Source organism: Lactuca saligna, chromosome 8 (assembly GCF_052625555.1).
Source record: "Lactuca saligna cultivar CGN05327 chromosome 8, ASM5262555v1, whole genome shotgun sequence".
Taxonomy (NCBI): Eukaryota; Viridiplantae; Streptophyta; class Magnoliopsida; order Asterales; family Asteraceae; genus Lactuca; species Lactuca saligna.
In genome coordinates this window covers 102,870,288-102,942,376 of record NC_136424.1, presented here as the reverse complement: position 1 = coordinate 102,942,376, position 72,089 = coordinate 102,870,288, and the positions used below count along the sequence as shown (strand labels likewise).

Below are 72,089 nucleotides of genomic sequence, written 5' to 3'. Positions count from 1 at the left end.
ACCTTAACTCATCAACTATATAATGGTGAGGATATATGATATTTAGATATCCTAAGCGATGTGGGACTTAATCAATGGTAGGGATAATAGAAAGAAAGAGGGTGGCGAAGTTATATAGAAGAGAATAATGGTTGAGTTTCAGTAATGGGGCAATGTGGGATGAAGTTAACTCGTTGCCAAAATAAATTGAGAAAAACGACACTAGCAAGCTTCAAACCTGTGTCGTTTCCTACAAGCGCCCAACGCATTAGCCACTAGAGCAACGCTTCTATTTGTGTTTATAACCCAATGACTACGTATATATACATATATAACTCACAGAATACATATAATATATGAAATTTGGTTCGGTTCGGTTCGGTTTCTTTCGGTTTTACCAAACCCAAAAACCGAACCCAAACCGAAAATTTCAGTTTTTGAAAATTCTAAACCCAAACCATCGTTTATGCTTCGGTTTTGATTTTGTCGGCTTTTGTCGGTTTTTCAGTTTTCGAGTTCGGTTTTGCTCACCCATAGTATTTACACTAATGATTTTTCATCTCCTTTAATATCTCAATGTAAAGTAGGTTCGTATCGACACATATGATACAAATAAACTGAGTGGGTCAGGTTGGGAAACCTGGTTACTACATAAGGTTTTCAACCCACAATAATAAAGTTATTATGTTTCCTCATCACACAATTAACCCAATTACCCATCCCAATTATCTTCTTTATTTCTTAAAAATCTACCTTAAGAATCATCTATCATTCACTTTTTCATCCCTACGGAATAGGCACGAAGTTCATCATTGCCTAGGGCACAATTATCAATGTTATCTATTAGGCACAACTACCACTATTATCATTTAGGCTCAGCTGCCAGGATTATGACGTTCTCTATTAGGCGCAACTGTCGATATTATCATTTAGGCGTAGCCGCCAAAATTATAATGTTCTCTATTAGGTGCAGCTGCCGATATAGATATTATCCTTTTTGCGCACCTACTAGGATGTTTATAGTATATCGTAGTTCAAAAACATATACAAATTGTGGCACAGCTGTCAATACTCATCTATATCATCCTTCATCCCTCATCATTTATCTACCCATGTTCTACCTAACATATTTGTAGATATAAAATACATATACATTTTAGATCTGAAAAAAGTAGTTTAAATCTTTCATCCAACACAGATCTCAATATATAAAATACATATACAATTTAGATCTGAAAAAAAAAGTTTAAATCTTTATCCAACACAGATCTAAATATATAAATACATATACAATTTAGATCTGAAAAAAAAAGTTTAAATCTTTCATCCAGCACAGATCTCAAGATATAAAATACATATACAATTTAGATATGAAAAAAAGAAGTTTAAATCTTTCATCTAACATAGATCTCAAGATATAAAATATATATACAATTTAGATCTGAAAAAAAAAAGTTTAAATCTTTCATCCAGCACAGATCTCAAGATATAAAATACATATACAGTTTAAATATAAAAAAAAAAGTTTAAATCTTTCATCCAGCATAGATCTCAAGATATATAGATAATATGCACACATATCACATAATTTATATAAAATACTTCATATCTATGTGTAAGATGAAAGTAAATATGCAATCACTTGATAATGTGGTGATTTCAACATGGACAGCACTCCGCTTCTTAAAAATATTATATGCTTCGATGAAACCGGGAGGTTTGCTGGAAACCGGGCTCTGTGGGGGCAGAACTTTCCGAACCGAAAAGCTCTTTTTTCTCAGAGCCTTCGAGCGCTCCAAGGCTTTCTTCTAGTGCTAGGGAAGTTTTCTAGGCTTGGGGGCTATTTGGGAAGTTTAGAGAGAGAGAGAGAGAGAGAGAGTAGAGAGAGAAAGAAAGAGTGGAAGGTGTGAGAAATGAAGCAAGCCTCGAATCTTATTTATAGGGTTGAGCTGCGGTCTACACTACGTGTACTTCGTTGGTACGTTGGGCGTTCCTCGGAACGTTGTGCATACGAGGGAACGCAATGTGTAAATTAGGTTACATGTCTGATTTCGGATGGTGCATCATGGCTTCTTTCGGACCGAGGGTTTCAAGTACGCGGGGCGTTCTCTCCTCCTACGCGGGGCGTAGATGGGCAACCTCGCAGATTGCCTTTTGGTCTTCTAAAATTCGTAACTCTCTCACACAAGCTCCATTTTGTACGTTCTTTATATCCACGCATAGGTGGGACCGTATTCTATAACTTTCGTTTAGACTTCATTGGATAATTTTGAATTTATTTTTAAAGTTATATTTTAACAGGCCAGGATAGTAAAAATCCGTTAAAAACTAATAATTTCGTTGTCTGCCGTCCGTTTTCGTCTGTCTTTTTATTGTTGAGCTACTATTAACGAGATATCCGATTCTTATTTAGGTTGTGTCGGCTAAAAATCGCTCGATCTAATATTCGAACTCTGGGTTGCGCATTGTTATGCCAAATCTTAGAAAATTCATAACTTCCTCATACGAAGTCAGATTTGGACGTTCTTTTTATGCACGATTTCGGTTTAACGTATACTATGACTTTCATTTAGATCGCTAATGCTAGAAAGCACTTTATCGCAAACTCACTTTTTATCGCGAAACATCGACAGATTATAACTTCTTCGTTATAACTCGGATTTCGACGTTCTTTATATGTACAGAACCCTTGAGACATATGCTATAACTTGTTAATGTTATTTACTCTAAATAATCTTCTATAAAAAAGTTATTATTAATGCTCATTCTCTCTAAATTAATAGGTGAAGATTATTTATTTCCCATGATCAAGTTTATTCTACCATGCTCCACCTCCTCACTTCTTCTTTGCCCCTGTAAATCAGAAAAAATGTGAAATCGACATCATGTATCAAGGACCCAAGAATGAGAAGATGATGAGTTATTAGATAAGATAGTGTATATACCTGCAGAAGCCGGCTTCACCTTGCTATCTTTAATATCTTGCAGATACTTTGAGTAGCTTCGTTTCCAATTCCCTTTTGTTGTTACAGTAGAAGCAAATTGCCTCTTTGGGATCAGATACATGGGGAGTATCAGAACTAGATTTACATTTGGGTCCATTGCTTGACAACCCAGCTTGAGACTTTCCTTTCTAGTTTTGCTTTGGAGGACCTTTCCTCTTTTTCCCTTTCCCTTAACTAATGGACAGAATAGGAGAACTAGTAGGAGTATAGGCAACACTCTTTCTCTTCATCCTTGCTTCAGCTATTTGCAATAGGTTGTGCAATTAAGATAAAGTGGTATCATTGTTGTTCAAATGATAGGTCAAGATGAATTGATCATAACAACTTGGTAAGGGGTTCAAGACTATGTCAATAGCAAACTCTTCATCAAAATACACATTAAGCTTGACAAGGCGGTCCATATATCGTTGTATTCTTTGCACGTTGCTGGTAATAGATTCTCCCTCTTTCATCTTGATTTCTATAAGGGACTTTACCACCTCGTACTTTTCCTGACAATCTCACTTATGGTACTTTTCCATAAGGTCCTTGTTCATCTCGTACGTCCAGTAATCCTCGTAGAATCTTTGCAACTCAGGAGTCATGGTGGCTACCATGATGCAAGCAACTTTTATCGCATCATTGTAGTGTTTTTTTTATAGGCGTCTAGTTCTTCAGGAGTGGCATTCTCTTCATCAATTTCATTCAGTTCTTTCTCAAGTACATAATCCTTGTCCTAAAAACATAGGGCCATTTTGATGTTGTGTATCCAGTCATCGTAGTTGGGGCCATCCAATGTCACCCTTTAGCAGATGTTCAACAACGAGAAGTTTTGTAACGCCTGGTTCCTGGTACGCATTTAATTTAATTATTTATTTATTTTGAAAGAAGGAATCGACGAGTTGGTGGCCCTAACTCGTCGAGTAGAGGACATAGTATGCGCGAGGTTTGAGCTATCTACTTGGTGAGTCGAGATCCCCGACTCGGCGAGTAGCTCGGCCAGGGTAAAACTCTAATTTCGGGGGTTTTGAACCCTATTTAAGCATCTTAATCCCTACCCCTTGGCCTTATTTACAACCTCCTTGTCCTAAACCCTAATTCACGAAACCCTTGAGCATTTTGGTAGTGTGTGAGCCATCCTTGAGTGGTTTGCGTGTTCTTGAAGCCTAGAAGAAGAATGAGCTTAAAGGTTCAAGGAGAAGGTTATAGATCCATGTATTTCATTCCATTCTCATCACTTTCTGGTAATCAAGCCCCTAACTTGCCTTGTGGTTCCTTAGATCTCTTTAGGGTCTCTTTTATTGGGTTTTTGTCCAAGAAGTATGATTTATGAGTCATGGATGTCCCAAGTTGATTATACTTTCAAATCTGGAGTCATTGAGGATTGTAAAGGCATAAATGTGCAAACTTTATGCCATTAGAGTCCCATGCAAACCCTAAAGATGTTGTTATGGACTTTTAAGCCCCTAAGGGCCATACATGGAAGTAAAGTTTGAGGCTTTACGAGGTTGGTGGGTATCTAGGGCATAGATCTTGGTTCTCCTACCTTGGGTAGGAGTAATAAGGATTTTGGACAAAGAATTATGTCTTAAGGAGCTAGATTTTGAGCTAAACCCATTAAGAAAGATTGGGAGTGGGTAAAGTTGGAAACTTTACCCTTAAGAGACCATTTCTAGTTTGTGGACGAAGTTTGGGACTTAGATCTGAAGTGTAGGGGAATAATTTGTTAAGATGGCCAAACAGACAAAGGGACTCGTCTAGTCCATGAGGGAACTCAACGAGTCGGGTCGTGTTGTCCCGTTCCAATTTATGGTAGAACTTGACAAGTCTGTAGAGGGACTCGACGGGTTGATTCGCCAAGTCGCGACTATGAGCGGCTCAATAGGACTCGACGAGTCAGAGGAACGACTCGGCAAGTTGAGTCGCGATTTCAGGATTTCTGAATTAAAAGAGCTCGATGAGTTGAAAGGTTGACTCGGCGAGTTGATCAACTCAGAATGTTGACTTTGACCAGAGCATTGACTTTGACCAGGGGTAAAATGGTCATTTTACCCTTAGAATGATTTTCAGTTTTCTAACTAAGTATTATTGTATAGATTTAGCCTGGGAGTCGTGGGAGCAACCAATAGAGATTCCCCACGCACGAGTTCAGCATCCAGTTTGAGATGTGAGTTTTCCTTCAGTAGGAACGGGTCGAAGGAACCAATGATGGCCCATTTATGTATGTTAGCATATTTCGGGTTTCGGTCTGATGTTAGGAGTATCCCGATGTAGAGTATGTGTTCCGGACTTCGTTCCAATGTCGGGGAGGTCCCGAGAAGTTTTTATGTCTGCTTGATGTCTTTGTGATTCATGCATGTTATGTATTATGTGTTCCGGGCCTAGGGCAAGCCCGAAGTAAGTTAGCTTATATGTTATGTGTTATATGTTTTAGGCTTCGGTCCGATCTTGCGGCAAGCCTGATGTATGTTATATGTTTATGTTATTTTCTTATAATATATGATATGCAGTGTGTATGTCAGGGCAAGCCCGATGTTGGGAAAGGCCCGATGTCAGATGTGGTCTGATGCCGGGGTGAGCCCGATGTCGGGCAGGACTCCAATGTCGGGTAAGCCGATGTCAGGTTTGTCCCGATGCAGCTGGGTGGAGTCCCAAAGTTTATGTTATATGTTATATGTTATGTGTATGGTATGTGGTAGTTTGGGGGAGCTCACTAAGCTTCGTACTTATAGTTTTTAGTTTGGTTTTAGGTACTTCTTCTAGCAAAGTGAAGGGCTCGGGATGATCGCATGACACACACAACAGATTTATAGCCTAGGATATTTCACTCTGATATTTGAGATGATATTTTGATATTTGACAGTTGATGTGATGATTTTGAGATACATGGTTTATGATGTTTACTTGATGATGTTATTTATGGTTTTATTAATGAATTAAAAATGAAAAATTTCGATCGTATTTTTGGGATGTTTAAAGTTTTGATTGGAGGAGGAGGAACCAGAAGCATCATTTGAATAAGACATCTAAAAAAGAAGGTAGTTTTAGTTTGATAAGAATAATCCTTAATATAGCAACCCAAAATGAAATATTAAGGCTATAATCCAACTATATAATTCACAACATAGAAAAGGGATGTCGTAATCTAATTGTAAATTTTATAAAGGTAGGTAAATGACGATTTACCAATTCCACCAATAGAAAACAAAATTTTAAAAAGAAATTAAGCTTTGATGAAATTCGTAGATCTTTTGAGATTCATTGAAACCATTCAATGATATGTTTAATCTCATATTATGCTTTTCTATTAGTGACTGGAATACCGAAGACCACAAACAAGATGTGAATAACCATGCAAATTAGCTTAGCACTCTCGACGTCATTTATCATCTCATTTTAATGCGTCGGTTAACCACACGCGTTCCATTAATCAATGATAATTTTTAAGATGCCCATTATTACTCTTTATAGTCACTATTAGTATACCGGTTAACCACATGCGCTTCACTAACTACTATAAAGTATAATGTGCAATTTCATGAGTTAACATACAAATTCACATTTTCCTAAAATAACTAAGATTAGGATTTTAAATAAAAGGGTTTAGTTACCTTTTAATGTCATTATACTTTTAATGAGAATTAATTTGTCTTATCAAACCCGTTCGGATAACAACCATCCACCATACATGTAACTCCCGCAGATCCGGGCTAGTCAATTTAGAGATAATAGGTGTCGAAAATGACTTTTCGACAAAATATTATTTAGAATAAATAATCTTAACCAAGTTGTAGAATATGTCTCAAGGTTTTCGTACATATAAAGAACGCCGAAATCCGAGTTATAACGAAGAAGTTATGACCCGTTGAAGTTTCGCGACGGAACCGGTACGATACCGGGAAGCGTAAATAGTGAATTTACGATAGAGCAAGATTTAGCCTTAGCGATCTAAACGAAAGTCGTAGAATATGTTAAACTAAGAACATCGATAAAAAGAACGCCCAAATCTGACTTCGTATGAAGAAGTTATGATTTTTCGAAGTTTCGGATTAACAGTGTACAACCAGAAATTCGAATATTAGATTGAGCGGTTTTTAGCTGACACAACCTAAACGAGAATTGAAGATCTCATTAAGAGTAGCGTAACGAGAAAAAGATGGGTGAAAACGGAAGTCGGATGAAGAAGTTATGAGGATTTAACGGACCAATCCTGTCCCGGTCTGTTAAAAATATAAAATTTAAAATCGAATCAAAATTAGCCAACGAATTCCAAACGAAAGTTGTAGAGTACGTTCCTACCTTCGCGTGGATATAAAGAACGTCGAAAACATAGCTCATATGCGAAAGTTATGATTTTAAGAAGTCGAGAAGGAAAAATTGCGAACTAAGATGACGTGGCTGAATCTCAGCCGTTGCTTGCTGAACACGAAGTCGCTTCGGATTTGCGACACGTCGCCCTTCGCATTACACCCAACGTCCGGTCTCGTACGCACAACGTACGCCTAGCGCTCCTCGGTCCAGCTTGAGCCACATCGCTCCACCCGAAGCTCGCCATCTGTCCAACTTATCCGAACTTACGCCCAACGTAAGGCTTCGGTACGCCCAACATAAGGTCCGAAGTCTGGGCTATAAAAGGGGGGCCGAGGCAGCTTCATTTTTCACTCCAAATTCCACACTCTCTCTAGCTTCTTTCTCTCTCTAAGTGCCCTAAACCCTCCTAAACCCTAGATAAGGCCCCTAGCACCCTAAGGAAGCCCCGAGGCTCCCGGAGTCCCGAGAAAAAGTGTCTTTCAGTTTCGAAACGCTGCTCCAAATAAAGTTCCGGTTTTCGATAAAATTCGCTGTAAGTGTACTACGCTTAAGTAATTTTTAATATAGCTTTCGAATAATTATAGGAATGTTATTAGGTCCTTAAAATAATTATTTGGGCTATTATTATGAGTTATATTGAGTGTTATTAACGCTTATATAATAATAATAATAATAATAATAATAATAATAATAATAATAATAATAATAATAATAATAATAGTCAGACTAATTAATTTGCCGCGGTTATCGTTAGACTAAACCCTAGTGGTATTGGTACTAGGTTTTATCAAATGAAATTGTTTTGAGAGTATCGAAGCGTTGTCCGAGTGCTGAGTCACCACCTTTCAGGTGAGTGCATGGTCCCTTTCATCTTACACATAGATATGAAGTATTTTATTATAAATTACGTGCTATGTGTGCATATTGTCTGAATACTTGCTGTCTATGCTGGTGAAAGATTTATATACATGTTTTAAATGATGTAAACTGTATAAAGTATTTTATATCTACAAAATATATTGGGTAAGACATGGGTAGATGAATGATGAGGGATAAAAGCTGAAATAGAGGAACATTAGTAGCATGGACCTAGTGCCCTATAGGTATATATTGGCAGCAGTGGACCTAGTACCCTATAGATGAGCACTGGCAGCTGTGCCACAACTCGTAGATGTTTCAGATCTACGATAAACATCCTAGCAGCTGCGCTCTAAGGACAGTATCGACAGCTGTGCTTAATAGGGAGCCTTATGACCATGACAGTAGCATTTAAAGGTCAATACCGGCAGAAGCGCCTCATAGAAAATGTCCCAATTCTGGCAGTTGCGCCTAAGTGACAAGATTAGCAGCTGCGCTTGACCAATGTGTCATTGGTAACAATGGACTTCATGTTATTTCCTTAGGATGATCCTTAGGAATGAATGAATGAGAAATAGCTGATTCTTAGGGTAGATCCTTAAGAATAAAGAAGATAATGGGGATGGGTAATTGGGTTGATTGTTTGATTGTTTAAACATAATAATTATATTATTGTGGGTTGAAAACCCTATGTACTCACCAGGTTTCCCAACCTGACCCACTCAGTTTATTTATATCACAGGTGTTGATATGAAGTCACATTACACTAAGAGATTTAAAGAGATGTAGATCACTAGTGTAAATAAATGTAAGTTCTGTTTATGCTTATGTTTTTGTATTAACGATGACATCCCAAACGTTTTGAAACGAATAAAATATGTTTCTTCGAAAATGTTTTAATAACGTATTTATCATGTTTTTCTGGGAACAAATTCCACAACATTTTTATTAAAAGAAGAACTCTGATTTTTATAAAGCATAAACAAAATCGGTCTTTTCTGGCCGTGAAAATGGGGATGTCACAATACATGAGAGCGGTGGGTAAAAATGGATACCCAATGACGGTCATTTTATAGGCTGCTTCCTTAAACTCCCATTATAGTATGACTTCGTGAATGATGCTTACTAGTGGTTCGACTGAGTAGTCTTATACATATAGTAATTATTAAACTTTTTAAATTTACATATAGTATAAGGTGTATTCAAAACTTTTTCAAAATACTAGGTTTATATTTAAATTTCAAAAATTAAATAATTAATTTAAATTTAAAAATAAACCAAATGATTTAATAATTATCTATTAATAAACATTTAATTAATTATATTTAATCAAATAAGGACTATCCAATTAATTTAATCCTAATCTTTATACCCCTAAATTTTCGAAAATTAGGTATAGGATTTATCTAATTTTAATTAAGATAATTGCCAAATTTAAAATATCCTTAAATACCTATCAATATTCGAAAATAGCTTGGGGAGGAAGGTAAGCGATTCAAATCCTTACCTTATTTCGACTTTCTTTAGGAAGAGGATTAGGGTTTCAAAACCCTAACCCTAATTTCGAAACTTAGGTGGCAAGAAACCATAATATACAAAAATTAAGGCCCTTTAGGGTTTAATCGCCATAAACGCTAATTTGATCAATTCACTAATTATAGCAATTCAATCGAAAACAAACCTAATTGTTCTAATACCACTGATGATGGGTTTTAGACATTACAAAACAAACTTACAACTATTAAGTGTGCATACAACCTAAAAGAAGATCTATGTTTTCACTATTGAACCTATAAATATGAATATCGAAATAAGAACCCTAGAAACCCTACGTTATTTTCAAAAATCACATAAAAGGATTTAGGATTACATACCTTATTGTTATTATAGCAAATAACAATGATCCTAATGGTTCATACCCTACCTAGCAATAATGATATTAAGGATTTAGGATTTAGGATTACATACCTTATTGTTATTTTCAAAAATCACATAAAAGGATTTAGGATTACATACCTTATTGTTGAAGCTTTGGAAGCAAGCACCACAAGAGTCGTGCCTCTAATGGTTCATACCCAACCTAGCAATAAAGATATTAAGGAGATAGGAGGGAGGAGGTAAGAAATTCAACCAACCCAAGAGGAAGAAGATATGGCCGAAATCAAAGGCCTATGGGTCTTTATATAGTGCAACAATGAAACCCTAGATAACCTAAATTTGAATTAAATAATATTAATATTTCAAATTGATAATTATCCAAGTCCATATTTATCAACATGAGATATTCTAGAAACCCTAGAATTTCCCCTAGAAACTATCCATGCCTTTACCAGGAAGGTTCTGGGGCCTATTGTTCAACTATTAAACAATTATAGTTTAGACCATGAACTTTTAATTAATTCTTTTAATCCCAAAATTAATTTCAATTAATTTCTAATTAAATATTATTATTTATAATTAATATATCATTCTCATAATACTTTAATAAATTATTTAGTATAATTTTTTAATCAAATAATAGATCAACATATCTCTCTAAAAATCATCTTGTCCAGTTGTTATGTTTGAGGGCAATCTAACAGGACTATGCTACTATCAATTCAAGTTTATACCAATTATAGTTATGAGATTAGACACATAATCCAACGGTATAGGCTCAATAAATTCAAATACAACTTAAATAATAATCGGATGGATATCGCTTACAAAGAATCCATGTAAGACTTCCCTATTAATGCCACGTCCGACTTTCATTTTCCAGAGAATACATGTGATTTAAAAACGTCAATATAATGTTAGTGAGTTTACATGTTTGAATGTATTACATTGTAAATACTTTTTATACATAACTTTGTTAAGTTTGTAAAAGTATTTTGATTTATATTGTTGGGGTACTTTTATTTAAAAGTAGTATAATACTATATATAGGTACTATTGCTCTCATACTTCATTTGTCATTCATAGTATATATATATATATATATATATATATATATATATATATATATATATATATATATATATATATATATATATATATATATATATATATATATATATATATATATATATATATATATATATCGTGTTATACTTTTAAGGCGCTCCCTTATCAAATGTTTGTATATACTTTTACCACTTTAAGGCACTCCCCTTATAAATAGTTTTATTTCCTTAAGGCTAACAAAACAATGTTACAATGTGTTCCTATAATCGAACTTTTGAAGAATAGAATAAGCGCCTACACGACGTTTCATCAGAAGTCATAAATTTTAGAAAGTTATCCTTGTTGTGGCCGTTGTTTTGGCCGTTCTGCCATGGTTGTAGCTAGCAACCGTAGGTGGGGGTGTCAACTCCGTGATACCATTCCTGCTCACTTAATATTTAACGATTATCGAACGACATTTTAGCTAAAGTTTATTTAGCTAAAGTGATGAATAACTGTCACATTTAACACTTATTTTATTTAGCCTTATAGTATGTTTTGCTTTCCAATGTCTTACTTGTATAATTATATTTATATATATATAATAGCAATTTTTTGGTTACTCTTAAAAGGATAAACGGGTAGAGTAACAACTACGTACAATGATATCCATGAGATTTAGGCAGAGCAATGGCTAGGTATAATATGATCCATAAAATTTGGGCACCACGATTGCCTTGTGTGTCGCACACTGACCCTCTCTCGTATCTTCGCGAATTTGTTGTTAGATTGTGCACCACGATTGCCTTGCGTGTCGCACGCAACCCTTTTAACGGGTAAAAGCTTGGTTTTTGTAAGATTTGTATCTTCCTCATACGAGCCTGTTTGCGACGTTATTTATATCCATGCAACCATCGCTACAAGTACTACAACTTTCCTTTAGATTGTTTTAGCTAATTCCAACTTTAGTTTTAGCTCATTTTCTTGTAAGAGGTTCCTCTAAATGATTTTACAAAAATCATTACCCTCTCATACGGACTTTGTTTTTTGTGTTCTTCATCTCGTTGATCTTACATCAAGGAGTACTACGATTCTCATTTTCATCACTTTAGCTAAAACTCAACCGATTTCTCTATACCTTTTTACGACACATATTTTTGTGCATGGTTGATTTTTAAGACTTAGAAAAATCATAATTTCTCCATACGAAGTCGTATTTTTAAGAAATTTATATTTTCGGAATCGCATCGCCGAGTAATTATTTAATATATTATAATATACATATAGTTGCACAAGTTTTTGCGTACTTAATTTTTAGCTTTCGGCCTATCTAGTCGTATTTTTACAAACATGAAAAGATGTAATAACACATTTTTATGATAATTAAATAAACATTACATCTTTATCCTCTTACATTTGTTTATTTTCACTATTTCTATCAATGATCGGTGATGTATATTCTTCAGAGTTCTCACATATACAACAATATTGTTGAATAATAGTCTCGCAAACATGGTTGTATAGCAAGGTTGTAGTGATGATATGCATAGAAAGTATGCTTATAAGAGTTCTATATGACAATGATTTCGTTAAGATGTTGGGACAAGGTTGCTAAGAAGGATAGCCTTGCTATCAACCATGTTTGCGAGACTATTATTCAACAATATTGTTGTATTTGTGACAACCGAAGAAAATACGTCATCGAGATAGAAATAATGAAAATATACAAATGTAATAGGCTAAAGATATCATGTTTAAGTAATTATAATAAAATGCATTATTGCGTCTTTCCATATTTGCAAAAATACGGATAGAAAGCTAAAAATTAAATATGCAAAAAGTTGTGCTACTATATGTAAATTATAATATATTTATAAAGTACTCGTCGATGCGATTTTGAAATTATAAATTTCGTAAAAATATGATTTCGTATGGAGAAATTATGATTTTTTTTAATTCTTAAAAATCAATCGCGCACAAAAATATGTGTCGTAAAAAGGTATAGAGAAATCGGTTGAATTTTGACTAAAGCAATGAAAAGGAGAATCATAGTACTCCTTGATGTAAGATCAACGAGACGAAGAACGCTAAAAATAGAGTCCATATGAAAAAGTTATGATTTTAATAAAATCATTTAGAGGAGCCCCTTACAAGAAAATGAGCTAAAAATAAAGTTGGAATTCGCTAAACAACTGTAACGTCCCAATTTTCAAGAACAAAATTTTCATTTTTGATATAACAATTTAGAAAAACATTTATAAGAAAACATCATCGAGTCACATCGTTTCATAAAAAAATAATCACATGTCTCAAAACTATATCATAAAAATAGTAATAATGTCAGAGTACAATCCTAAGAATCTCATAATGCGGAAATCTTGTGTGTGTGATGCACTGCTACCATGCCGACTCCTTCCCCTTTGATGAAGAGGTACCTGAAAACAAACTAAAAATTGTAAGCACAAAGTTTAGTGAGCTCCCCCATCATACCACATACATACATAACACATACTGCATAAAATAACTGGGTAGTAACTACCCCTTTGGTCCTGTCGACCGATACCTTGCCTAGCATATCCGGGTGTTGGCCTCCCATTCGGTTTTGTCGACTAGTACCTTGCTTAGCATATCATGGTGCTGGCCTACCCCTTCGGTCCTATCGACCGGTAATCTTTCCTGGCATATATGGGTGCTAGCCTACCCCTTCGGTCCTTTCGACCGGTATTGGGGACTATTTCATCCCTACTCTACCACATAACATACTATTTCATAAACATACAAGTCATCTATTGCCTAACTTGTCTGGGTACTGACATACCCCTTCGGCCTTATCGACCAGTATTGGGGCCTATCCTACCCCTACTATCACATATCACATAATCATCATAGCATACTAGCATATAAACATAGCAGATAACAATATACCAAATAATTACCACGAAGACAATTATCTCTACTATAGCTCTTACTAGTGGGTCGGCCTTGGTGCCTTCGACCCACTTCTACTGGAAGGTAACTCACCTCAATGTCGTGAAGTGTCTGAACTGTCCTTGATGCTGGGATCAACTCCTCTCAACTCCTACCCATAACAAACTTCCTTAATTACCATTTCATACTCTTAACCCTTTCAAGGGTCAACTTAGGTCAAAGTCAAAGTCAAGGTCAACACCTTGGTCGAAGTCAACTTTTTGGTCCAGGTCAACATCTGGTTGACCCAACACGCCGAGGTAGTCCCCTAACTCGTCGAGTTCCATAATCCTCAAAGTGTTGGGACTTCGATCGTACTCATCAAGTTCTTATTCATACATAATCAACACCTTTTGCTCATGACTCGCCGAGTTCATCCTTGAACTCGTCAAGTCCCGCTTCATGCAGTTGGCACGTTTAGTCCTGGATTCGCCGAGTTCGTCCTTGACTCATCGAGTCCTTCTTCATATAGTTGGGACATTGCCTTGAACTCGTCGAGTTCATCCTTGAACTCGTCGAGTTCCTTGATCTTCAAGTCCATATTCACGTCCATCTTATTGAGTACTCTTATAGGCTCAACCAGATTGCTTCGAAACATAAAAGGTTGGGGAACCATGGCCCGACTCGTCGAGTCCTACGGGAGACTCGTTGATTCCTTCCATGTCCAAAACTATCCAGTCGATTTAGGTGGGTTTAATGCATCAAGAACATAGATCTGACCTCTTACGGTACATATTACACGTAAAGTTACGAACTTTACGTCTATGCATGGGTCTTCAAGCTCAAAAGACCCAAAAATGAAGTCAACAAGGTGCATGTGACTCCCATGGCCATAAAGTTGGCACAATTTTTCCATGGGAACCCTCAAAGGCTCAAGATCTAAAGTTACACCCTCTTTTATTCACCAAATCCCGAAAATGGCTTCACTAAGACTTAGAAAAGGTAGAAGCTAGCCCTAACTAGAGATCTAAGAGGTAAATGGTCAAGGTTGAAACTTTTTACCTCAAACAAATTGAAAATGTGACAAAACCTTTGGATCTACTTGCTTTCTCTTGATCTCCCAAGCCTCCTCTTTCTTCTCAAGCTTCAAGGACACATACAAATGTCACAAGAGCTCAAGAACACTCAATAATCAGTTAGGGTTTCGTGAAGAGAGTCTGAGGGTGATGGAGGCTGGAGTGGAGGCCCTATAAGTTGTTTAAATAGGGTGTAAACCCTCAACTCAGGATTTCATCCAGACAGGCCTACTCGTTGAGTCAGCGCTTTTGACTTGTCGGATAGATTCTTCCACCCGCATCCAAACTTTGCCTTGACTCGACGAGTTGGGGCCTCTAACTCGTCGAGTCCCAAAGTAATAGTGTAAGAATTCATATTTAAAATACGTACCAGGAACCGTGCGCTACAAAAACCTGAAGGAAAGTTTTGGTACTCTTCGACACGGCCACGTGGGTATAAAGAATGCCGAAAACGGATCCCGTACGAAGAAGATACAAATTTTACAAAAACCAAAGTTTTACCCGTTAAAAAGGGCGCGCGTGACACACACGACGCACACCCTAAACGTCATCCAGGTTGTGGTGCTCCTGGGTGCGATTTCCTATCTTTCACCTCTTTCCCGCTCTAGAAAGTTCATCTCCAACTTAGACTAGAGGGTGTATCGATCTTTCACTTGTCACCTTATTAGTGTCACATCAACTTTCCCTTCACCCACCAAAAGACATTAAATATTCACTTTTCATTACCTTTCATTTTTTTAAAAATAAATATAATTCCTTAAAAATGATTAATAAACAGAATAATTAATTAAAATAGAAATATTTTATTAATTAAAATAAAATTACATAACAAAAACCAAGATTAAAAAAACCTAGAAAGCAACATTAGAAAAAACAACATACATCTAAGATACGACATACATTAAAAAAAACAAAACGATCTAAGGGAAATATTTTTTTTATTAGGGTTGATTTAGTAAAAGTTGATCCGAACAAATGGCAAAGTTATTCAACATATTTGGACTAACATTTGGTATTTGCATTGGTATTATTGCTTAACATTTTGGTATTGAAATTGTGGAAGAGGTTGAATGAGGACATCAAGTTGGGGACGATAAACTAGTTGGGATGAATCGAATGTGAAAATATTCGAGTTGGGGTACATGAACTCGAAACATTTGTTTTTCTTTTATCAAATGTTGGGGATGGATTTTTGGGGTTCATTTTTTTAAGAAACAAAGAGGAATTGATAGAAAAATATATGATTTTGAAGGTGAAAGTAGTAAGTTAGTTATAGGTGTAAAATGGTATATATATATATATATATATATATATATATATATATATATATATATATATATATATATATATATATATATAGAGAGAGAGAGAGAGAGAGAGAGAGAGAGAGAAAAAAAAAGGAGTCTAGATACTCTTAGGAATGAGCAGTTTGTTCCAAATCTCGATCTTGTACCGGTACCGTATCAGAACCATACTGAATTTAAAAATATGGGACGGTACTTGGTACTCAAAATACATGAAATTCGGGAATCGGTACCGCCGGTACCGGTACTAGTACCGAAAACCGGTACCGTTCCCGGTGAGGTTAATTCAATTCAGTAATTGGGATTAACTTTTGACCAAATTAGGTTTTCGGGAATTCGGGAACGGTACGGGTCAGTTCCGTCCTACGCTCATCCCTATGATACTCTACGAAATCTTACAAAAAAATAATAAATAAATAAATAAATAAATAAAGCTGAAATTTCAAAAAAACGAAGAACTAGTATCAATTGCAAAGACCATTCAAATATCAAATTATGTCTAAATATTAAAAAAAAAAAATACCATTGTATCACAAATACTTTATCAAAGTACCAAATAAATCCAAATTAAAGTAATAAACCACCGACAATTGGTTTAAACTCTTATCTAATTTTAAATACAGTGATCCAAATAAATTTAATTTATGGGGTAAAGAATAAATGAAATAGAAAATGTGTGGATTTTCAATTCTTAGGCAAGGAGGTGTACCCTCTACCGGACACTACGATTGTTGATATGGTGCAACAGTATGCAGCGAACACAGCTACAACCCCCTTATCACAGTTGAGCCGCTTACCGCACACCAAGCTCTTAGCACACCACTTTTTTTTGAATTTGATTGTTGGAGTGTGTTGTTTTTGGTGGGTATGGTAAGGTATGACACTCATCAGATTTTGTGGGGTGAAAGAAAAAAATGATGTGATGATTACATGATACTATAATAATGTGTGTGTACTGTATAACTCCTTCTAGCCTTATTAGGTAGGTCAAATGATTTATCTTAAGGTTAATTGGACTCGCCCATATATATATATATATATATATATATATATATATATATATATATATATATATATATATATATATATATATATAGGTTATTACGTGGATGCAAGGTTGATTGTGGACCAATCATTTTAATTATCTTAAGAAGGTCATTAATAACTATTATTGAATTGAAGATAATTGAAAAATATTATCTAATTTCATTTAAATGATATTTTGGTCAATTAATATAAATTTAAAAAAAATGAAAATTATGGATTTTATGGAATAATTAATTCTTTTAACTTTAAAATTATGATATTTCTAGATAATTATTCTATTAATTCATTATAAAAAAAGTGTTTATGATTATCTTGAGAAAAAAATATTATATTATGATAGAATACAATAAACATATATTATCAAGATTAATAATTTTTAATGAATACAAATTTTATATGAAACAAAATTTAATATTTTAAAATCAGAAATTATATTCATTCTTAAAAAATACAACTATATATATGAACATAAATTACATTCATTCTAAAAGAATACGATTAATAATGGTTAACAGTTACATTTATCTTTAAAGAATAAAATTAAGAATGGTTAAAAATCAAATAAAAATGTATTCTCTCAAGTTAATTGTCTTTGAAGCTTTGCTTATGCTACCTGCAAACAAAATAAGAGACATTATGTTAAGAATGATGTATAATTCTTTTAAATTGTAAATAAGAAAAACATACATAGTAAAATAATCAATTTATATTTTCTTTATGGCTATTTTAGATTGAGTGCATTATATGAAGATATTAAATAATTGTGATTTATTTTTAAATACAATACAATCAATCTAATCTGATATGATACACAACTAATATCATTATATATATATATATATATATATATATATATATATATATATATATATATATATATATATATATATATATATATAATATCATAGAAAATGAATATTTTTTTAAATAAATGAATTTTTAAATATACAATTATTAAACAAATACACTTGATTTTCTTTAATAGTCCAAATATTCGACTTGATTCCAACTATTCTTACAAAAATGTGTTTATTATCATAAGAATATAACTCTCCCCAATTATATTTGTGTTGAGCTCGATTCTAAATCTTCCTATTCTAAAAGAATAACATGCATTACTCGTTATTCACCACCAAACATCAAACGAGAGTTTAGTTAAAATCACCTGCTCACCGATTCTCACCGATTTTAGAAATAGTTCATATCTAAACACCGTTCGTTAAAAAACATTTAAAATCCTGTAAACAAATAAAAAATCAATTATTATTGATTATACTAATAAGCAAGCTACAATACAAAAAGTAAAAACCATTCAAAACTCCACAAAAATCACGTCTAGCAAAGCATTTTTTTAACCTCAATTTAGCACAAATTAAGCAAAGTTGCATTTCTTTACTTTAAATATCTACTTTTGTTATACTTTGTGATGCAGTAAGAAGAAGATGGTTCTACTCTTTATTAACAATCGATGAACTATCACCCCGCTCCCGAGTTGAAACAAAGAAAAGAAGAGAAAAGAAAAGAAAGTAAGGAGAGAAAAGAAAGGAAAACAAATTTATCTTTTGTGCTCCCGAGTTGGAAAGAAATGGAATACAAGTTAAAAATTTTATTCTTTCTTATCAAATCATCCCAAATCGAAAGGAAAGTTAGGAGGGAAAGTGATCCTTCCATTTCCTTCCTTTAATGAAACTCGGGAGCATTAATCTCTCTTACTTTCCTCTCATTTCCGTCCATTTCCGTTCTTTTCTCTCCTTAAGTTGAACTCAGGAGCGGGGTGTATAAGAACTTTAATAAAAAAAAACGTTTAATTCTAATTCGTAAATGTTTATCTCTATAAAAACAACATAATTGATTGGAATCAAACAGGAATCAAAACTAAAAAAAAAGAACATACATGTAACTAGGGTTAATTGTCTGTCAATGGCAACCGGTGATACTTGATGATTGATGATTGATGAAACGAAGTCCAAGTTCTAATCGACAGAGTGAGATACCGGCAATGACATTGATTTAGGGTTTTGTGGTTTAGAAGATGGTTCTATTCTTTATTAACAACCGACGAACTATAGGAACTTTAACAAAAAAAATGTTTAATTCTAATTCGTAAATGTTTATCTCTATAAAAACGACATATTTGATTGGAATAAAAAAAAAAAAACATGTAACTAGGGTTAATTGTCTGTCAATAGCAACTGGTGATACTTGATGATTGATGATTGATGAAACGAAGTCCAAGTTCTAATCGACAGAGTGAGATACTTACAATGACATTGATTTAGGGTTTTAGGGTTTATGGCAAAGAAGGCGATTGTGAGTTGTAGCCGAACGGATGTAAGCTAAAGATATGAAACTGATTTTCTTATTTAAATATAAATTAATAAATTTAAATTTACCAAAATTAATTAATGGTTAAGATTACAATTTTTACCACTACTTATATTTTTGAAATGATTAGTCTGCATGAATCCCTACGGATAAACCACATGCACAATAATTGTTCACCCACATTTGAACCTATTTTTATAGGGAAGAGATATACGGAAAACAAAAAACTCTAAAAATCATAAAAATGTATAAAAAAAAAAACTTAGAGATCACTATTTTTTTTTTGACTTTTTATATATAAAAATCGCATCTTTTTTTTTAATAAAAAAAAATGCGGGAGAGATAAAAAAGGTGCAGGGTCCTTTGTTTGCTTGGCTAGTTAAGTATGAGCTAATTCATAGATCTTTGGGCTTTGATTACCAAGGAATAGAGACTTTACAAATCAAACCGGGGGATTGGCATTCCATTGCTGTCATTTTATATGTATATGGTTACAATTATCTCTACTCCTAATGTGCCAATGATGCAGCACCAGGCGGACTATTAGCTAGTGTGTATCATCTTACTAGAATAGAGTATGGCGCGGATTAACTAGAAGAGGTATGCATAAAAGTATTTGCCTCGAGGAGGGATCCTAGAATTCCGTCTGTTAAAAATCATTTTTTTTTTGTTTTTTTCAATTTTTTTAGCGAAAATATAAAAAAAGTTATGAATTTTCATAAAATAAAATAAAAAAATATTTGTGATCTCTAAGTATTTGTTTATGTATTTTTATGATTTTTAGGGTTTTTTTTTAAAGTTTTTTGTTTTCCATAATATATATATATATATATATATATATATATATATTAGAATTAGGAGTTAAAAGAAAAAGCAAAAGTATTTTTTTATTTAATTATAAATGTTGAGAGAGGAGTGTTTTTACAAAATAATAATAATAATAATAATAATAATAATAATAATAATAATAATAAATAAATAAATAAATAAATAAATAAATAAATAAATAAAATCGACCAACGAGGTAAAGAAAGAGGAGACTGGGTAGATTCCCCTCAGTCCGAAATCGCGCCACCTAAACCGTAGTGGCGGTGCTGTGTTTTCGCCGCGGTTTCATAACAGCAGCCCTTTTTTTTTTTTTTTTTTTTTGCATAAAAGTAAGTTTGACAAATAAATAATTGAAAGATTCCAAAGCAAATTATCATCATGGAAGTCGAAAACACTATTCTTTGGCGGGCGTTTGACGCTTGTCAAGATAGTGTTGGGGAACCTACCAAATTATTACTTGTCTCTTTTTGCTGCTCCCACTGGAGTCTTGAACAAGCTAGAAAGAATCAGACGACGGTTTCTTTGGGGAGGATCAGATGACAAAAAGACAATACATTGGGTTTTCTGGGACAAAGTCACTGCAGAAAAATCCAAAGGCGGTCTGGGGGTTGGATCTATCAAATCCTTAAATATCTCACTATCAATGAAATGGTGGTAGCGTCTCCGACCAGAACCGAAACACATTATGGCCAATAGTCATAACAAATATCCACAAACAACACAATAAAGATGATGACTGCTACTTCTTAAAATCGATGATTGGAGTTTGGAATAACATCACATGTATAAAAAGTGATCTGGCCAAATTGGGCATCTCGCTCGATAAGATCATCAAAAGATAGCAGGAGGAAAGTGGGATCTTGTGGAAATGTGATCTTACTGGGGACAATAAATACAGGGTAAGTGCCATTCGTTATGCCTTGGAAGTAAATGGCAACACAAACGTTGGCAGGTTCAATTGGATTAAGGAGATTCCACTAAAAGTTACATGCTTTATTTGGAGGGCCAAAATGGGACATATCCCATCTTCTGTGGCACTTTCTAACCGGGGGTTGCCCTATCTTCCATCACCTCCTGTCAGTGTGAATCGACAGAAGAAACCTCCAATCATGTACTAGTCCGGTGTTCTTTTGCAAAATCGGTAATGGATTAGATTTTCAAATGGTACAATATCCCAACGGCTGACTTTCACACTGTAAATGACATGCTTGATCACGCTTCTAAGTGGGGAAATTATCCAAAGAAAAAGAATAGATTGTTGAGCATTTGCTATGGTACATTATGGAGTATATGGAAGGCAAGAAACGAAAGACTTTTTAGTAACCAACGGGTGCAGGCTATGAAAGTTGTGGACATAATCAAATCAATGACTTTCCTTTGGTTCAAGCATAGAGGTGGTTCGATTGGAATGTCATCCTGTTTAATTCTCTATAATGTTTTTTCAATGTTTCTTTACTGCAATTTTCTTTTGGTCCCTTGTACTGTTTTTCTTCTCCTACCAACTTGCTAGAAGCGGTCTCTTCTTTTAATATATTTCTCTTGTTTGCCTGTTAAAAAAAAAATAATTGTGATTTTATAACTAGCTTCTATGTTATACACGAATATGAATAGTATCAAATTTGGCCGGACATTTTATAGGGAACGGGAAGCTCAATGATACGGCACGGAATCCTAAATTTGGCTTCTAGCCGAGCCGAAAGTCATTATATCTGACGTGGCACTGTACGGATCATCTCGCATATCCAACGGCTAAAATCCCACACAACCAAAAGATCTCAAGAAAGAAGGCATTACAGCTTACGACACTCGCCAGTCGTCAGGGTAGACTCTTCTACACCCGTAGTCACTGTGTGTTTTTAGTGAGAGGAAGTAGAGAGAATAACTACGTGACTTCGAAATCTCACAGGTATGTTTGCATTAATTTAGCTACACCTATAAATACATGTCGCTGATTGTCGATCATCATGCGGAATTTTATGACATACGCATCTGCTTTAACTTGAATTTAGGGGTTTTCGTACTTTGACGTGAAAGACGATTTCTAGGGTTTCGTTTTTTTTCTGATTTACTGTTTTCAGCTTTGTAGATTGTGTTGTGGTTTTGAAAAACTGAGAGGAAATGCAGACGAGGAATATGGAGAGGAAGAATTCGATTAGGGAGAGAGGGAAGCGGGGTTTGGAGGGTGGTGAAGATGAGCAGCAGCAACCGGAGCGGAAGCGTCCGGCTTTAGCTAGGTATGGAATGAAGTTTGTTCTTCTTTTGTTATGGCGTAGGGTTGAGATCTAATTTGCAAATAGGGCAATTGACATGGTAACTTGTTAGATTTTTTGTGAAATATGTAAAAGTAAGTGTGTTGAGTATAATATCATGTTCGTTGCTTACATGCTTTGATTTAACATGTCGATGATGATATAGTTGAGTTGGTTATTGCTTTTGTTGGATAACGTGTATTTATGGGGTATTGGTAAAGTTATGTTGGTTCTTGTGTTGTTCTGGGGTATCAGTATAGTTTTCTGTTGGATGCTATAATTTTTTTTCTACTTTCGTTGTTCTCTATTTCCCTCTTACACTTCCAATTGTAGGAGATTACCATGTATGTACAGTTGATATGAGTTTACAGAAGCACAAGCTTTTCTATCTTGTGTCAAATAGAGTCTAGAGAGAGTCTACTATGGAACATAATGTATGAATGAAAACAGGGTATGTTAAATGGAATTACATGTATTGTTTTGCTTTTGTTTCTGCTGAGTTCATGAGGAAGAACATATCAAAATAATGCAATATTCTAAATATTTGCTTCTTGGATTTCCATAGGTGCTATTTCCTTCTCCAATCAATTCTATCTCAACTTCTATTTTCTTTTATTTCATGTTTTTACCTATGCTTATTATGGAGAACTTTAGGAGTTCCACTTTTGATGGATATATAATTGTATATGCAGTGTTATTGTGGAAGCTTTGAAGGTAGATAGCCTCCAAAAACTTTGCTCATCCTTGGAACCTATTCTTCGCAGAGTTGTAAGTTTCCCCCTTTTTCATTTCCACTTTTAAATATTCTACTTCTGTTGACTCTTGTCACAAGTCAAATAAAAAAAGTCAATCCAAATGATGACTAACATTAATATGTCTTTTCACATGACATTAAACAGGTTAGTGAAGAAGTGGAGCGAGCTTTAGCAAAGCTAGGCCCTGCTCGACTAACTAACGGAAGGTTTGTCAAAATACTTTTCTACACAATTTCACAATTAAATTACAATTTTACCCTTTTTAGAGTAAAAACCGACTTACCCTTTTCAGACCTTCTTCACCCAAGCGTTTAGAAGGACCAGATGGTAGAAACCTACAACTTCACTTCAAATCAAGAATGTCTTTACCCCTCTTCACCGGAGGCAAAGTTGAAGGGGAACAAGGTGCTTCAATTCACATAGTCTTAATCGATGCCAACACCGGACATGTTGTGACAACAGGGGCAGAATCGTCAATTAAACTCGACGTTGTTGTTCTAGAAGGCGATTTCAACAATGAAGATGATGAAGGGTGGACTCAAGAAGAGTTTGATAGCCATGTTGTGAAAGAACGTGAAGGAAAAAGACCATTGTTGACTGGAGATTTGCAGGTTGTGCTTAAAGAAGGTGTTGGAACTTTAGGGGAGTTGACTTTTACAGATAATTCAAGTTGGATTAGAAGCAGGAAATTTAGACTTGGATTGAAGGTGGCTTCTGGTTTTTGTGAAGGGATCCGTGTACGTGAAGCAAAGACTGAAGCTTTCACTGTTAAAGACCATAGAGGCGAATGTATGTTGTCTTGTTCCTTTTTAAATCTTTTAATTTTAAAGCAAGTTAATTTTAAATATTATTGTCATTGATAGTGTACAAGAAACACTACCCACCTGCATTAAATGATGAGGTATGGAGATTAGAGAAAATTGGGAAAGATGGATCTTTCCACAAGAGGCTAAATAATGCTGGGATCTTTACAGTTGAAGATTTTCTTCGCCTTGTTGTTAGGGATGCCCAAAAACTACGCAATGTAAGTATTTTTTTTTTTTTTTAATTGCATTATTATATATTCATTTCAATGAATAATTTTATTTTCTTTAGATTCTTGGAAGTGGGATGTCAAATAAGATGTGGGAGGCTCTTGTTGAGCATTCAAAAACATGCGTGTTGAGTGGGAAGCTTTATGTGTATTATCCTGATGATTCAAGAAACGTTGGTGTTGTTTTCAACAATATTTATGAGCTAAGTGGTCTTATTGCTAATGACCAATTTCAACAAGTTGATTCTCTTTCAGATAGCCAAAAGGTATCTTTATATTTATATATTTTTCTTTATAATTAAAAAAAAAATACAATGCTGTAATTTTTTTTTTTTAGGTATATGTGGATACATTGGTTAAGAAAGCGTATGATAATTGGAGCCAAGTTGTGGAGTATGATGGGAAGTCACTTGTGAGCTTTAAGCAGTCAAAAAGGTCAAGGAATGAGTATTCAGTGGGGTCCATAGAGTATCCAAGATCTTCAAATAATCAGCTAATGCCACCACGTGTCCCTCTCATGGGTTCCTCAGATTCAACCTCGGTTGATTCAAATCTTCTTTTAGGAGGTAAAAAAAATGTGTGCTTATTCTTTTTATGAATCAAATGCATATTTATTATGACATTAATCTTTTTAAATAAATTCAGGTTATAATGAAAATCTTGACTCAGTGTACCAAACCCAACAACAACAACAACAACAACTCCCACACAATCAATACGACATAAATTTCACTTCAAACAATCGCCACATCAGCAACCCTAACCCTTTGCAGCAAACCAACGGGTATGATACCCGGTCGGCCGGGCTAGCCCTGGGTCCACCACAACCCTCCTCATCTTTCCCGGCCATGAACCCCTTCGATGACTGGTCCCACAACCGCATTGGCGGCGGAAGTGGCGGTCATGGCGGGGGTGACTTTATGTCGGAGGAGGAGATACGGATGAGAAGTCATGAAATGCTTGAAAATGAAGACATGCAGCACCTTCTTCAGCTGTTCAGCATGGGTGGTGGTGGTGGTGGGGGTGGTCATGGCGGGAATGTGGCGGAAGATGGGTTTTCTTTTCCGTCGTATATGCCGTCTCCGGCGCCGAATTTCTTTGATGAGGATAGGAGCCGCCCTGGGAAGGCGGTGGTTGGGTGGTTGAAGATTAAGGCGGCGATGAGGTGGGGGTTTTTCGTGAGGAAGAAGGCTGCGGAAAGAAGGCGGGCTCAGATTGTAGAGTTAGATGATGATGAATGAAAAGGGTGGATGGATGGATTGATGGCTGGATTTGGGGTAAATTTTAGGGTTTTATTGTACAGTAAGTTCAATTTAACAAACTTCTTTCTTGAAGATATGAAGTTGGATGGATACATATTATATTGGTTGTGTTTTTGTTTTATTGTATAATTAAAATTTGGTTTGTGAGAAAAATTTATGGTATTGAAAAACCAGGGAGAAAGTGTTTTAATGTAATGATAACCCTCCTGAACTTGTAAGTAGAATGATGTGCTTTTACTTTTTATGAGCTTCATTCCTTCGTACTGCGCCCTTATTAGATACAAAATGGGCAAATGTCCATCAACCTGTTGTATTTGTTGTATTTGTTTTAAAAGGTCATTTAATTTAAAAAAAAAAAGTCATTTAACCTCCTATAACATGTTTTAATCTCATTGTAGCCTTATTGAGTTATTTCGGTTTCTTAAACCCAAATCTTTTAATCAATTTGGTCAAATTTTGCCGTCGTTGGCTTCTTTCATCAAGGAGTGACACCTTCTTTACAGCAAAGAATATTCCATGTCTGCAAATAAATATCTATCACATGATAATTGATATAAAATAGTTTCAAACAATTCGGCGAAGCCTTCATAAACGGTTCCATATGACCCTCTTCCAAGAAAGTCACCTTTCAGCCGGTTTTTGTACCTTAAAAGGTCCATTAGACTGGAGGGTGTGAGGTGCGGTTCAGCTGATGTGACACTAAAACACCGCCCTCTCCATGCGGTTTTGGAAGTGCGGTTAGAGAGTGCGGTAATGGGAGGGAACGCTCCCTTCATCTCTCTCTCTCTCTCTCTCTCTCTCTCTCTCTCTCTCTCTCTCTTCCTCTATCTCTCTATCTCTCTCTTTTTTCTTTCTTTCTCTCTCTCTCTCTCTCTCTCTCTCTCTCCACCCCTTTGGTGTTTTAGAAAAGTGCAGTAATGGGAGGGAGTGGGAGGGAGTGCAGCACCACTCCCTTCAGCCTTAGGTGAATCGGAATCCTCAAGTTCAGTGGTTGCGTTTGAGGAAACTTTATCTTCATCTTCTTCTTCATCACCCAAGTTGTTTGCATTACTTAGGGGAAACGATGGCATCTTTCCCAACGTTATCCCCTCACTTTGGTTTTCCTCCTTAACACCTGTTGGATTAGATGTCTAAACCTATAATTATTATTGGTATATACTCGACCCGAGAGTAGCATGATCCATTTGGGTTGCATATCATCAGGACAATTTGGTATGTACCCGACCCGAGAGTAGCATGATCCATTTGGGTTGCATATCATCAGGACAATTTGGTATGTACCCGACCCGAGATTAGATGTCTAAGCCTATAACTATTATTAGTATGTACCACATATGATCACCAAGGGACTATAAGGACCCATAATGTAACATCCCAAATATCAAAGAATTTTAAATTTTTTAAAATCAACCATTAACCAATATTGTTTATAAAAAGAGTTATTGTTTCAAAAACATTATTTCAAAATCAGATTTTTCCCAAGACCTAGTGACATAAAACAGGAAGATGTGCACGATCACGCCTTTGCTTTCCCATGATCCTTAGAAGTACCTGAAACAATAAACTAAAATTGTAAGGCAGCCAACCTAACCGAACCGCCTCACAGGTCCTACAACCCATCCGGTCCGGTATACGAGCAGCCAACCTGACTGGACCGCCTCGTAGGGCCTACAACCTATCTGGACCGTTCTATGGGCCGCTAGCCTGACTGGACAGCCTCCTAGAGCCTATAACCTATCTGTTTATCCCCAAGTGTCTTGGCCTACAGCACAAAGTAGGACCGTCTCATTCCAACATAATATGTAGACATATGTAACAGATGAACATAAACACAGAACTAACAAATACATATAATCATAAAGTTCTTCTAATAAGTGATATACTAGCATATCACTATCCTATAACCAGGATACATAAACTAGTGGGATGGCATTAGTGCCTTCGACCCATGGTACAACGAGGAAAACTTTCATCTCAGTCTGAATGCAATCTGAATAATCCCTGCTCTGATAACCGGCTCTACCCGACTCCTAAATTCAAAACATTTCCTATTCTAAATTAGTAACAATTTTCTCAAAATACCCTTGATCAAAATTGGTCAAAATCAACAAATCAACCGAGTAACCAAACCGAGTCAACCCACTCGAGTCAACCCACTCGAGTCAACTTAGGCCTCGTACGCAGGGCGTACTTCAGATGTACATGGGGCATACTCGAGGTCCGAGGCATCAGGGCTTAACCTGCATACACGCAACGTACCATTTGGTACACCCAACGTACGTAACATGTTTCCCTCTTAAGGCATTAAGCGCTTAATACTTGATCTTTTATGTCCAAAATGTAGACTGAAGTCCAAAATGTCATCATTTACCATAAAGTTTCCAACTTTATGGCTTTGCATGGCTAAAAAGTGTGACAACCCGAAATTCCTATCTTGTACATTTATTCAAATCTATCAAAGTTAGACTCGTTTTTCTATCTTTTAGCACGATTTATGGTCTATTTGAGTGTCCTAAGCCTAGTATAATCTAGGTATGGGTCTTAGGATGAGTGTTTGTGAGTGTAACACCTTGCAAATGAGCCAAACACACCAACACAAGGTGTGTGCGGCCGCACACCCGAGTGTGCGGCCACACACCCATCCCAGCCACACACTACCACCTATATATTCAACACTTGGTCATTTTTGAACACTTTTCCACTTCTCCAAGGCTGGAACTCGAAACCCTCTCAATTATCATCCAACTTTTCACTTCAATCTTCAATCAAGTAAGTGATTCATCCTTTGATTAGTTATTACATGACCTTAACTAGCCTTCTCCTTTTGCTTTGATCCATGAAAACACCTTTTTGGTGTTAAATCTTCAAAATTACCAAGAACACCAAGAACACAAACTACCTTTTTGGACTTAATCACCCTTTCAAGCCTCTATAACGTGTATACACTTATCATAACTTGTTGTATGCTAAGAACACTTGATGATATACTTGAAAAACACGGTTTTATCATCTTCATAAAGGGTGTGTGGCCACACACACCCTTTTTAGGTCCAAAAATGGCAATGAACTCCATATAAGGCTTAAGCATGAAGTAAGAAACATTCCTAGATGAGTCCTAAAGCCTTAAAATACGTTTTGGCACATTTCTTAGGGAGTGTGCGGCCGCACACCCACTGTGGCCGCACACCCTGTCCGCACACACACAAATATGGTGTATTTTGACCACACACTCCCTTGTAAGGTCATACACCCCTTATATAAATTCATATATGGTTGTAACACTTAAATATAAGTGTTTACTAGTCCCTAAGGTGTTTTCAAACTCAATAATTAGTTGTTATAAGCACTAATTGTATACATATATATATATATATATATATATATATATATATATATATATATATATATGTCATTATATGGTTAATAGGATTTCTTTGTGCTCAAGTCTGCAATTAACACATGTGAGTTCATACCCCTTAATCTATCTTTTAAATGATTTTAAATGCTTTTATGGGGGGGGGGGGGGGAATACAAGTTGAAACATTGTAGTTATTATATCAATCATATGTGATTAATAACTAGAACAAACAGATAGGCCTTATTATACTTTCAAACTGTGTTATCAAACATCTATTTTAAAACTCCTTTATCAAATCCTTTTCAAACGAAAACTATTTATTCAAACTCTTTTACTTATATTGTCCACATACATGTCTATACAGATATAGGTATATAAATAGGATTTGAAGGACTTAGGACTGATAGCTCACTTTATTTCCTGTTCCTTGTTTGGTTGTGGACTTAGAGTATCTGTTATTTGTCCGAAGGTCGTTGAAATCTTTATTATATACTAGGTATGTGTGTTTAGATATAAAGGTTTTACTTCAGTTCCATGCCTTTGGAGTAGCAAGGGTATGCAAACATGTTAAATCATACAAACAACAGTTCAAGTAAACTATAATAGGTATAGTTTAGGAGATCACAACTTACTATTACTAGAATATACTAAGATGAGAAACAAACATACCTTACTATTACAAGGTACAAACAAGAACGTATACGTATACAAGTACAGTGAAGAGATCATATACATATACATTTACAAGTAAACAGAAGGAACATACCCCAACATAACTATTAGGATATGAGATTACTTCTACATGGCATGGATTTCACCGTTGTCATGTTAGTAACCAGAGTCACCTAGAGGGAGAGCGGACATTATGTGTATACATCTATACGGGACATACTATCCCGCAACCCAACTGTTAGCTACAGTCCCCAGCCGACCAAGCCAAGGGGTGACAAATGTCACATTTATTTTGACGCCAGTAGGTCATCTTATTCTACAGTCGTCAATCAGTATGGTTACTAATCTCATATTACATTATAATTCATTGGATTTAAGGTAATTAGTACTACGGTAGTTTCCACATACAAAACTACAATACTATAATATTTTCCCTAATACATTTATCCTGAAACATCTTTTCATAAAAACGATAATGTACAAACTATATTTTGATAACGATAGCCCAACTTGGAAAATATACACTCTTACAAACAAACAAACAAACCGAACATTGGGTCTTGGTAGAAGACTACAGTTAGTAGAAAATATGTAATTTTATAGGAAGATACAAACATTGGACGAACAGTTTACGAACATTTACAACGAACATTTTACTACAAGTAAGCACTTACAAACTTTTACTACAAACTTATAATGAGAAAATTTTCAACATACATTTTACAACATCAATGACACTAAATTCTTATGAACTCACCAATATTTTATGCTGATACTCTCTTTCAAAATAACTTGTATTCTCATGGAACCAGTAAGACAGGTACACCCATGTAGCTTTTGAAGGACTGAGTGGATACAAGACTCGTCTTTATTTTTGATTGTACATTTTTGGTGTCATTTAAACTTTACAAGGGAACACATGTGTACTTAACTATAACGCCCTGATTCTCGGGTATGGTTTAAATAAGATTTCTTGGGTTAAGGCCTACTCGACGAGTTGGTCGCCCTACTCGTCGAGTAGCAGCATGGTGGGATCGCGTGATAAGTGACCCACTCAATGAGTCCATATTGGGACTCGGCGAGTAGGTGCTGGCAGATGAAACCCTAATTCTCGGGGTTTTACACCCTATTTAAAGGAACCTCATCCCCTTTGGGCTTCTTTACAGTTCTAGAGATCCCTAGTGAGACCCTAATCCGTGTGTGTGTGTGTCCTTATGTGTTGATGCTTGAAAAGAGGATCTTTGAAGGGAGAAGGCTTGGAGGAGAAGGAGATTGGAGCAAGTGGAGTGTGGGAATCAACACTTATCTCGGTTATCATCTTCTAGAGGTAACCAAATCTCATTTTCCTTGTAGATCTCTTCTATTGGTTGAGTTCTAGGGTTTCTTTTATAGAATGTTAAGTTGATAAGATGAGCTATGGGCTAGATCTGAAGTTGTAACTTCAGTTATGGACCCTCCTTGGATTCTAGATGCATAAAGTTGCAGTCTTGGTCATGATTGAAGTCCCTCTTAAGCATGAAGCCCCATGAAGAACTTAAATTAGGCATTTAGAGCCTTTATAGCCATGCATGCACATTGATATGAGCATATTTAGCTATAAAATCCATGCATTATCTTAATAATTTATGTTGATTTTATCTTATTTAATGAACAAAAGGTGCTTAATTATTTTAGAATTTCATTTTTCAGCAATAATGACATGCTCGAAAGGAAAATGAAGCGGAACTAGCTATTGGAAGCTTGGATCTTGGATTTTGAAGAAAGAAGGATGTTGCTGGACAGTTTGACCCCTCGTCAGTGTTTTGACCATATCTCATGAACCGTAACTACGATTGATGAGATTCAAAATGTTCTGAATAGTAGACACAATTTCAGACGACTTTCGTGTTTTGAGAAAATGCTGATTCGAAACGTACTTGGCGAGTAGGGTCGATTACTCGGCGAGTTGTATCGAACTTTCGCGATTCTGGACGCGTTGACTTGCTGTACATGGGTTTTAAGTGATGGACTCGCCGAGTAGCCTCTGTTTTATGAAAATCTATATAAAGGGACTTTCAGATCGACACCCTAGCAGATAGATGAACCCTTGGAGGCCAATTGTCGACTAAAGGTGCTGTTAGAGCGTGGGAAGCAAGGGAATCAACCCTACATTCAATTTTAAGGAGAATCAAGTCAAAATCAAGTTTACTCTTACCTAATCTCTTGTTTGAACTATGTTTTTACCAATTGATTTCGTTTTTGTGCTTGTTTCTGCTGTAATCATGAGCTAAAAACTCATAACTTCTGTTTAGGTAGATGAATTTGTGAACATGGATTGATTATTTGATTAGGATTAATTTTAATTGGTGATTATGTTTTATTAAGCTTGTTAAAGAACCTTATGTGTTAACAATAACTATTCTTCTGTTAATAAATCAGTAATTAAGTTGTATGGACATCTCTTAGTTGCTAATTTCATATGATTTACGTGACCACATAGTTGTATGTCTAGGAATAACGAATGTGAAACTAGAATTAACTTGAAGATAGGTAAGTTAATGTGTGAGCTTGTGTGATACACCATCAACAAGAGGTTAATTGAATCACTAATTTGATTAGCTAATTACAAGTCTTTCTAAACCCGAACCAACAAACTAGGAAATTCATTAATTTAGACAACTGGCCATTGCTTGAATTAATATGTTTTCTAAGGATTAGCTATAGCGAATGTGAATCTAATCACTTTAGTCGGTAACCAATGAAGAATTAATCCGATATATTTACCATAACATCATCCATGGGAATAAATGATTCAAACCTAAACAGAAGGCCTTTTTAATTATTGAATTTAGTTGATCTTTGTTTTCTTAGCTATTAGTTGCTTAGTTTGCGTGTTAGTAAAGTATTTAAGTTTCTAGTCTTGCAAAACTAGAGAAAACTCTTTTTTTACTTGTTTTATTTAGATAATATTAACATTTATTTTAATTGTTTACCGTTCCCTGTGTTCGATACCCTACTTGCTTGAACTATATTACTAATCGATAGGTACACTGCCTTTCATGTGTTTATTTTGTGTCTAAGTTAGTAGGATTAAAACTAGTTTGTTTCACACACATCACACATAAAGTTTGCAACTTTACGTGAAAAGCATGCCCTAGAAGCTTGGATCTATGATTTGGAGCTGCTGCATGGCTCAAAACAGGTCTGTATGGAAAAAGGACTGAATGGACTCGGCGAGTTGCAAGGTTGACTCGGCGAGTCATATGAAGATAGTTGTGGACTCGACGAGTAGTATGAGCAACTCGGTGAGTCCGATGAAGATTTCCATAGACTCGACGAGTTGTATGAACAACTCGGCGAGTCAGATGAGTTTTCCCCAAGTTATGAATGCATGTGTATCCATCGTGTGGTTAGAAGGAAACCCGACAAGTAGTCTTAAGGGTTCGATCGAAAATCGTAAGAACTCTGCAAACGGGAAGGAGTTTCAAGGAACTCGACGAGTAGCCTCGGGTACTCGGCGAGTTAAGGTCAACATGGAATGTTGACCTTGATTAGGGACTTTGACTTTGATCAGGGGTAAAATGGTCATTATACCATCAGTTCAGTTATCGGTATCTGATTTAGTTCTTATGGAAATTGTAGCCGGGGAATTCCTGAGCAACAATCATCCAACTTCGGATTTAGCATCTCAACAGCTAGAGTTACGAGGTGAGTTTCCTTCCAGTAGGAACGGGTCTATGGCTACAATACCGAATCATTTATTTAGCAGTAGTTCTGGACTTCGGTCTGATGCAGTAGTATGTATGCTTGATGTCTTCGTGATTCATGCATGTTTTGTTATGTGTAGTATGTCGGTCAAGCCCGATACAGAATGTTATTACACTATATGTTCATGATATGTTATATCTACTTTATTCCGGACTTCGGTCTGATGTCGGGTGGGGCCCGATGAAGTAAGAGGGGCCCAAGTTATTCCGGACTTCGGTCCGATGTCGGACGGGGCTCGATACAGTCGGTGGGGCCCAAGTTATTCCAGACTTTGGTTCGATGCCGGGCGGGGCCCGATGCAGTGGGCGGGGCCCAATATGTGTTTATATGTTATCGTATGGTATGTGGTAGTTTGGGGGAGCTCACTAAGCTTCGTGCTTACAATTTCAGTTTTGGTTTCAGGTACTTCCGCTAGTAAGGGGAGGAGCTCGGGATGATAGCATCGCACACACCACAACTTCAATTTTCCTTATCCTGGGAGTTTTCATCAGATACTATGATACGTTTTGATATAGTTGTTATGTTACATTTTTTATGACCTTTTGGGATACTTGATCCACAGTTTTGTTGGTATATTATCGATGATCTGATTTTAGTATTATTAAAACAAAAATTTTTGGGTCATATTTTTGGATGTTACATTAACTATTATATTGATGCAATGGATGTTGTTGCTTGTTTTACTATTATGCATTGTTATGATATTGTACATGATGTACTCCACCCCCGAATGTTTCCGCCAATTCGGTTTGGGGTGTGACAAAAAGTGCCACAACACTAAAAACCTTATCTACTTAACCCATTAAGACATCACAACTCTTGCATGGAAGGGGTAGAAGAGCCAAGATAACATTTTTATGGTTCATAATTTCTCTATAATGGATAAAGTTTGCAACTTTATCCATTAGAATGGTTCCAACAAACAAGATCTAGTCTTTAAGTCTCAAAGGGACCCAAAAGTGCGTCTTTTTCAACTTAATCCATTAAGTCCACGTCTCTAACGTTCAGATCTGAATTAAAATGATGTTTAGATGGATAAAGTTTCCAACTTTATCTATAACAAGGTCACAAACTTTCAAGATCTAAAATTTATGCACTTAAAGTGACCAATAGCTCATAACACCGAAAACTAGCTAGATCTAACAATTTCATCGTCAAGGTTCAAACTTTATACTTCTAGAAGAAAAATCAAGGTGAAAAAAGTTTAACTCTACAAGCTCCAATGCAACAAATACTTCTTCAATGAGTTTTTTCTTCTCCAAGGTGCACCAAAAACACTCCAAAGCACTTAAAATCACTTTCTTTTTGCTCACAAGGCTCAATCTAGGGTCAGGGTTTCAAGAGAGGGTGTTGGAGAGGTGGAGGCTGAGGATGGAATGGGTTTGGGGAAGTTAAGGAGCTTAAATAGGGCTCAAACCACGAAAATTCCTTCTTCTCCAAGGTACACCAAGAACACTCCAAAACACTTAAAAGCACATTCTTTTTGCTCACAAGGCTTAATATAGGGTTAGAGTTTTAAGAGAGGGTGTTGGAGAGGTGGAGATTGAGAATGGAATGGGTTTGAGGAAGTTAAGGAGCTTAAATAGGGCTTAAGCCACAAAAATAGGGTCAAGGCCGAGCATAAGCGGCCTCATGGCGAGGTTCAGCTGCTACTTATTCCTATGTGGAAGTGGGAAGAGATCACTATGGACTTCATCACGAAATTGCCAAGGACAACGATGGGTGTGGACGCCATATGGGTCATCGTGGTCAGGTTGAAGAAGAGTGCCCACTTTATTCCGATATCTGAGAGCGTATTCACGGAGAATCTGGTGGATATTTATATACGAGAAGTGGTGGCAAGACACGGGGCGCCAATGTCCGTAGTCTCCGACAGAGATGTTCGATTTACATCTAGGTTATGGAAGAAGTTCCACGAGGAATTAGGCACTCAATTGCATTTTAGCACGGCGTACCACCCCCAGACAGATGGACAGAGTGAGAGAATGATCCAGACACTTGAGTATCTGCTTCGGAAATGCGTGCTGGACTTTGGAGGGAGTTGGGATACATACCTCCCTTTGGCATAGTTTTCATAAAACAACAATTACCATGCCTGTATTGACTAACCCCCGTTTGAGATGTTGTATGGTCGGAGATGTAGGACCCCGAAGTGTTTGGGTGAGGTTGGACACTATTCTATGGGGAGCACCGAGATAGTGCTCAAGACTACAGGGCTGATTCATCAAGTGCGCGACCGGCTGCAGGTCGCGCATAGCCGTCAGAAAAGTTATGTTAATCGGCGGCGATTGAATCTTGAGTTCCAGGTAGGGGATTATGTGTTACTAAAGGTTTCTCCATGGAAGTGAGTTATCAGGTTTCGGAAGAAGGGCAAGCTAGGGCCGCAATATATTGGCCCATTTAGGATTTCAGCCCGAGTAGGCAAGGTGGCCTATCGTTTTGAATTGCTAGATGAGCTTATCCAGATTCACAACACCTTCGATGTGTCACAGATTTGGAAGTGTGTTACCGACGAGTCCGTAGTCGTTTCCTTGGAAGACATTCAGGTGGATGAAAGCCTAAACTACATTGAGAGGCCTATTGTAATCTTAGATAGGAAGACCAAGGTTCTTCGGAATAAGGAAGTGCAGTTGGTGAAGGTGTAATGGCAGCACCGCGGGGGCTCCGAGTGGACCTGGGAATCGGAGGATGGGATGTGAGACCACTACCCCAATTTTTTTGGGCCAACAGACTTCAAGGACGAAGTCTAGTTCAAGTGGGAGAGACTTGTAACACCTGTTCCAGGTATTATTTAATTTATCTAATTTTTAGGGTTTTGTGCATGGACTCGGCGAGTTGGGGTGCTCCAACTTGTCGAGTAGAGACTATTATAAGGACGCGGGATTTAGATGCTACTTGACAAGTCGGAAGGCCTCGAATCGACGAGTAGGCACTGTAGAAAGAAACCCTAATTTTCAGGGGTTTGCACCCTATTTAAAGGACTTATGGCTCATTTATAGCCTCCCTCATCATTCTTGCAACCCAGAATGAAACCCTAGCCGCATAGTTAAGCTTCCTTGAGTGTGTGTGAGCCTTAAAGAGTGAAACTTGTACCTTTGTGAAGGATTTTAAAGCTTGAAGAGGAAGAAGGAAGGAGAGGAACAGTAGATCCGACATCTACTCTGTCTTGGCCATCTTCTTAAGGTATAAAGTCGTGACCTTGATCTCTAGTTACTTAGATCCATTTTCTTGGAAGTAAATGGCCATTTTTGGTGCAAAATGGAGTCAAACTCAGGTATGGACTTATCATAAGGATATGGATCCAGATCTGGACCTCTCTAGGTCCCCAATGACATAAAGTTGCTCACTTTATCTAGCTTAGCCCCTTTCCATGCACTAAAACCTTATAGTAAGCTTAGTTTTGATGTTATGGCCTTGGACGACCTTGCATGCATGTAAAGTTTGGAACTTTACGTGGTATCTACATTAAGGGAGGTTGGATCTAAAGTTTGGGACCATAGATCCCACTAAAAAGGGATGAACATGAAAGGGACTGAAAGGATTCATCGAGTCCCTTAGCTGACTCGACGAGTCATGGTAGGGTTTGTCGGTTTCTGAGTTTCAGGATGAGTACAGTGAAAGATTAGGGTTTTGGTCTGAATGGACTTCAGTTTTCTGGACGTTTGATGAACTCGACGAGTCATTAGGGTGACTCGGCGAGTTGGTGTGTGATTCAGAGGAATGGACTCGGGAGGAACTCGACGAGTCACTGGATGTACTCGACGAGTTGAGGTCAACATGAACTATTAACCTTGACTGTTGACTGGGGTTGACCAGGGTTGGCTTTGAGGGTATTTATGGTATTACGAGATCATTACAAGTTAATTACATGATGATTATAGGCAGTTGAGTTGGAGCAGTAAGTGGGATATATTGGATCTTAGCTTGCCAGTTCAGCATTCGAGAGGTGAGTCTCTTCACCATATCAATGGGTCTAAGGCACCAAGGCCGGCCCATTTTGTGACATGTGGTACACTTGTTATAGAGATATGTGGTGTGATAGTTAGATATGCTTAGTGATATTCTAGCTATATGTGTGATATTTGCAGGGAAGACCATGGGAGGAGCCCATGACACTTGGATGTAAGACCATGTGGGGGAGCCCATGGCTTTTCAAGTAAAGACCATAGGAGGAGCTCATGACACATGGATGTAAGACGATGTGGGGGAGCCCATGGCTTTCCAGCTAAAGACCCTGGGGGAGCCCATGGCACTTAGGTGTAAGACCATGTAGGGGAGCCCATGATATCCTGGAGTAAGACATTGGGAGGAGCCCACAACATCCTTATATGTTTGTATGCATGGCTTACGTGATTATGTAGCTTTTATAGCTAATGTGATATGTGTTATGTGGATTGTGTGTGGGGTATGCTATAGGGAACTCACTAAGCATTAGCTTACAGTTTGTGGATTTGTTTCAGGTAAATCTGAGCCCAAGGGAAAGGGCAAGGCTTGATGATGCGACGTTCACTCTCTCACAGACGTTTTAAGGGACACTCCGATGATTTAAAATAAAATTGTACTCAATATGAATTTTGAAAATAATTGTATTTGGGATTTCATGGTTTGTGGAAAGTGTTTTTGTTAATCAAAAATTAAAAATTTCTTTTGAAAATTGGGTCGTTACACAAGAAAACAAAGTAATCAGACATTTTGAACCTTACCAAGACCTATAAAAATATAACACTAATTGTTTAAAAAAAATAATAAAAGGTTGTCTTTCTTGATCTAAAAGAAATAAGAGCCACGTTGTATTTTTATAAAATTAAGTGGCAAAAGGAAATAAATCTAACCTTGTTAAGTAAGCAAAAGAAAAAATTTACAAGGAAATTACCACTTTAAGTTCTGATATGTACTGATTCGGTCCATTTGTAATTCTTGACCAATGATCAAACACTTAGTATGTGTCAGTAGCCAATCTTTAATCAAATCCATGGATAACTATAAACTCATAAACCCAATGTGAACTTGATTTGAAACAAAGAAGCAAGAAATGCAGGAACAAAATCTTTAACCTTATTTATCATGGGTTTTGAGCAAAACATCAATCCTATGGTGCACATGCAAAACCCTAAAGCTTTGGATCTAGGTTTCTCTATTGTACATGCAAAATTATCGAAAGCTTATAAACCCTAGATCTAGCATATCAAAATCAAAATAACATATAAAACATGTTTAGATGATTACCTTTTGATTGTTGCAAGAATCTTCAAGCTTTGAGAGCCTAGTATCACAAGTGTAATACCTCTAATCGATCACAAACACCAAGGAAAGAAGGATAATCTTGGAGAGAGGATATGGAGGCACAAAATTGGCTCTAAGGACTCTAGGGTTCTTCTGGTATCCAATTTTGGATGCCCTGGGGTCCCGTATATAGTGGTGCTGCTAGGGTTTCAGTGAAAACCCTAATTGGATAACTTAGGCCTTAAGCAGTCCAATGGAACATTCTGGAATGAGGCTTGGACCATTTCAAGGAGGGCTTCCACCCCAATTTCATCCACCTCCTTAATCCACAAGATCCATAGCCCAAAATCCAATTATCTTATAATTGCAATTCCAGTCCCCTTAAGTTTAATTAATCTCTTTTGATCACATAATTAATTTCTTAATTAATTATTGACCAATATTAATTAAATAATATGATTTCTTTTTTAATATATTATTCTTCTAATATATTAATAAACCATAATAACCTCTTTCTCTACTAATTATCCAGTCAAGTTGCTTTGGTGAAGACAATCCAAAAGGACCATGCAACAACTGGGTCAAGTACATACCAAATACAGTTATGGACTTAGACACTAATCCAACAATTTACCCCTCTATATCTCGATTTCTTTGAAATCAGTGTCCTCGCCAGCATCGATCACATTGAATGACCAATTAGAGTAGATAGCAAATGATACACATAAGATCATATTGAATGACCAATTACAACCAATACGAAACAAAAAAATAAAAATTAAAGGTAACTCCATATAATCATTCATAATTAAAAATTAAAAAATTCTTAAAAACAAATAACACTAATAAAAATAAGAGTAAATTACATGAATGGACTCTGTGGTTTGAGGTAATTTGTACTTTTGGTCCCTAAGTTTTTATTTTATTTTATTTTATTTTAAACTCGGATCATCCATACCGTTAACATTTGTTGCACGTTTGGTCCATGCAAACCTTAAAATGGCTATTTTGCCCTTGATATTTCTTTTTTAATTATTTTAATTAATTTTAACTGATTAAAAGAATTTTTTTAATATGTATGGGTCCTACTCGAATTCCTTCATCCTTCTCAGAGTCTGTCGACCTTCTCATCCACTTTCTTAACATATACCTTTTTCTCGTTCTTCCAAATGAGATCAGTCAACTATCATTCTTCTTCTCTCAAGTCTCACATAATAACATACCCACATGGTAACACACTAGACTCTCTCTCTCTCTCTCTCAATCTCTCTCTTAACTACGAAAAATTCAAACCATAATCACCCACATAGTGCTTCGATTTGGGGTAATTGTTGTTGCTTTGTCGTGTACTTTGATTTGGGTGCAGAGGTGAAAGTGGAAGGTGGTGGAGCTACCGAATCATTATCCAAAATTAGAGCTACTCTTTATCAAGGGTCTGGAGAATTCATCTATGCCTCTCACCTCCAATGTAGCAACCTCATCCATGTCGGAATGGAGGAAATGGAGGAAAACTCGTCGGAAATCGGTCCATCGATGGTTCCTCTAAGTTTATAACCTCCCTCTTCACCTTTTAAAAAATCCCCCAAATTCCAGACCTGCTTTTCCCTTGAAATAGAGAGGGATTGGTTTGATTTAGGTCGGAAATAGAGAGGGATTGGTTTGGGTTTTTACAAATTTGTTTTTTCAAGGATTTAATTTTCATAATTTTTTTTAACACAAAATGTTTTTTTTGTATAACCAATTCATGGTTTAAATTAAAGTTAATAGTTTACAACTTAACATGTAGTTCAATACATATCGATTAAAGGCAAACGGGCAACAAGTTGCGCCGCTAGCCCTTTCTGGATAGCAAAACCAATTCTTTTGAAAACTACATTTGTGGATCTAGGAGATATGACATTAGAATGCATGACCCGTTGGACTCTATTGAGGAGCTCCACCGCCTCTGGTGCGAGAAAACCAAATGTATCGAATGCAAAAGGAACAAACACATATTGATTTGCTACACATGCATTATCGTGCTTTACCACTTTGCACGCAACGGCTTTCAATGCGGCATGCCCAGCTGTGAAACCCCCGCTCTCCAAACCAACAAGAGGAGAGACCCCAGTAAGATCCACACACGAATGTCTCCAAAGAAGGGGACTTCACATACCACCATATCCTCGATAGACCTGCGCAATCCTTTGTCAAAGAATAACGCTGCCTCTTCTATGTGTACCGGCTGGCATGTCCTTAACCCAAAGAAAAGTTTTGCAATGCCCATACATGATCGAAGAAAAAAGAGCTCACTCTGCGGGTCACATAGTTATGGAATAAGGCCCATCAAATCAACAACATTGACCATCTCTTCATGGCCAACCCACTAATAAACCCTGCATCTCTGCTAATAGCCCCCCCCCCCCCCCCAAGGAGCTTCACCCCCAAAGAAGGTCTCCCTATATCCGTTGGGAATAAATTGGCACGAAGCTTCCTACCATCATAGGAGGGCCAAAAAATCTCTGTTTTCTTGATGTTCAACTCCAGACCCAAACCTGGACCATGCAACCGAATTATGTTCAACACTCTAGCCACCTCCTCTGAATCCCCAATAACAGTCCCATCATCTAGATACCAAGCATGGAGAAGGAGCTTACAACTGTCTCTAATCTTGTGCACAAGCGGGTGCAAAACGAGGGCAAAAAGAAGAGGGCCCAAGGGGTCACCTTGCTGCACCCAAGTGGTAGACCATATATGTTGGGCTCCGATATAAAGTCTCGCTGCTTGCCCGTACAAAAAATTCACCGACAAAGAAATGGAAGGTCACATCTTCTTAACCTCGTGGAGCAATGCTGATCGATCCACCAGGTTAAAGGCATTTGAAAAATCCACAATCAGCATTACAAAAGACCCATCAGCATGGTGTTCACTCAAGACCCTATTGGCATTGTGTAATATAGCCTCACCTCCGCCAGATACACCAACCCCAAACTGAAAGTCATTAAGGTACTTGGTCATTTCTTTACCCACACCTTTCATGGCAACCTTGGAAACCAGCCGTCTCCATATAGTCCCTACTGCAATCGGACGGATCCCATTGTCAGGTTTAAGTAGAGGCGTGAGAGGAGCGGATGCAACAAATTGTGCCAAAATGGTTGGACATCTTCTCGCTAACCATAAATTAACAACTGAAGTGATAGCATGTATGAGATCTGTGGCAATAGCAAACCCTTGTCCACAAAGGGCGTCTAGTAAGTATTGAGCCCTCAAGCCATCTCTCCCGTAAGGATAAATACCGAAAATGGTGGCAGGAGATATTTGTCTAAACTGGTCCCTTGTAGATTGTATCTAGTAACTAAATGTGATCAGGTTTTGTCAATTTTGGCTAAATATGATTAGGTTTTGTCAAATTTGTAGGCTTGATTTTGTTTTTATGATAATAGGTTCTAAGAAACGAATTGATCAAATGGATTTGGGTTTAGATTGAATTTTGGGAGAGCAAACATGGTCGCTTTTTGACTGATATCTAGGTTTTAGGTTTTAGTTGGAATGACGGTGGTCGCCAGTGTGAATGACTCGGAGTCACCGATGGCGATGGTCGGAGGTAACGGGGTCAATGGTGGAGGTAGTGTTTTAGATGGGCAATAAGTTTGAGCGTGTGGGGTAGTAAGAGAAGTATTTTATTATACAATTTTTTAATAAATTAATAATATAAATAATTACATAATACATAAATAATCAAAAAAGAAATATCAAAGGCAAAATAGTCTATTTAAGGTTTACAGGGACCGAACATGCAACAAAAATAAACAAAAGGGGTGTTATTATTATTATTATTATTATTATTATTTTAAATGTTTACAGGGACCGAACATGCAACAAAAATAAACAGCAGAGATGTTAAAAAAAAAATTAAGGAACAACATTGCAAATTATCTCAAACCACAATGACCATTCATATAATTTACTATAATGACTTTGGTCATTTACTATATTTAAAGTTTTATTTTATTTTATTTTATTTATTTTTTAAATAATATTAGTTTTTATTCATATTATTTTTTCATTAATTGCTGTTCGTGGTATTGTACCAAAACAAAATATATTTTATTTATTTATTTTATTTTATTTCAATCCGAATTTTGCTTTTATACTTTTATGACCTATTTTACAAACAAAATTTCATACATCCCAACGTCCGATTAAACGTTAGTTTTAGATAAAACTATAACGGTACATAAGGTAGCTTATAGGCTTATGCATTCTATAATTTCATCGAGGTGGTTGAGTAGCCACAAAGAAATTCATGCAAAAACAATCTTTTTAAAACGCGTCTTCACCAAAACATATCCGTCAGTAATCATATTTTTTAAATAAAAAACAACTCAAAGTCATTTTCACTAACACTTCATAGATATGATAGCTACACGCTAATACCAGCTGTTTTATGATCAAAACCTCCTCACCAACCTAACTTCACTAAATACTCCTCCTACTCTCACCTTCGCCCTCACCTTCCTTCAATCTCCAAACACACACCCTATAAATACAATAGAATTCATGTCTTTTATCTTCAACTTACTAACAAAACATTCCTCCGCATAAAATGGCTTCTTCTTCTACCTCAAAGCTTTCGACTTTCCTTCTGCTTTTCATCTTTCTAGTGAGCATTTCAATAGTCTCTGCGGATTTCAACAATGAGTTTGATATCACTTGGGGTGATGGCCGAGGTAAAATACTAAACGGCGAACTCTTAACCCTTTCCCTCGATAAATCATCTGGCTCTGGCTTTGAGTCAAGAAACGAGTACCTGTTTGGCAAAATCGATATGCAGTTGAAACTGGTACCCGGCAACTCCGCAGGCACAGTCACTGCCTACTATGTAAGTTTCTTGCTATCTTTCATACTTTCTAGGCTGGGAAATAGCTAGTTTACTGAATATGAATGTTAATTATGCATGTTATGATTGTATTTGCAGTTGTCTTCAAAGGGATCGAACTGGGATGAGATCGACTTTGAGTTCCTGGGTAACTTGAGTGGTGATCCCTATATTCTTCATACAAATGTATTCAGCCAAGGCAAAGGCAACAGAGAGCAACAGTTTTATCTGTGGTTCGACCCAACTGCTGATTTCCACACCTATTCCATCCTTTGGAACCCTCAACGAATCATGTAAGTATCATCATAATTCATATGCTCGTAGTGTCGTTGCATACAATAAGCCTAGGTGGATTGAATGATTATCGTCAACATTTTTCACTACTGATTTTCCTTTTTCGATTTTCAGATTTTCCGTTGATGGAACACCCATTAGAGAGTTCAAGAATTCTGAATCGATTGGCGTACCATTTCCTAAAAATCAACCCATGAGAATACACTCTAGTTTATGGAATGCTGACGACTGGGCGACAAGGGGTGGATTGGTGAAGACCGATTGGAGTCAAGCTCCATTCACTGCATCCTACAGAAATTTTAGGGCGGATGCTTGTGTGGTGTCTTCTGGGAAATCGTCATGTGGTGGCTCTGCATCTTCCAGTGGTGATCAGGCATGGCTATCGGAGGAGTTGGATAACACAAAGCAGGAAAGGTTAGAATGGGTGCAGAAGAATTACATGATCTACAACTACTGCTCTGATTCCAAGAGATTTCCTCAAGGGTTTCCTCCGGAATGCAAAGTGGCATAAGAAGTATTCCGTATACAATGATACGCTGGACCTCCGTATATATTCTTATATGTATTTGATGCTAATTAAGCTTAGAGTTATATTTGTTATTCATATTCTTTGTAGTTATTAATCCATTAATAAAGATGAATATTTTCGTATATGTCTTAATTGCTCATATTCATAGATCATTCCAAAGAAAAGATAGAATATGATGCTGGTAATTCAAAGATAACTTTATTAACTTGATTTATTTAAGAGTAAATTACATGAATGGTCCTTGTAGTTTGAGCTAATTCACATGTTTGGTCCATAATATTTTTTTTAACTCGGATCATCCTGTTGTTTACTTTTGTTGTATGTTTGGTCATTGCAAATCTTAAAAAAGATTATTTTGCCATTATTTTTCTTTTTTTATTATTTTATTTATTACATAATTATTTATAGTATTAATTTAAAAAAAGAATTGTTTAATAAAATACTTCCCTTATTACCCCATACCCTAAAACTTATTGCCCATCTAAAACACCACCTCCACCATCAACCCCGTTACCTTCGACCATCACCATCAATGACTCCCAGTCATTCACGCCGGCGACCACCACAATTCCAACGAAAACCTAAAACCTAGAAATTAGTCAAAAAACGATCATGTTTGCGCTCCCAAAAATCAATCTAAACCCAAAATCTATTTGATTAATTCGTTTCTTAGAACCTGTTATAATAAAAACAAAATCAAGGCTGCAAAGTTGACGAAACTTGATCACATTTAGTTACTAGATATGATCTACAAGGGACCAGTTCCAACAAATATCCCCTGCCACCATTTTCGGTATTTATACTTGCGTTTTGAAGACCTCCTAAAAATGGAATCCTGGAAAAAACCAATTCTGCAAAAACCCAAACCACTCCCTCTCAATTTACGACCTAAATCCGACCAGTCACTCTCTATTTCATGGCTAAAATTGGTATGAAATCTAGGGAATTTTTAAAGGGTGAAAAGAGAGGTTATAAACTTAGGCTAAGTGGAGTGGGGATGTCAAGCCCATTCGCTAAGCTCGTTAGCGAGCCATGAACACCGCCCCTTTAGCGCTCGCTACGGGGGTCGTTACTAGATCCTCGTTACCATTTTAGCGAGAAGAGAGAGAGAGAGAGAGAGAGAGAGAGAGAGAGAGGGTGGAAGCTGAATGGTGGAGACGGATGGAGAATTTTGATCATGTTCCTTTTGATCCTCGATATCTGTCTGATTCTTTGTGTTTCTTTTTTGTTTTCTTAAACCTAGAGGGTATTTGGATTGCCTTTTAAAATGACTTTTACTTTATCTTTTGGAAAAAGTCCAAAAAGATGTTTGGTAAGGTAAAAATGACTTTTATAAATGACTTTTTCCATAGAGTATTTTGAGACTTTTTGAAAAGTCACGTATACATGATTTTTCCTAACTTTTCAGCAACTAAAAATTGGAAATTACCAATATGCCCTTATCTACCCTAATTAACGTCACATTCATTCACGTCACATTCATTCACAGTTTCTTCTTGTTCTCTCCGCTCACGCACTCTCTCTCGCATCTCGACCTCTCGACCTGCAACAAACACCGGCGACGCCGACGACCTGCAACACCGGCGACATCGGCGACCTGCAATACCGGCGACACCGTTCGACTGCAACCCCGCGATCAAGTTTGTTTCTATTCAATTTCCGATCTCAGATGTGATTCCCGATCTCAGATGTTGCAATCTCTTCCTGTCTATTTGTGACAACCGTCAAATTTCGGTCAAGTCAAAGTCAACTAAAGTCAGCAAGTCAAACCGTTTGACTCAATTTGCCCTTGGGTACTAAAATTTACACTATGAAACTTCTACATAACCTCTATTCTAATGAGAAATCATAAAGCAAAAAGTGCGAACATCTAGATCTCCTTAACCTAAAACTGTGGTACGTGGCGAGCCAAACCGATAAAACAATGATGCATACTCATAGGGAGTGTGTAAGATCCTTAAACAAGGCTTAAAAGGGTTTACGAACCATGCATTGCGATGTCGGACACTCACAATTGTCACACATGGAACCTCTCTCAATCGTTTTCACTCTATCTCTCTCTATTTCAAATCTCTCCCAAATCTCTCCAAGTATGTGAAATCTCTCTCAAATATCTCTCTGTATTAGAAATCTCTCCAAGAATGTCGAATCTCTCCCAAATCCCTCTAAGTATGTGAAATCTCTCTCAAATATCTCTCTGTATGAGATATCTCTCAAAGAATGTCAAATCTCTCCCAAATCTCTCCAAGTATGTGAAAATTCTCGCAAATATCTCTGTGTATGAGAAATCTCTCCAAGAATGTCAAATCTCTCCCAAATCTCTCCAAGTGTGAGAAATCTCTCCCAAATCTCTCTCAAAAGTTTCCCGTAACTTTTTGGAATCATTCAGGTCATTCCGACCCTTAACCGGGTCAAAAACGGCTTAAAACGGGGTAAAAACGAGAAAACGGGACCTTAGGAACCGAAACCCCTCTTAAGGAGCCGAAGCTCCTTAAGGCCGAAAGTACCCCAGACCGGACCGAGCCTCTGTTGGCTGAATCTGGAGGACTGAGCCTCTGTTGGCTGTGGCACGTGAGGACCGAGCCTCTGTTGGCTGTGGCACGCGAGGACCGAGCCTCTGTTGGCTGTGGCACGCGAGGACCGAGCCTCTGCCTCTGTTCGCTTCTCGCACTCTCTGTTCGCCTTCCGCCTCTCTGTCGCTTCCATTTGCCTCCTCTCTTCTGTCGCTCCTCTCTGTCTCTACCCTCTCTGTCGTTTCTTCACTCTCTGTCTCTACCCGCCTCTCGGTCTCTGCTCTCTCTTCCCGCCTCTCGGTCTCTGCTCCTTCTCTCCTCTCTGTCTCTTCTCTTCTCTCGGTCTCTCTTCTCCTCTCTCGGTTCCCTCTCTCTCCTTTCTCCCCTCTCGGTTCCTACCCTCTCCCTTCTCCCCTCTCGGTTTCTACCCTCCCTCCTCTCGGTTTCAGCATCAGAAGGCCGAACCTCGGCCAGAATTCGGAAATTTGTCACTTTTAGCCCATTTTTGATATTTTTAACATTTTAAGCCCGTTTTTCGTGATTTTAAAGCAGGATTTTCTCCAGAAATTATATTTTAACATAATAAACTCTAAATATTCATAATTTAAACATATTTTGATGAAAATCATTATTTAAATAATAAAAATCAAATGGGTGAATTATTAAAGGTGGAGTGTTGACTTTGCCTTATCCAATGTCACAAGCAACCACCTCACACCCACTCTATGACCATCCATACCTCTCCACCTTACCTAGGTCACTTCAATGTCCCTTACACTCAAATTACACTCATTCCCACGTTTTTAGAGCTGGAACAAGCATCCTCTCTCCTCATTTCTCTCATTTGCTCTCATTTCGCTAAGTATCAAACACCACTTTTCTCTTAAACTTTTTCTCCACCAAAATCGAGATTCAAGGCTGATTATCAAGTGTTCTTCCACATTTGGTAAGGATAATCCATTCTCCTTATGATTATCTCACTTATTTCCACTCAAATCATGGATATCTTACACAAACTCCATCATATTTGTGTTAGAGCTTCGAATCTTCAAGTGATTCTTCAAGTGTTCTTGGCTTGAACACTTCTCTTCTTCAACACTTATCTACTGAAATCACTCAAGGTGAGTTCATACCCCTACATTTTCATGTTTTCTCAGAACATAACTAAATTTTTCTAACAGCCTTCATCAGAAAAGTTCAACTCCCTTCACGGACTGTTTTGGGCATCTTAAAAATTTTTGTTTTCAAAACTGTACAAGGTGCAAATAGTTCAAGTTTTTAGCTTTAAAATGACTACTTGCACATCTCCATACGATTTTTCTACAATTTATGGTGATTTTTACAAAACTGCCTATCATTTCAAACAACAATCCGGACCAGTCTGTGATTATGGACTTTTTCGCCCAAGTTGGAGGTCATTAAAAATCGTGATAAAAATTATGAGCAAACTAGACACATTTTGTGAACTCTCAGAATTTACGGATCTAGTTTTCGACTTCGTATGATTTTTCCAAAACAGGGCAGAATGGCTAAATTTAGCCAACAGCATGTAAATATCATAACACTTTGTAATATGTTGAGCAAAGTGTATAATCATAAGTTCTAATTATTGAATGTGTTTCTTTGTTAGTTTATCATCATGAACTGAAACTAAGTCATTCATAATAAATATTATTCATTCATTTTAGAACACGTATATTAAACTATAAAAAGTATAGTTTGATAAATTCATAACACTAATACATTTCCATAAAAGAGTTCATACATATTACATACATTTTAGATAAATTATAATAGGTATAGTTTATGATACATCACTCAACACACTCGTACAAAAAGGGTACATTCATACAAGAAAGATTTATATTCACACACATTTCACGTAAATTTGTTTACCTATAGTTTGATAAATTCATAACACTAATACATTTCCATAAAAGAGTTCATACATATTACATACATTTTAGATAAACTATAATAGGTATAGTTTATGATACATCACTCAACACACTCGTACAAGAAGGGTACATTCATACAAGAAATATTTATATTCACACACATTTCACGTAAACTTGTTAACCTATATTGTAAGACTCTCTCTCTCTCTCCCCGTACGTCCGAGTGCGGGATATAATTCCTGGTAGTTATAATCAGAATCTCCTTGAGGGAGAACGTGATACTTGTATATAGATCTATATTGGGTTTGACACCCCACACCTTGCTGCTAGCTACAGTGGGACCTGCAGGTCTACGGGTGACAAATGTCATTTTATTTTTCGCGACGTCTGAGAACGTCGTGGCAGGTTCACATAGTCACAGTATGATTATAGCGACTCACATAGGGATATAACAATCCATAAGTGTACGGGATTTTATTTTTAAAACCTAAATGAGTTTTATGTCGATTTAAAATCACTTTTTATCTCTATGAGTACATATATTACTGTACACTTTTGGTTTTGGTAGTTACGACTACACATCATTTGAAACCACATTTATACTTTTAAGTATGGTCAATACTTGTTATTTCTCGGTCCTCTAATTTAGGACTACATATATATAAAGTATTAACGAACATGAGAACATACAGAAATTTCATTTAATTCAAACGCGTCCATGTCCATTTAAGTACATAACATTTTCTATTAATAAGAAAGGTTACTTATACATTTTGGTCTTCAGTCATAAGACTACATTAAGCAGATTTTAAAGAAAATATCGGATTTTCTGGATACATATTCTAACGCTTTTACAAGGAAAACGATTTACTTTTTCAACGAAATCTCTTATGAACTCACCAACCTTTGTGTTGACACTTTTCAAAACTACTTGTATTCTCAGGAATTCAGTGAAAACAGGAAATCAACAACGTTTTGAGGATGGGATGATAAATCGTCAAACAGTTCATTTTGTATTATAATGTAATTGATGTGAATCATGTAAACATGTGCTTTGATGTAACATTTTCAATTATATTTGTATTGGTTGTATTTACTTTGAGCACTATTATACTCATTGTTGTGATACTCTACATGAAGTCCTCCACCCCTGGACGTTTCCGCCATCCTTGGTTTGGGGGTGTGACACTATTTTCGATTTCCATTTGATTTCCGATCTATGATGTTACATTTGATTTCCAATTTCCGATTTCCATTTGATTTCCGATTTCAATTTGATTTCGGATTTCTGAAATTGATATTGTGTAATCGATTTGCTGTGAAAATGATGTGGGCGTTATTAAGAGACATGCATGTTAATTACAAGTACAAGAACCAAGTGAAAATTGTGATAGCATCGATGGCGATCCATAACTACATTCGAAAGGTTGGTAGGTTTGATGAAGCGTTTAATAGGGCACAACAAGAATCCTACAATCCCGTACGAGGTGATACCGGTAGTGATGTTTATGAAGAAGGTCCAAGTACACGTCGCACGAGCAATGATGATTTATATATGGCAGCGAGACGGGATATTATTGCACAAGATATAATCACATTACGCAGATGAATGTAATATTATCTATGATATTTTTTTATGAATTATTTACAATTTGTATGAACATAATTTTAATATTGTCATGGTCTAATCCAAAAAATTAGAAATATTTTAATTTGTATGAACGTAATTTATATTTTACATTTATATGAACGTAATTCTAATATTGTCATGGTCTAATACAAAAAATCCTCTTATAAATTATTTACAATTTGTATGAACGTACTAATTTTAATATTTTCATGGTATAATGTAAAAAATTAGAAATATTTAAAAAAAAATTTATATTTTATATTTTCTAATAAAATGTTTATAAAATTATAATATGTGTTTAAATTTTTTTTATATAAAATAATATATGTAAAGTAGTAAATCAATGTAAATATGTAAACATGTCATTTTTTGTCATTTTACAAATAAAAGTTAAACCAAACACTTGAACTTTTGACTTTTCCCTTCAAAAGCTAATCCAAACACATTTTAAAAAATAACTTTTCTAAAAAGTCCTTTTCCAAAAAGTTCTTTTACAAAAAGGACTTTTACAAAAAGGACTTTTGCCCCACAAAAGTTAAACCAAACACCCTCTCATTCACAGTTTCTTCTTGTTCTCTCCGCTCACGTACTCTCTCTCGCATCTCGACCTCTCGACCTGCAACAAACACCGGTGACGCCGGCGACCTGCAACACCAGCTACACCGGCGACCTGCAACACCGGCGACACCGTTCGACTGCAACCCCACGATCAGGTTTGTTTCTATTCAATTTCCGATCTCAAATGTGATTTCCGATCTCAGATGTTGCAATCTCATCCTGTCTATTTCCAATTTCCATTTGATTTCCGATCTATGATGTTACATTTGATTTCCGATTTCCGATTTCCATTTGATTTCCGATTTCAATTTGATTTCGGATTTCTGAAATTGATATTGTGTAATTGATTTGCTGTGAAAATCATGTGCTGTGAAATTTATTTGCTGTGAAATTGATTTGCTGTGAAATGTGCTCCTTCCGATTTCAATGTCGTGTTTTGAGACCAAAATGTTATCGTCATTAGATATTGGATTATAGCAATAGAGTTATATATTTGAACAAAAATGTTCACATTGATTTTGTGTTGCAAGATTTTGGGAATTGACTTCCAAAGTCAACATACAAACATAATTTCATCATAAGCAAACCCAAATCTGATAATCTGGATTATTAGAATGGATTTTGAATTGAAATCGAGTTAGAGTTGCTTACTATATGTCATATAAAATTATTTTGATTGAAAAACAAAAATGAATTTACTTTTCAAGTTAGCAATAAATTACAAGAAATATTAAAGGGTTTTTAGTTTTTACCATCTTATATGGGATCATGTTGTACATCATTTTGTTGCAAAATAAGCGTATTAAATACCATCTTAAATGTCGTTTGTGAGATCACTTATTTATATACTTCATCCACATTACAAACAATACAAGTTTCTCTTTGTTGAAAATATTGGTGTGCCAAAATAGGTTTAAGCGAAATTGACTATATTGTGAAATTGATATGTTCTGATAATCTATTTTTTCTATTTTGATTAGAATTTTGATAAAATAATGAAATCATTTAGAAGGGTTAATGAAATTGGTTTGTTGCTTAAATGTTAATACTATATGTATTCACAGATAATGGATGAAAACAACACTACAAATGTTGATTGTGAAACATCTTTAAAAATGAAAAAACCAAAATTTGGGTGGGATAATCGTAGCTTCATGGTGTTTGTTGATTCATGCTTGATTGAAAAAAAAAAAGGTCGTAAACCCACTTCCTCCTTTGATAAAATTGGGTGGGAAAATATACAAAGACGTATTAAGGAGAAAACAGGTTATAACCTTGAAAAAAAACAACAAACAAACAAATGGGAGGACATGAAAAAAGATTGGAAGCTTTATGACCGCTTAATGAGACTTGAAACCGGACTCGGTGGGACGAGAAGCCTAGTAGATGCGTTCCCCGAGTGGTGGGAGGAGAAAATAAAGGTACGATTACTTTTTTTTTTTTTAATTATTTTAAGTTATGATTTCATATAGATTGAACATATTTGATTTACAATATCTTTTTGTCTTGTAGGAGAATAAAGATTATGCCAAATTTAGGAACACAGATTTGAGCATATTTGATGAGAAATATGCTTTTTTGTTTCGGGATTCTGTTGCCGTTGGAGATCAGACTATGACTCCATTACAATTTCAAAACAATAGCAATCCAAACGAAGAAAATATGGAGGGCAAAGGAGATAGTGATGAAATCAATTTAGATGATGATGAGCCTCTTTTTACTAGTCTCCATGAAAGTAGTTCAAGTAAAAGGAAGAGGTCTATATCTGTTTCCAACAACCGTCCAACCAAGAGTAAAAATTCTATTTATGAAGAAAAAGTTGATGCTTTATTGGATGCCATATCATCAAAAAGCACACAAACTTATCCACAAAATAATCTGTCCCCAACAATAGCAGATTGCATGGCCATTGTCATCAAGTTCCCCGATTTTCGTGAAGGGTCCAACAATTTTTCACAAGCCTTGTTTGTCTTCACCAAAAAGCAAAACCGCGAAGCTTTTATGTTTCCAACGACCGACGAAGCCAAGATGGAGTTTCTTAAGTTACTTATGAAATAATGATTTAGCCATATGTGTTATGCTTTGACATTTATTTGTTATCCGTTGACATTATGTGTTGTCCTTTGACATTATCCTTTGACATTATGTGTTGTCCTTTGACATTATCCTTTGACATTATGTGTTGTCCTTTGACATTTTATATTATGTGTTATTGTTTGACTTTATGTTATGTGTTAATTGTTGACATCATTTTATTTGTATTATGTACGATGGATAGTGATGATTCTAATTCATCGAATGATAATGAAGAATGTGTAATGGAAGAGGATAGAGAATTTGAAATGTTATGTGGATTAGCTTTGAAAGGGATAATACTCGCTCGTAACTTACGTACACCATGTCACACATCAGATCGCACAGGGCACATGTTTATTACAGAAGTACTAAATGGCCATCCTAGACGTTGTTATGAGTTGTTTAGACTCAACGTACCGGTTTTTAGACAGTTATGCTTAGATCTTGCTACAAATTACGGGTTACAACAAACCCGAAAAGTATTTATAGAGGAGTCTGTAGGAATATTCTTGATGACTTTGGCGCATGGGTGTAGCAATAGATTTGTGCAAGAATTTTTTAATCATTCAGGGGAAATGATTCACAGGCATTTCCATACAGTTTTGGAAGCCGTGCTAAAACTGAGTGCCGACATCATCAAGTCAGACGCAAACTATAATGATGATGTTCCCGAATATATATTAAATAACCCTCGGTATTATCCAATGTTCAAGGTATTATCCAATGTTTATTTTCTTAGTAGTCAAACTTTAACAAATAATTTATTTATGATATATTTTTGAATTTGAAGGATTGCATTGGTGCTATAGATGGGACACACGTTAGGGCATCGGTTCCACAAAAAGATGAAGTGTAGTACATTGGTCGAAAAGGATATGCAACACAAAATATAATGGCTGTTTTAACATGTGCTTTACATTTGTTTGGGCCGGTTGGGAGGGGACTGCACACGATACAAGAATTTTCAATGAAGCCTTACAGTGACCAGATCTTAATTTTCCCTATCCAACGGGTGGTTAGTATTTTTTCTTTTTTTTTTTTTGGAATACAAGTTTTATGTTTTTACTACTTGTTTGAAACGAATAATAAATGTTTGTTTTATTTACAGATAAATATTACGTTGTTGATGCTGGATATTAAAATACGAGAGGGTATCTTGCTCCATACAAAGGCACAAATATTCGTTATCATTTACCAGATTTTCGACGTGGACACACGGCTGCTATTCGAGAACCTCGTGGACCGAAAGAGAAATTTAACTATCTCCATTCATCATTGCGAAATATCATTGAACGAACTTTTGGAGTGTGGAAAGCTAGGTGGGCGTTATTAAAAGACATGCATGTTAATTACAAGTACAAGAACCAAGTGAAAATTGTGATAGCATCGATGGCGATCGATAACTACATTCGAAAGGTTGGTAGGTTTGATGAAGCGTTTAATAGGGCACAACAAGAATCCTATAATACCGTACGAGGTGATACCGGTAGTGATGTTTATGAAGAAGGTCCAAGTACACGTCGCACGAGCAATGATGATTTATATATGGCAGCGAGACGGGATATTATTGCACAAGATATAATCACATTACGTAGATGAATGTAATATTATCTATGATATTTTTTATGAATTATTTACAATTTGTATGAACGTAATTTTAATATTGTCATGGTCTAATCCAAAAAATTAGAAATATTTTAATTTGTATGAATGTAATTTATATTTTACATTTATATGAATGTAATTCTAATATTGTCATGGTCTAATACAAAAAATCCTCTTATAAATTATTTACAATTTGTATGAACGTACTAATTTTAATATTTTCATGGTATAATCTAAAAAATTAGAAATATTTTAAAAAAAATTTATATTTTATATTTTCTAATAAAATGTTTATAAAATTATAATATGTGTTTAATTTTTTTTTATATAAAATAATATATGTAAAGTAGTAAATCAATGTAAATATGTAAACATGTCATTTTTTGTCAATTTACAAATAAAAGTTAAATCAAACACTTGAACTTTTGACTTTTCCCTTCAAAAGCTAATCCAAACACATTTTAAAAAATAACTTTTCCAAAAAATCCTTTTCCAAAAAGTCCTTTTACAAAAAGGACTTTTGCCCCACAAAAGTTAAACCAAACACCCTCTCATTCACAGTTTCTTCTTGTTCTCTCCGCTCACGTACTCTCTCTCGCATCTCGACCTCTCGACCTGCAACAAACACCGGTGACGCCGGCGACCTGCAACACCAGCTACACCGGCGACCTGCAACACCGGCGACACCGTTCGACTGCAACCCCACGATCAGGTTTGTTTCTATTCAATTTCCGATCTCAAATGTGATTTCCGATCTCAGATGTTGCAATCTCATCCTGTCTATTTCCGATTTCCATTTGATTTCCGATCTATGATGTTACATTTGATTTCCGATTTCCGATTTCCATTTGATTTCCGATTTCAATTTGATTTCGGATTTCTGAAATTGATATTGTGTAATTGATTTGCTGTGAAAATCATGTGCTGTGAAATTGATTTGCTGTGAAATGTGCTCCTTCCGATTTCAATGTCGTGTTTTGAGACCAAAATGTTATCGTCATTAGATATTGGATTATAGCAATAGAGTTATATATTTGAACAAAAAGGTTCACATTGATTTTGTGTTGCAATATTTTGGGAATTGACTTCCAAAGTCAACATACAAACATAATTTCATCATAAGCAAACCCAAATCTGAGAATCTGGATTATTAGAATGGATTTTGAATTGAAATCGAGTTAGAGTTGCTTACTATATGTCATATGAAATTATTTTGATTGAAAAACAAAAATGAATTTACTTTTCAAGTTAGCAATAAATTACAAGAAATATTAAAGGGTTTTTAGTTTTTACCATCTTATATGGGATCATGTTGTACATCATTTTGTTGCAAAATAAGCGTATTAAATACCATCTTAAATGTCGTTTGTGAGATCACTTATTTATATACTTCATCCACATTACAAACAATACAAGTTTCTCTTTGTTGAAAATATTGGTGTGCCAAAATAGGTTTAAGCGAAATTGACTATATTGTGAAATTGATATGTTCTGATAATCTATTTTTTCTATTTTGATTAGAATTTTGATAAAATAATGAAATCATTTAGAAGGGTTAATGAAATTGGTTTGTTGCTTAAATGTTAATACTATATGTATTCACAGATAATGGATGATAACAACACTACAAATGTTGATTGTGAAACATCTTTAAAAATGAAAAAACCAAAATTTGGGTGGGATAATCGTAGCTTCATGGTGTTTGTTGATTCATGGTTGATTGAAAAAAAAAAGGTCGTAAACCCACTTTCTCCTTTGATAAAATTGGGTGGGAAAATATACAAAGACGTATTAAGGAGAAAATAGGTTATAGCCTTGAAAAAAAACAAATAACAAACAAATGGGAGAACATGAAAAAAGAGTGGAAGCTTTATGACAGCTTAATGAGACTTGAAACCGGACTCGGTGGGACGAGAAGCCTAGTAGATGCGTCCCCCGAGTGGTGGGAGGAGAAAATAAAGGTACGATTACTTTTTTTTTTAAAATTATTTTAAGTTATGATTGCATATAGATAGAACATATTTGATTTACAATATCTTTTTGTCTTGTAGGAGAATAAAGATTATGCCAAATTTAGGAACACAGATTTGAGCATATTTGATGAGAAATATGCTTTTTTGTTTCGGGATTCTGTTGCCGTTGGAGATCAGACTATGACTCCATTACAATTTCAAAACAATAGAAATCCAAACGAAGAAAATATGGAGGGCAAAGGAGATAGTGATGAAATCAATTTAGATGATGATGAGCCTCTTTTTACTAGTCTCCATGAAAGTAGTTCAAGTAAAAGGAAGAGGTCTATGATTGTTTCCAACAACCATCCAACCAAGAGTAAAAATTCTATTTATGAAGAAAAAGTTGATGCTTTATTGGATACCATATCATCAAAAAGCACACAAACTTATCCACAAAATAATCTGTCCCCAACAATAGCTGATTGCATGGCCATTATCATCAAGTTCCCCGATTTTCGTGAAGGGTCCAACAATTTTTCACAAGCCTTGTTTGTCTTCACCAAAAAGCAAAACCGTGAAGCTTTTATGTTTCCAACGACCGACGAAGCCAAGATGGAGTTTCTTAAGTTACTTATGAAATAATGATTTAGCCATATGTGTTATGCTTTGACATTTATGTGTTATCCGTTGACATTATGTATTGTCCTTTGACATTATCCTTTGACATTATGTGTTGTCCTTTGACATTATCCTTTGACATTATGTGTTGTCCTTTGACATTTTATATTATGTGTTATTGTTTGACTTTATGTTATGTGTTAATTGTTGACATCATTTTATTTGTATTATGTACGATGGATAGTGATGATTCTAATTCATCGAATGATAATGAAGAATGTGTAATGGAAGAGGATAGAGAATTTGAAATGTTATGTGGATTAGCTTTGAAAGGGATAATACTCGCTCGTAACTTACGTACACCATGTCACACATCAGATCGCACAGGGCACATGTTTATTACAGAAGTACTAAATGGCCATCCTAGACGTTGTTATGAGTTGTTTAGACTCAACGTACCGGTTTTTAGACAGTTATGCTTAGATCTTGCTACAAATTACGGGTTACAACAAACCCAAAAAGTATCTATAGAGGAGTCTGTAGGAATATTCTTGATGACTTTGGTGCATGGGTGTAGCAATAGATTTGTGCAAGAATTTTTTAATCATTCAGGGGAAACGATTCACAGGCATTTCCATACAGTTTTGAAAGCCGTGCTAAAACTGAGTGCCGACATCGTCAAGCGAGACGCAAACTATAATGATGATGTTCCCGAATATATATTAAATAACCCTCGGTATTATCCAATGTTCAAGGTATTATCCAATGTTTATTTTCTTGGTAGTCAAACTTTAACAAATAATTTATTTATGATATATTTTTGAATTTGAAGGATTGCATTAGTGCTATAGATGGGACACACGTTAGGGCATTTGTTCCACAAAAAGATGAAGTGAAGTACATTTGTCGAAAAGGATATGCAACACAAAATATAATGGCTGTTTGTGATTTTAACATGTGCTTTACATTTGTTTGGGCCGGTTGGGAGGGGACTGCACACGATACAAGAATTTTCAATGAAGCCTTACAGAGACCGGATCTTAATTTTCCCTATCCAACGGGTGGTTAGTATTTTTTTTTTTTTTTTTTTTTATTATTATTATTTAGAATACAAGTTTTATGTTTTTACTACTTGTTTGAAACGAATAATAAATGTTTGTTTTATTTACAGATAAATATTACGTTGTTGATGCTGGATATCCAAATACGAGAGGGTATCTTGCTCCATACAAAGGCACAAATATTCGTTATCATTTACCAGATTTTCGACGTGGACACACGGCTACTATTCGAGAACCTCGTGGACCGAAAGAGAAATTTAACTATCTCCATTCATCATTGCGAAATATCATTGAACGAACTTTTGGAGTGTGGAAAGCTAGGTGGGCGTTATTAAGAGACATGCATGTTAATTACAAGTACAAGAACCAAGTGAAAATTGTGATAGCATCGATGACGATCCATAACTACATTCAAAAGGTTGGTAGGTTTGATGAAGCGTTTAATAAGGCACAACAAGAATCCTACAATCCCGTACGAGGTGATACCGGTAGTGATGTTTATGAAGAAGGTCCAAGTACACGTCGCACGAGCAATGATGATTTATATATGGCAGCGAGACGGGATATTATTGCACAAGATATAATCACATTACGTAGATGAATGTAATATTATCTATGATATTTTTTATGAATTATTTACAATTTGTATGAACGTAATTTTAATATTGTCATGGTCTAATCCAAAAAATTAGAAATATTTTAATTTATATGAACGTAATTTATATTTTACATTTATATGAACATAATTCTAATATTGTCATGGTCTAATACAAAAAATCCTCTTATAAATTATTTACAATTTGTATGAACGTACTAATTTTAATATTTTCATGGTATAATCTAAAAAATTAGAAATATTTTATATTTTATATTTTCTAATAAAATGTTTATAAAATTATAATATGTGTTTAAAATTTTTTATATATAAAATAATATATGTAAAGTAGTAAATCAATGTAAATATGTAAACATGTCCTTTTTTTATCATTTTACATATAAAAGTTAAACCAAACACTTTAACTTTTGACATTTCCCTTCAAAAGGTAATTCAAACACATTTTAAAAAATAACTTTTCCAAAAAGTCCTTTTCCAAAAAGTCTTTTTACAAAAAGGACTTTTGCCCCACAAAAGTTAAACCAAACACCCTCCTATATCAGTTTCCTTTTGATCATGTTCTTCGAACAATCAAAAAGCAAGAAACTACATCCAACGCTAAACACCCAAACCCTAAATTAGAGACGATGATGAAGAATTTTTCGTTGTCTAAGTAAATCGGGTGAAGTTTGAGACTTACTGTCTCTTGGCAGGATAATTTTTGGAGGCTTGTGATGGAATTTCCACAATTGCAGCAGCCGAGATGTTTGCAGCCATGGCAGTTTCTATTAACAAATCTTAATTTGAAGCTGTTTTTTGCATCTATGAAGTGCGCATCACTAAATTTTTGTTGAATTTGAGAGATGTTAGATCAAATCGTATGATCTAAGTCTCTTTTATGTCTGTTTTGCATCGAGGAATACCGACATTATGCGGGCCTGCTGCTAAAAAGGTTTCTATTAATTTATCATTCAAATTTATTGGTTAAAATAAAATATTGTAAATAAATAAATGAAAAAAGTACTACCTTGAATGTTTCTATTTAAAATTGGTTAATCTTAAAGAAAAAATTGTTGTTGTAGGGTTAGACTGATGTTAATTTGGCAAAGGTATTCATCCAACTCAACCTATACAGCTTCACACAACAATTTTCAAGAAGGCAAAAACTTAAATAGGTTAATAGGTGAGAAAGAAACCGAAAAGCTCTGCCATATTGTTTCTCTATTTGTTTAGAGGGTGGTTCGGTGATTATATTTTCATGTTCTTAAAATTTGGTTGCTCTTTATCCTGTTGATGGATTTTTTGCCCACATGAACGGTTTTGCCCTTGCCACTATTTGGCTCCAGATGTGGTTTGTGTATCTCTCCAATGTTTTGCTCCTGATGTGTAACACCGTAAATTTCAAAACAATTGTTTTTTGAATTTTCTTATAAAACATAATTCGATTAATATTCATCAAACAGCCATATTAATTATCCAATATAGGTCAATACAAAATCCCAAGATCACAATGTAAAAACTCCGAGTGTGTGTGTACGGATCAAGCCGGCGCCTTCCCGCGGTCGTCACTAGTACCTGAAACAATAACATCAAACACTGTAAGCACAAAGCTTAGTGAGTTCTCCAAAATACCACGTTTAACACATAATAGCCACTCGAGGCTATAACTCTGTGGGTCCGTTCACCCAAACTCTGTGAACCCTCAGGTTCTAACTTTGATAAACATGCACCACATAATCACATAGAAATAATGCAGTACAACACATAACATACATAGCATACAAATACTCTATCACATAACTCTGGTTACCTACTCAAGGTAAAGTATAGTGAGAAGACTCACCTCGCGTATCTCGGTATCTCACGAATCCTGGAAATCCCTCGTGCTCGATCCTCCGAGCTCTAATCCTCCTATAACATCATATGTCTCTAATTAACACTTTATATCTCTAAGGTTGACTATCCCTAAGAAGTCAACATAGGTCAACTCTGGTCAACGGTCAACGGTCAACTTTGACCGGACTCGGTGAGTGCTACGGCGACTCGGCGAGTCTAGACGTTTTCACCAACCCTCTGAAATTCCCTTCCTACACGTCGAGTATTCCCCCCTTTACTCGACGAGTTTCACCTGGAAGAATCGCGGGGCCACCCCGACTCAACTCGCTGAGTCTTAAGAACAACTCGGCGAGTCCCAGTTCGACTCAGTCCACTCGTCATCCCTCTCTAATTCACCTTGACTCACTGAGTCTACCCATGACTCGATTGGACCACTCACTGAGCAATCCCAAGGCAATCTTCAAACTACTCGCCGAGTCTGATGAACAGACTCGGCGAGTCCATGCCATGTAACCACTCCAACTTGCTTCTAAGGTCAAATCTTCTTTCACAATCTATAGATCTGGCCTCCCTAGACTGATTCATCACGTAAAGCTTCTATCTTGGTGCCCATAACACACCCCATGGCTCATAAATGGAGTTTTGACCTAAGGCATGAGGATTCCAATCCAAAGCCTCCATTGATTCCCAAAAAGCTTGGGTAAAGGGACACTCTGGACCTCTAAGGGTCCAGATCTATGGTTCAAACCTCATAAGGGACCAAGAGGACACTAGATCTTGCCACAAAAGGGTTCAACAAACCCTAAATCTAGATAAACATCAACAAGGTAGAAGATAACTCGAAATTATTACCACAATAGTGATGCTCTGGACTCCAAACCCTCAGAAGTGGCTCCACTTGCTTTCCCTTGGCTAGTTCTTCTCCTTCCTTGCAACAATGACACCTCCAAGATCAATAATGGCCTCCTACTTTGCTCCAAATGCTCACACTCGATTAGGGTTTCAGTTAAGGGACTGGTGAGCACAAATGACGGCCATTAGGCCCTTTAAATAGGTCTCAAACCCGAGAAATTAGGGTTTCATTACACAACGCTGACTCGCCGAGTCCAGGCGCGATCCCGCGACCAGATCCGCGTCCCTACTCGGCGAGTCTGAGCTCCAACTCGCCGAGTCCCCTCTCAAATCACCAAAAACACAAATATACAAGATACCTGAAAAATCCGGTTGTTACATGATGTGGAAGGGTTTATATGATTTTGATCATTATTTTGGGATGATCTATATCCTGTGATATTAGATTTTTTTCCATTATGGACAGTTTTGCCCCTTGCTCCAATTTTGCTCCTGCTGTGGTTTTTTTCTATTGTCGGCCTTGCTCATTGTTTTTTTGATTGCTTGTTGTTTTCACAGTGCTTACGGAGAAAGTCATGTAAATATTTTTTGTTCTCTTTTGGTTTATTGTTTGTTGTTTTTAACTATGTTTTATAGCTTTTAGTTTTCCTTTTCCTTTGTTGTAAGTTGCTTTGTTTGTTTCTAGCTTCCGATTGTTGTTTATATAATATTTGTTATGTAATATTTTGTTTCTCTTAAGTGCATCAGCCCTTTTTATATTTGTTGTTTGTAATTTTTTTTTTCTAATTTACGTGTCCTATTTTTTTCTCTTATTATTTTTCCAGAAGAGACTCTCTTTTAGTCCAGTCATCAATTTGTTACACCAAATTATTGTTTTGCCCTTGCATCAATTTATATTATATTAATTGTTGTTGGTTTAAAAAAATAAAATTTGCTTAATATTTGTGCATAAAAAATGTTTGTGTATTAAAATAAAAGTAATTTAATTAAATTAGAAAAAGAAAAAAAAATAGTGTGTTAGGAGTGTTACTACTCTTTACCAAATACTAAGATTAGTTGTTAAATGAAGAAAAATGAGTTGACAATCAAAAAGATGACATGACAAGATGCTAAGAGTTTTATCACTCCTTTAGCCTTAAAGGAACAATCAGTGGAGCGATTTCCGACAAGTTTTCCTCGATTTTCCTTAATTTGTAGCAACTCAAAAGATTTTGAGTAGTGGACCAAATTATTTGTAGCAACTCAAAAGATTTTGAGTTTTTTAAAGAATTATTTTAAAAAAGCACCCAATTCTAAGAGTTGATTAAATGGAATTTAGTGTATCAAATAGTTCAACGTAAATTCTTTTGACAAAAAATTTGCACCGAGTTTCTTACTAGTTTACTTTATTCGCACCCAAGTAAATACCAATTGGATTGAGTTCCATGTCCATGGACAAAATTGCAATATTTTGTCACATAAGAAAATGTGGCAAATTTAGGAATGAATCCATGTGTTGTGTTCGAAAGAAGAAAGACATTTGTTTTCATTGTCACAGTTGTGTTCGAAGGAAGAAAGACATTTGTTTTCATTGTCACCGTTGTGTTCGAAGAAAGAAAGACATTTGTTTTCATTGCGAGAGAGAGACAGAGAGAATTTGAAACCAATAGTAGCGAGAGAGAGAGAGAGAGAATTTGAAACCAATAGTAGAGAGAGAGAGAGAGAGAGAATTTGAAACCAATAGTAGAGAGAGAGAGAGAGAGAATTTGAAACCAATAGTAGAGAGAGAGAGAGAGAGAGAGAGAGAGAATTTGAAACCAATAGTAGCGACACCATCAGGGCAACAAAGCATTAAGGGCAATAATTTTAGTGGTGTTGGTGGCCGCACTAAAAGAGACGGGAAGAAAAAGATCGTGTTTTTTTGGGTGATGCTAATAAGACACCCCTTAGACACCCTATAATCATTTTTATAAAAAATCAACCTATAATCAACTTCTTGTAATCATCTTTTTCGGAAAACAATGCAATTTCAACCAATAAAAATATTTCAAACATTAATTAGGGTTGTCTAAATGGTAAAATAGGGTGTCTTATTAGCCAACCCCCTTTTTTTTCAGAAATATTATCCACGACACCAAAAAGGGCAATATAAGAATTAGCACCCACATTAAGAGGGGGCTTGGATGTCGCACCTGTGACCTAACGTGCTGTACATCGTCTTAATGTCCACTTCAATTCGTCCATGTTGATGTCCCTATAGCCCAAATTTCTTTTAGTGAAGATTTATTTTTGTTGTAGTTGCTTTCTCTGTTTCGCATTAGACTCGCTATGAAGAAGTGCAACAGAGAACCTCTTGGGAGGATCGATCTTGAAATATATATAACTATTTCGTAATTAACAGAAGTGTGTGGACCATATATGAAAATTTTCATTTTCATCTTTATTGATTGATTAAGGGATAATGACTTGAAAGGGTAACGAACTTTCGACTTTTGTCACATTTAGTCACTAAACTTTTTTTCGTTATCTATTTGCCATTGAACTATTGAATCTGTTCACATTTTACCCTTATGACCGGCTATTACCGGTCATAAGGGTAAAATGTGAACAATTTCAATAGTTTAGTGGCAAATAGATAACGAAAAAAAGTTTAGTGACTAAATGTGAACAAAATCGAAAGTTCGTTTCCCTCTAAAAAGTTCAATGACTAAATGTAAACAAACTTCCTATTGTATTATGTTTTAGCAAAATTATTTATTTTTGTTTGATTGTAGCAACATTTGTTGATGAAGAAATCTATGAAGTAAAAAAACAAAATGTAACATCCGGATTTCCAGGTATCATAATTTAAGTATTTTTCTTTTGAGTTAAGAAGAGAGACTCGACGAGTTGACGCCTCAACTCGTTGTTGGAATAGTGTCTAAGGCTATAACTATATTCGGTGGTGCATGGTCCTTTTGGGTTGCCTTCACCATAGCAACTTGAAGGATGATTTATTAAGAGAGAGTAAATATTATAAGGAATAATATTTAGCTATTTGATTAATATAAGTCATAAATTAATTGGTATTAATTTGGTGACTTAAAGAGATTAATTAAATAAGAGGGTGTAAACTGTCAATTGTTTGATAGTTAGACTTTGGACTATAAATCCATTAGGATACACCTTGGACGGATTCTAAGAGCTTTAGGATAGCTCAAAATCGTCCATAGGGTTATCTATGGAATGGATTTGGATAGCCTTAAGAGAAGATTATCCAATTAGGGTTTAGGGTGAAACCCTTAAGGAGTCTAAAGGTATAAATAGGCCCTTGGGATGTGGAATTCGTGTACAACCTTTCAGAACCTAAAGCAAGGAACCTCTGGTCGAATTCCATCCCCTCTCCTCTCTCCTAAATCATCTTGCTTGCTATTGGTGTTTGTAAACCATTAGAGGAGTGACAATTGTGACTCTAGAAGCTCCAAGACAACCAAGATCAACAAGGGATTCAAAGGTATGATTCTAGATCTGTTTAATATTGTTATTTAACCTAATTAGCCATTAGAAGTCTTGGATTCAAAAGCATGTTTATTAGAAAGCCTAGATCCAAGCAATAGGGTTTTGCATGCGCACATAGGAAAGTTCTTATGGCTAAAACCCAACAGTGGTATCAGAGCTTAGATTGGTTTTCTTTAAATTGTTGCTTGTGTAACTGAAACAAACCTGCAAAATTCGATTTTTTGGGTTTTGAGTCACTGACTCGTCGAGTTCCAAGGTGGACTCGTCGAGTAGGCCTGACTCGGCGAGTCCCCTTGTGCACTCGGCGAGTCCAAGCGTCAGGAATGGTCAGATTCGGGATTTTTTCATAATTATCTTATGGAAACTTACCTTAATCATATTAGATCAATGTAAATCCGATTTTTTGATAAATATGACTGTTATCTTGATCTAATTAAAGATATTTATCATCTAATAAAATATTTAATTTCCTTATATGATAATAATTAATTATTTTGGTAATTATCTTCAAAGAAATCAAGATAAATCAAATAAAGATAATTAGAATATTAATTGGTGATTGAAATTATTTGTTATTTGATCCTCTATGTTTTTAAATGTTTAAAACCTACCCTTAAGTTTTGAAATTTATATTTGTGATTAAAAGTTTTAATTTAGACAACTTAAATTTCAAACCCTAGATTTTGAAAAGTTTAAAATGCAACCCTATACTTATATGATATTACTAGAATAATATATATATGTATAACTAAATGCTAGTCTTACCGCTAGTAGGCCTCATTCACGAAGCCGATCTATAAGGTGGGTATAAGGTTGCGGCCTATAAAATGGTGCTTAATGGGTGTACACTCACACCCACCGCTTGCTTGATTGGTGGAGGGTCGTTAGCCGAACGGGTAGGATAGGGCAACCTCATCCTCTCATTAAAAGTATAATAAGAAATACGAAGTAACTAAACTTTCTTTTTAAAATTTCCCAATCTTAGTTACTTTAGGAAAAGTGAATTGATGCAATCCCATGAAATTACACTTTGTACCTTGCTAAGATGTTAGTGGAGCGTGTGTGGTTTACCGGCACACTAATTGGTTCTAAGCGAAGGTGGCAAAGGGTGATTCATTGTTTATCATAGTCGATGGAGCGTGTGTGGTTTACCGGCACATCGAATAGGTGATCGTAACAATGAAGGCACCATGTGAATTTGCATGGTAATTCACACCCGCTTTGTGATCCTCGGCATCCCAGTCACAAACAAGAGGGGCATATCGAGATTTAAACATGCCATTGAATAGTTCAATGAATCTCATCCGAACCTAGGAATTCTCAAAAACACTTAGGACTAAAAGTTTAAATTTTGTGATGGAGAATTAGTGAATCGTCATTCACTTACCTTCAATTTATTTGCATGTTGGATTACGGCATCCCTTTTCTAGTATGTAAATGTTATTGTTGGATCCTAGCCCTAATTTTTCTTATTGGGTGATAATTAGGGATTCTTGTTCTAATCTATCTTTGTCCTTTCTATAGATGTCAAACGCAAACAACGCTGCTGCTAGTTCTTTCACGTTGATGAGCCTTTGCCAAAAGGTCACCTTCGACGGAACGAACTTTGGCGAATGGATAAGATACATTCGCACCATTGCTCGCTATGAGGATAAAGAGTATGTCCCCGACGAGAAGCTCGAGAAAATCAACCCCGAAGTTGCTACTCCCGCCGAAATCACCGCCTTTGAAACTCATGAGCGAGATGCGACGAAAGTACATTGCATCATGATCGCCACCATGAACTCTGAATTCCAAAAGTCCTACGAGGACATGTATCCATACGAGATGCATCAAGACTTGTTGGAGAGGTACCACCAAAACGCGAGACAAGAGCGTTACGAGATCTTCACTAACATGATTTCCGCCAAGATGGGTCATGGAGAATCTCTTACCGTGCACTTGCAAAAGATGCAAAGGTATGTCGACCGCCTTCGCAAGTTAAATGTTGACTTCGGCGAAGACTTGGCGATCGACATGGTGCTTCACTCTTTGCCTCCGATGTACAACCAATTTAGGATGACCTACCACATGAACAAAGAGGAGGTCACTCTAAGTAAACTCCAAGGTCTCTTGAGGGTTGCTGAGAGCAATTTCAAGGACAAGTCTGTTGCACCAACTCCCAATCCATCTGCTGCTCCTGTCTTGGCTATTGGTCAAGGGAAGGGAAAGAAGAGGAAAGCTTCTTCAAATAACTATCGAAAGGTGAAAGCCCGAGATGGTTCCTCTTCTAGTGGGACCAAAGTTGATCCCTCTAAGCCCTGCTCTAACCCGAAGGAGGCAGAGTGCCACCACTGCCACAAGATAGGACATTGGAAGAGAAGCTGCCCGGATTACCTGCAAGCCATCAAGGAAGGAAAGATCAAGCCATCTTTCGCAGGTATATATGCAATAAAATCTAACGATTCTAATCATGCTATTTCTTGGGTTCTTGACACCGGTTGTGGTTATCACATTTGTTCTAATGTGCAGGGACTAAAAGGAAGTAGGGATGTGGAGCAAGGAAGGATCAATCTAATCATGGGGAACAGAAGATCGTCGCCTGTGACCAAGATTGGAGTGTATTCTTTAGTGCTCAAGAATAGTTTAGTTTTAGATTTGAACAATTGTTGCTATTCGCCAGAAATGGCTAGAAACATCATTTCATTTCATGGTTTATATAGACAAGGATTTAGATTTTCTTTTAATAATGAGAATGGTTCTATTTTGGTTTATCTAAATGGTGTCTTTTACTTTGAAGCTATACCAAGTAATGGAATATATGAAACTGTTATGATTGTTGATAACTTAGGAAATGATGTTTTGAATATTGATTCTTCCACTAGTATGGATAAAGCATCCTTGTGGCATTGTCGTCTTGGACATGTCAACAAGAAACGCATAGCCCAACTCCAAAAGGATGGAGTGTTGGAGTCATTCGACCTTAGGGAAGATGACACATGCGAGTCTTGTTTACTTGGAAAGATGACCAAGTCACCCTTCACGAGTACTTGTGAAAGGGGTGAAGGACTATTAGACCTAATACATACCGATGTATGTGGACCTTTTAGATCAACCACGAAGGATGGGAACCGCTTCTATGTGACCTTTACCGATGATTATAGTAGATATGGGTATATCTATTTGATCAAGCAAAAGTCAGACACCTTTGAAAAGTTCAAAGAGCTCAAGAATGAAGTGGAGAATCAATTGGGCAGGAAAATCAAGATGCTTCGATCCGATCGAGGAGGAGAGTACCTAAGTCTTGAATTCCACGATTATCTCAAGGAGTGTGGAATAGTTTCGCAATTGACGCCTCCTAGGACACCGCAATTGAATGGTGTGGCAGAAAAGCGTAATTGAACCTTATTGGATATGGTTCGCTCTATGATGAGTCGTGCTTCACTACCTATCTTCTTTTGGGGGTATGCCTTAGAGACTGCCGCCCATATCCTTAACCAAGTCCCTACCAAGAAGGTTGCCAAAACACCTCATGAGATGTGGATGGGGAAAGCTCCCTCGTTGGCACATATCAAGGTTTGGGGTTGCGAAGCTTTCGTAAGACGAGATATTCACGACAAGCTTGAACCTCGAAGTGAGCGATGTATTTTCATCGGCTACCCGCAAACTTCCTTTGGATATCTCTTCTATAGACCGAAAGATAATGTTATCTTTGTTGCGAGGAGAGGAGTTTTCCGAGAGCGAGAACTCATAAACCAAGGAGACAGTGGGAGGCAAATCGAACTTGAAGAGATTCAAGAGTCGATAGATGAAGGAACCTCTACCGCTGGCATTCAATCCGAGGAGGAAACTCCGGTTGAACCAATTGATGAATCCTTACCTTTTAGACGTTCCGATAGAGTTAGAGTTCATCCCCAGTTTTATGGTTTTCATATTACCACCGAAGGGGACACGTATATTAGTGATGGTACACTAGTAAATCTTGATGAACCTAATAGCTATAAGGAAGCCATGGCAGGCCCGGAGTCTGCGAAATGGAAAGAGGCGATGGATAGCGAGATCCAATCCATGTACGATAACCAAGTTTGGAATTTGGTTGATTACGTGCCCGAACGTAAGACCGTAGGGTGCAAGTGGATCTTCAAGAAGAAGACCGACGTGGATGGGAACGTACACACATACAAAGCGCGATTGGTTGCGAAGGGCTTTACTCAAACTCCCGGAGTTGACTATGATGAGACCTTCTCACCAGTTGCGAAGATTAAATCTATTAGAGTGATGCTAGCAATTGCCGCATTTCATGATTATGAGATTTGGCAAATGGATGTCAAGACCGCTTTCCTTAACGGAAAGTTGGCTGAGGATGTTTACATGGCTCAGCCAGAGGGGTTTGTGGATCCAAAGCATCCGAATAGAGTGTGTAAGCTTGAGAAGTCCATTTATGGACTTAAGCAAGCGTCTCACAGATGGAATCTTTGCTTCGATGAGAAAGTCAAAGAGTTTGGATTTGTACGAAGCGAAGACGAATCTTGTGTATATGTCAAAGCCAGTGGGAGTATAATAAGCTTCCTCGTTCTATATGTCGATGACATATTACTCATAGGAAACGACATCCCGACTCTGCAGGAGGTTAAGTCCTGGCTCGGGAAGTGCTTCGCTATGAAGGACCTCGGAGAGGCTTCTTACATTTTGGGAATAAGGATAGTAAGAGAAAGAAGTAAGAGACTAATTGGACTTAGTCAGAATACTTACGTGGAGAAGGTACTAAAACGTTTTAGTATGGAAAACTCAAAGAAGGGAGAACTACCGATACAAGGAAATGCCAAGTTGAGTAAGACTCAAAGTCCGAGTACCGAAGCTGAGATAGCAGAAATGAGCCGAGTACCATACGCTTCCGCAGTTGGCTCAATCATGTACGCTATGACTTGTACTCGCCCTGATGTAGCCTTCGCTTTGAGCATGGTTAGCAGATATCAAGGGAACCCTGGCAAAGCACATTGGATTGCGGTGAAGAACATCCTTAAGTACCTTCGGAGGACGAAAGAATGGTTCTTAGTCCTTGGAGGGAGTGATGACTTGAAGGTGCGAGGGTATAGTGACGCCAGCTTTCAAACCGACAGGGACAACTACCGTTCGCAGTCGGGCTGGGTCTTTACCCTAAATGGAGGAGCAGTGACATGGAAAAGTTCCAAGCAAGAAACCGTAGCTGATTCAATGTGCGAATCAGAGTACATCGCAGCGAGCGAAGCGTCGAAGGAGGCAATATGGCTGAAGAACTTCATTGGTGATCTTGGAGTTGTGCCGGCCATAAAGGAGCCCATGGAGATTTTCTGTGATAACGAAGGTGCGGTTGCCTTGACCAAGGAACCGAGGGATCATGGTAGATCTCGACATATCGACAGAAAATATCACTTCATTAGACATCATGTAGAAGAAGGACAACTCGTAGTGAAGAGGATATCATCAGAAGATAACCCAACAGATCCGCTTACGAAGGGACTGAGTAGGGTTAAGCACTTGCAGCATGCTAGGAGTATTGGGCTGAAGGATGATATTAGCATAGATTAGATAGTATTAGAAACGTATAATAGATAAATGTAATTGACATTTGATGATTAAATAAAGAAGTTTTATTTATGAGTAAAGTTACTATCACATGTTAGTTGTTTAACTATTGTTTCACTTTGCATGTTTTGACTTCCAGAATAATTGAGTTTATTAGGAATAATCGAATTATTCAAATGGTCCACAATCGTTCATATGTTGGGAGTAGATATGAATGAAGATTGTCATGAATTGGTGTGTAGAATGTCTAAATGGTGTTAGATATAGCAAGGGTTGCTGCAACGTTCATGAGTGCTTATGAACTGGTTTTGAGCATTGGAATAAACCCGCGCTTGCTGGAATCACCTTATGGAATACGATATAAAAGGTGATTGCGAGACGATAATATCATATGGTCTTAAAACCTAGATATATGGTTTATTATTTATTAATTGATTGTGCATTGATAATGCGAAAACGCATCAGTAACTTGATGTTATAAAACGCATTGTTGTGTATAGTTGGTTAATGAGTAAGTAAATGCATATAAGTTGAAGTTTATCTGTAAATTTTATCCTAAGAGGGTAGAAGAGATATCTTGGCCACTCGATGATTTGATTTGACTTATGTGCCGGGCCCGGTCAGAACTGAATTGATGTGTTCGATTAAGTTCTATGTCAAATAAATCGAAGATCGAGAAATCTAAATGCTAGACTAACCATTCCATAGGATTGTCAGCATGATATCTAACAGAGGACTATACGATCCCTTATCTGAAGGACAAGATTGATTAGATCAGAGTTGACAGCGTCTTTGAGAGCTACGATTGCAAACCGTATTGTACTTGTATAGTTATTAGACTTATCCAAGTGGGAGACTGTTGGAATAGTGTCTAAGGCTATAACTATATTCGGTGGTGCATGGTCCTTTTGGGTTGCCTTCACCATAGCAACTTGAAGGATGATTTATTAAGAGAGAGTAAATATTATAAGGAATAATATTTAGCTATTTGATTAATATAAGTCATAAATTAATTGGTATTAATTTGGTGACTTAAAGAGATTAATTAAATAAGAGGGTGTAAATTGTCAATTGTTTGATAGTTAGACTTTGGACTATAAATCCATTAGGATACACCTTGGACGGATTCTAAGAGCTTTAGGATAGCTCAAAATCGTCCATAGGGTTATCTATGGAATGGATTTGGATAGCCTTAAGAGAAGATTATCCAATTAGGGTTTAGGGTGAAACCCTTAAGGAGTCTAAAGGTATAAATAGGCCCTTGGGATGTGGAATTCGTGTACAACCTTTCAGAACCTAAAGCAAGGAACCTCTGGTCGAATTCCATCCCCTCTCCTCTCTCCTAAA

At 36.3% G+C, this 72,089-nt stretch overlaps 5 protein-coding genes and 1 pseudogene across 6 annotated transcripts; all 6 read left to right on the top strand.

Annotated features, from left to right (window-relative positions):
* The first annotated feature begins 22,310 nt into the window (after window positions 1-22,310).
* Window positions 22,311-26,085, top strand: LOC145009136 (calmodulin-binding protein 60 D-like). 2 transcript variants are annotated; one of them, XM_078967805.1, is made up of 9 exons: window positions 22,311-22,450; window positions 22,623-22,778; window positions 23,486-23,561; window positions 23,693-23,754; window positions 23,841-24,337; window positions 24,412-24,572; window positions 24,644-24,847; window positions 24,919-25,147; window positions 25,227-26,085. In XM_078967805.1, exons 2-9 carry the CDS (start codon window positions 22,663-22,665, stop codon window positions 25,820-25,822), a joined length of 1,941 nt encoding a protein of 646 aa, XP_078823931.1. In that variant the 5' UTR covers window positions 22,311-22,450; window positions 22,623-22,662; the 3' UTR covers window positions 25,823-26,085. The 2 variants fall into 2 exon arrangements, with proteins under 2 accessions (XP_078823931.1, XP_078823932.1); XM_078967806.1 differs by having other exon boundaries at window positions 22,322-22,450; window positions 22,631-22,778.
* A 17,301-nt stretch (window positions 26,086-43,386) lies between these two features.
* Window positions 43,387-44,648, top strand: LOC145012920 (putative xyloglucan endotransglucosylase/hydrolase protein 23). Its single transcript, XM_078971717.1, has 3 exons — window positions 43,387-43,704; window positions 43,801-43,994; window positions 44,110-44,648. The coding sequence occupies exons 1-3, from the start codon at window positions 43,429-43,431 to the stop codon at window positions 44,504-44,506; spliced, it is 867 nt and encodes a 288-aa protein (XP_078827843.1). The 5' UTR covers window positions 43,387-43,428; the 3' UTR covers window positions 44,507-44,648.
* A 7,542-nt stretch (window positions 44,649-52,190) lies between these two features.
* LOC145009966 (uncharacterized) lies at window positions 52,191-53,181 on the top strand. Its single transcript, XM_078968573.1, has 2 exons — window positions 52,191-52,544; window positions 52,636-53,181. Exons 1-2 carry the CDS (start codon window positions 52,191-52,193, stop codon window positions 53,179-53,181), a joined length of 900 nt encoding a protein of 299 aa, XP_078824699.1.
* A 212-nt stretch (window positions 53,182-53,393) lies between these two features.
* LOC145009965 (uncharacterized) lies at window positions 53,394-54,910 on the top strand (annotated as a pseudogene).
* A 1,502-nt stretch (window positions 54,911-56,412) lies between these two features.
* Window positions 56,413-57,401, top strand: LOC145009964 (L10-interacting MYB domain-containing protein-like). Its single transcript, XM_078968571.1, has 3 exons — window positions 56,413-56,491; window positions 56,539-56,765; window positions 56,856-57,401. The coding sequence occupies exons 1-3, from the start codon at window positions 56,413-56,415 to the stop codon at window positions 57,399-57,401; spliced, it is 852 nt and encodes a 283-aa protein (XP_078824697.1).
* Window positions 57,402-57,613: 212 nt separating this feature from the next.
* On the top strand, window positions 57,614-59,086 carry LOC145009963 (uncharacterized). The gene is made up of 3 exons (XM_078968570.1): window positions 57,614-58,132; window positions 58,210-58,441; window positions 58,549-59,086. The coding sequence occupies exons 1-3, from the start codon at window positions 57,614-57,616 to the stop codon at window positions 59,037-59,039; spliced, it is 1,242 nt and encodes a 413-aa protein (XP_078824696.1). The 3' UTR covers window positions 59,040-59,086.
* The last annotated feature ends 13,003 nt before the right edge of the window (window positions 59,087-72,089 follow it).

What these genes read in the sequence shown, in the direction of transcription:
- LOC145009136 (XM_078967805.1), top strand. Translation starts at nt 22,663, where the DNA reads ATGCAGACGAGGAATATGGAGAGGAAGAATTCGATTAGGGAGAGAGGG. An exon ending in AACCTATTCTTCGCAGAGTT is followed by an intron (nt 23,562 to 23,692) that starts GTAAGTTTCCCC and finishes GACATTAAACAG; the next exon opens with GTTAGTGAAGAAGTGGAGCG. An exon ending in CTCTTTCAGATAGCCAAAAG is followed by an intron (nt 24,848 to 24,918) that starts GTATCTTTATAT and finishes TTTTTTTTTTAG; the next exon opens with GTATATGTGGATACATTGGT.
- LOC145012920 (XM_078971717.1), top strand. Translation starts at nt 43,429, where the DNA reads ATGGCTTCTTCTTCTACCTCAAAGCTTTCGACTTTCCTTCTGCTTTTC. An exon ending in GCACAGTCACTGCCTACTAT is followed by an intron (nt 43,705 to 43,800) that starts GTAAGTTTCTTG and finishes TTGTATTTGCAG; the next exon opens with TTGTCTTCAAAGGGATCGAA. An exon ending in TGGAACCCTCAACGAATCAT is followed by an intron (nt 43,995 to 44,109) that starts GTAAGTATCATC and finishes TTCGATTTTCAG; the next exon opens with ATTTTCCGTTGATGGAACAC.
- LOC145009966 (XM_078968573.1), top strand. Translation starts at nt 52,191, where the DNA reads ATGGATGAAAACAACACTACAAATGTTGATTGTGAAACATCTTTAAAA. An exon ending in GGTGGGAGGAGAAAATAAAG is followed by an intron (nt 52,545 to 52,635) that starts GTACGATTACTT and finishes TTTGTCTTGTAG; the next exon opens with GAGAATAAAGATTATGCCAA.
- LOC145009964 (XM_078968571.1), top strand. Translation starts at nt 56,413, where the DNA reads ATGGATGATAACAACACTACAAATGTTGATTGTGAAACATCTTTAAAA. An exon ending in AAAATTTGGGTGGGATAATC is followed by an intron (nt 56,492 to 56,538) that starts GTAGCTTCATGG and finishes GAAAAAAAAAAG; the next exon opens with GTCGTAAACCCACTTTCTCC. An exon ending in GGTGGGAGGAGAAAATAAAG is followed by an intron (nt 56,766 to 56,855) that starts GTACGATTACTT and finishes TTTGTCTTGTAG; the next exon opens with GAGAATAAAGATTATGCCAA.
- LOC145009963 (XM_078968570.1), top strand. Translation starts at nt 57,614, where the DNA reads ATGGATAGTGATGATTCTAATTCATCGAATGATAATGAAGAATGTGTA. An exon ending in GGTATTATCCAATGTTCAAG is followed by an intron (nt 58,133 to 58,209) that starts GTATTATCCAAT and finishes TTGAATTTGAAG; the next exon opens with GATTGCATTAGTGCTATAGA. An exon ending in TTTTCCCTATCCAACGGGTG is followed by an intron (nt 58,442 to 58,548) that starts GTTAGTATTTTT and finishes TTTTATTTACAG; the next exon opens with ATAAATATTACGTTGTTGAT.